Raw genomic sequence first — 72,089 nt, 5'->3', positions numbered from 1 at the left:
CTGAAGGTAAAAGAGAAAAAGAAAACTCAAGAAATTGAAATAAGACATTTTTATTTCTTGCTTTTTCCTCATCTCCAGATGTGGATGACTTCAATTTATGCCATTTTAACATCATTTTAATGATTGATCTAAAACTGATGTTGATTTCTTATAGATTTTTCAAGGTTGCTCCAGGAGAGCCGTTGATATTTTCTCCTTGTCAAGTGTAGAAGAATGAAGTATGAGAAAACAGGGACTTTGACACAACATAACGCTGGACATAAAGTTTCTGTGAAAGTTTTCTTCAAGACTGCTGAGGAACAGATGATTAACAGGACAGAATGTTTTAGGTATGTTTCAAATAATGGCATGAATTTGATCGTGAGATATTCTTCCAAAAGGGAAGGCACAAGATTTCCTCTGAATGGAAAATTCATATTTGAAATGTCTGCGTGAAATATATAAGCTACAATATTTCCATTTCGAAGCAAGGGAAAGATTGAGGAGAAGGAAAAATGAGTTAAGTAAAATAACTACAAAGAATTTTGATTTGGTAGAGAAAAAATAGATTGTACTTTTAGAAAACATATAAACAGATTAGTGGTGAATTCTGAAACCTTATGTATGTATAAATATTTAAAATTGCTTTTCAATGTGTCCCTTTACAATTGTTGGCAGGTACTTCTCTCCATTAGTGATTTGTGATTCTCAGAATTATCAGATCGCATTAAATCGACAGGTTTTATGAATTGTGTTCAGTGCCATGGATGTAAGACTAACACAAAACACCTGCTCAAATTCTTGAGCCTAAAGTATTGCCAGAGTAGTGATTGTTCAAGAGATTCGAAGCTTATAACAAATCTCTTTGAAGTGTTCTCTGAGAATGCACTGTAAGATCGCTCTGTACGTTTTTGACTCATTTCACTCATTTTGCCCACCTCGCAACTCTCCTCACCTCTGGCAACCACCAATATATTCTCTGTGTAGATGAGTTTGTTTTCTTTTTCCTTTTTTTTAGATTCCACGTATAAGTGAGATCATATGGTATTTGTCTTTCTCTGACTTATTTCACTTAGCGTAATACCCTAGAGGTCCATCCATGGCAAATAGCCAGATTTCATTATTTTTATGGCTGAATAATATTCCATTGTGTGTGTGTGTGTGTGTACTATATATATCTCACAATTTATCTATTGCTCTGTCCATGGGCACTGAGGTTGTTTCCATATCTTGGCTTTTATAAACAATGCTGCAATGCACATGTGTATGCCTGAATCTTTTCAAGTTAGTATTTTCATTTTCTTCAGATAAATACTCAGAATTGGAATTGTTGGATGGTGTAGTGGTTCTACTTTTAATTTTTTGAGGAACCTCCATACTGTTTTCCACAGGAGCTGCACCAGTTTGAATTCCCACCAACATTGCACAGGGCTCTCTTTCTCCACATCCTCAACCACATTTGTTACTTCTTGTCTTTTTGATGATCGCCATTCTAACAAGTGTGAGGTGACATGCACAGCATGGTGACTGTAGTAAATAATGCTGTATTGCATATTTGAAAGTTGCTAAGAGATTAAAGCTTGAGAGTTCTCATCACAAGAAAAAAATTCTATAACTGTGAATGACGACATGTTAACTAGACTTACTGTGGTGACCATTTTGCAATATATACAGATATCAAGTCATTATTTTGTACACCTGAAGTGAACATGTTGTATGTCAATTATAACTTAATTTAAAAATAATTTAAAAATCACTCTGAATATCAAAACGTTTTCATTGCTTCAATGTGACCCTGTTTGTTATAGCTGAAACAGTACGAGTCACATACGTTCTTATTCATGGAGAAAGCAGGCAGCTGCCCATAGAGTCTGACTGGATTGGCCCAGAAAAAAGAATCCAGCCTACACATCTCCCCAGGCAGGGAACAACATGTCCCAGTGCTTCACAATGCTTTGCTGGACATGCTTTTATGGGGGGATTAGTTTGTGTCCCAGCGTGGTGGCCATACCCCTTGCAAAGTTACTACAAACACTGTTTGCTTAGTTACTGTTATGTAAGAGTTTGATAATCTTTTTTAGATTAGAAAGGTCCATGGTCTGATAGAAAGGTTGGTACTCCACAGAGATTTATGTAAAATTAGAACATTATTGACTTAGAGCAATAAACATAAGTTCTGCCCTCTCCCTGGATGGCTTGGTAAGGATAGGAATCTGAGCAAGAGGAATTGGTTGTATGATCCAATCAACCAGTAACCTCCAACCACGATGGCCTGATTCTGCCGTGCTGGTCCCCTTCTCGGGACAGCGCTGGTGACATTCCTCAGCTCTTTTCCAACAGAAGCCTTGTAGACCGAGACACTGAAAGCGCATTTGGGCCTGGTGAAAACTTTTTTTAAATAGGCTTCCCATGGGCTTCCCTGGTGGCGCAGTGGTTGAGAATCCGCCTGCCGAGGCAGGGGACACGGGTTTATGCCCCGGTCTGCGAAGATCCCACATGCCGCGGAGCGGCTGCGCCCGTGAGCCATGGACGCTGAGCCTGCGCGTCCGGAGCCTGTGCTCCACAACGGGAGAGGCCACAACAGTGAAAGGCCCGCGTACCAAAAAAAAAAAAAAAAAAAAAAAAAAAAAAAAATGTGCTTCCCAGTGAGGAAAATATGTTTTGTAAGATATTTGTAACAATATTTACAAATATTTACAAATCTTGTATTAATAACATTGCCAGATGTCATTCCACTTTTTCTTTGGAATATGCTTTCTTAAAATATCCAGGTTATGTTGATTATATTTTGATTATATTTTGAGTTCCTCTGAACCTCTTCAGTCTCCTGCACTGTGTCATCCTTAAGGTCGTTCTATTTTAACATTTTCTTTAACATTTATTTTAATGTATAAAAAAGCACACATATTCTAAATGTTTTTCTCAGTGAGTTTTCACAAACTGAAAACACCCAATGGAAACAGCACTGGATCAAGAACATAATTTTTTCAATACCTAGGAAACCCCCTTACCCTCCCTCTTGCCCCCTTCCAATCTCTAACTATTCACCTAAGGGTAAACACTACTCTGACTTCTGTAGCATAGAATAGGTATGTTGAGGCCAGGATAGTTTGCTTCATCGGAATTTTGTTTCTAGGTTGTGGTGCTGATTTCAACCCTGCTGTTGCCCCACATCCTGCATGTAGGTAGGACACTACCTGAGGAAAGTCCACGTAAACTGAACTGCTCCAACAGTGTGATGTGCTCTGGGCAATGATACATGGGAGGAAATGGGCATCATGGGAGAAGGACCTAGAAAAAGTGAGATGGGCAGAGGTCAAAGAAAAAGTCCATGTCCTCACATCTGTGCTTAGGAAAAGTTCTAGGGAACAGAGTTCTCATTTCTCTTTGCAACTTTCCTCTTGAGACCTCTGTATGGCTCTCATTGTTGACTTTGCCATTTGTGCTTGTAGAAAAATATCAAGTGTTCTTTTAGTACAATATCACTTGGTAAGTATTAAAGACAAAAATACTGAGATTTGTAAGAACATTGTGCTTACACGAGTATTTTATTTTAGTGCATTTCCAGGGAATGTCTTTCTCAGGGCTGGATAGGACCCATATTTTCGATTCACCAGCAGAATATTAGTTACTAACAAGAGGTACAAAGATCAGTCAAAGTATAGGATTGCATCATTAGTGAGAGAGTGGAGGGTGAGTAGAAACTGATTGCTTCAGATGTGGATTCTTAGTGAGCAGTAAGAACTACTGAGGGAAAAAAACAAAACAAACAAAACTTCCAGAAACACTCATCAGCTCTCACCTGCTAAGGGCTGAGGTAGTTCTTTTATTTCTTTCTTTCCCTCTTTAAGGAACATCAGGCGTGAGTGCCCTTCACTAAATATGGGAGTAGGAAGTAACAGTGTGACTTATCCAACTTCAGCATAGGCTGAGAGAGCTGAGAGCAGCACCTTTTCTTAACCCCAGCATGATTCTTGGAAGGGCCACATCCTAGAAGAGCATGGCTCAAGGAATCTTCTCAATAGCTCCGGACACTTCCCCTCTCTTCTATTTGAAACAGACCTCACCCTTCCAAATGCAACAATGTTTCAGCTGTTAGAACATGTGACTTATTAAGGCAACTTAAGGGAGTTCTTTTCTCTTCTGTCTGATCTACTTTTATATGGTTCCCTGCGTTCTTCCCAGGAAAGCTAGGGCTTGGACTGGAGCCAGGAGAGATGCAGAGCTAGGCAAGGCTGGAGACTCACTACTCCCTTTCCTCCACACATGCAAGAGAACAGCCATACCTGCCAGTTGGAAGGGGGTTTGTATATCCTGTGAAATCTTGGTAGTCAGTAGGCTGGGAATAAAAAACTCCTGTTAGGTCTGGGACTTCCCCTTCAGGTTTATTCTGAGCCCTGGGAATCTCACTGAGACCCACATAAAAATAATGTTCTGAAGTCCATCCATATTTACAGCTTGCTTTCTGTCATGCTTTCTTCTCTAGTCTCAGTTCTCTTTGCCTTCTCAGTTTTGATCTCTATGTCATTTTTTCCCCATTTGTGTCCCTACTCAAGTTCCTCTCTTATGCCCAGTAGGTTTCTTTTGACTTCTGCTCTGACTCTCTTCACCTGGTATTCAATATAGCTCCCACTTTGTGAAGCTGGGTCTACCAAGGTGAAACTCTGACGAATCGTTGTTTCTATGTCCTAGTTATTCCCAAGAGGGACAGCTCAAGCTGTGGTTTAGTGCAGGACTCTCCCTCTGCCTTTTCCACCCCTCCTTGCCTCTTTCTTTTCCCATCTGTGCCAATTTATTCATTTATAATGAGAAATACAAATGCCAAGTTTATTGCAGTGCTTGTTTTGTTAGATTGCCTTAATTTTTTCCCTGTAGGTGAAAGAAAACTTGCTTAGCAAACATGGAATCAGACATAGCGTAGTTGATTATTATTTGACTGTTTAAGCTATGCATCTCTGAAACAGGAAAGGACTTTCCACTTGGGTCATGTGCTTGTGCTTGGGAATGCTTCCGCCATGTTGGATGGTACTGCTGTTATGTGTGGTGGAGCTTGGGGACCCTCCTTTTCCAGGCCCCAAAGCAGGCAGTTTATGTGGCTAAAACTTTGGCTTTGAAAGTGCTTCTACTTTCTCAGCATCTCCTTCTTTTCTGCTTTCTTTTCCTGCTTTTTTAATGATGCATTTCTACACTTCTTTTTTCTTTTTCTTCCTATCTTTTGTTTCTTTCCCTGGAAAGAACTCTCTCTTGCTGCACATCCTCTGCCTTACTGTGCACTCCTGGCAGTGCACCTCCACCTCTGTCCTCCTGGTCTCTGCTTCTATTCATTTGCCACAGAAAACCAGATTATCATTGGTGACTACAGACAGATAGCCACAGAATATATTTCTTTACATTTCCTGGAAATAGGAAAGTGCAATCACCATTCATTCTTTTTTTTTTTTTGCGGTACGTGGGCCTCTCACTGTTGTGGCCTCTCCCGTTGCGGAGCACAGGCTCTGGACGCGCAGGCTCAGCGGCCATGGCTCACGGGCCCAGCCGCTCCGCGGCATGTGGGATCCTACCGGACCAGGACACGAACCCGTGTCCTCCGCATTGGCAGGCGGACTCTCAACCACTGCGCCACCAGGGAAGCCCCATTCTTTAATTTTATTTTGTTGCAGAGCACAGGCTCCGGACACGCAGGCTCAGCGGCCATGGCTCACAGGCCTAGCCGCTCCGTGGCATGTGGGATCTTCCCGGACCGGCGCATGAACCCGTGTCCCCTGCATCGGCAGGCAGACTCTCAACCACTGCGCCACCAGGGAAGCCCACCATTCATTCTTAATTTCTCTAGCTTCAGCAATGTGGCAGGGACCAAGGTAGATCAAACTCTTTTGGACAACCTCAACTAATTGTCAGCCATGGTAGTGACCCATAAAAATACCACTGTGGGGCTTTTGATGCATTATTATTTTTAGTGAGTGTTATATAATAATGTTTACCTTAAAAATTTTATTGTTTATTTATCTTACCAAGGTTGGGGTGTGGTGGGAGAGGCACATCTTAGGATCTGTTCTTAATTAGTTTCTTTAGGACTTGCTCTTAGCAGCATTTTTCTGTGTTTTGTTTTTTCCTGAGTAAATGAGTAAGTAAGTGGGGGAGATCTCAAACTTGATGGGAAAATGAACCCAAGAAGAATTCAAGATGGGTAATGACATCATTCTTTTTTGCTTTTAGTGGTCCAATCCCACATGTTCATTAACTAAAATGAAGGTGCTATAAATGAATGAAAGGTAGACTATTTCTAAAAAAAACTTTGTCTTTTTTTAACAATGTGAATGAACTCCAATTAGCTGTTTACAACATGTTGCCAAGTAGTACTCCTACCAAAACTGTTTTAATGAACAACAAAGACTCATTTGTAAGTAGTCATTTTTTTCCCCCAATGACATTATGAAGGTATGTTTTTGGTTGGTTGATCATTTTCTCTGAAACCTGGCTTATATGGATTTACTCAGATCCTTGCTACTTATTCAAAGTATGTTTATGTATTGATAGCATAAGTATCAGCAGGGAGTTGATAGAAATGCAGACTCTCAGGGCCCCATCCCAGAGCAACTGGGATGCTTTTAACAAGATCCCCAGGTGATCAGCTATCTCCCGCATGGTATAACGTTGATTGTTCTCAATTAATGTGTCGATTTTATCGCTATCAACTTCAACTGGTCTACCCAACCGTGGAGCATCGTCCAGCGAGAAATCTCCAGCACAAAACTTTGGAAACCACTTTTGACATGTTCGATCAGTCACAACACCTTCTCCATACACTGCACAAATCTCTTTTTGCATTTCAGTTGTGTTTTTACCTTGCTGGAAATAATAAAGCATAATATGTCAAAAATGTTGTTTTTCTTCCATCTTCAATATTAAAATGGCTACACAAAAATTCACCAACTTTGATTTTTTTTTAAATGCATGCTGATATGACAGCTGTCACATACAGTCTAATGCAATTGTTTCAAATGACAACTAAGTGCTACTAGAGCCATCTTACGGAAAAAACTGAATGAAAGTTTTGGCCAACCCAATATTAAATTTCACTTATATTTATAGACTAAATTTTACTGTTTTGATTTTAATTAAAATTGTATTATCTAATAACTTATTTCATGGGCTTGCATTATCTACTTTAGAGAAAAATATCTATTAAAAGCTGGAGTCATACCCAGATCCTCTTTCAGTCTATTTAGCATAGATGGGCTTTGTCTACAGGATTCTATTTGAGGCAGGTTTTGACATCTTGGCATTTCCTTTTCTCTGGAGTATTGTAGTCTTTCCTCTAATTGTGTATTGGACAATTTCCTCCAGCCCTCAGTAGCAATCTATATATCATGTTTATTCCCTGAATTAAGAACCTAGAGGGGTGGGATAGAGAGGGTGGGAGGGAGACGCAAGAGGGAGGAGATATGGGGATATATGTATATGTATAGTTGATTCACTTTGTTATAAAGCAGAAACTAACACACAATTGTAAAGCAATTATACTCCAATAAAGATGTTAAAAAAAAAAAGAAGGAACTCCCAACAAACTTAGAGAAGTCTCCTGATATATGTTCAATGGACAATATTTGGAACCTACTTGATAAGGTACAAATTTCTTAAATACTCTAAAACACATTCAAAGGTAAGTTTCAGCTTTTGGTTCAAATAGGAGTGAATGTGCAGAGTATCAGGGCAAAACTCTACTTATCATGGTATACACTTTGCATTTCTTACATCTACTTTGTCTTTTATCTTTGTGCTTTAAACGACAGCTCTAAGTGGTCCAAACATGTGCAAGCCAAAAACTATAAGGCAAAATAAAAATAGTATAAGTCACATTTGCTTGACATCACTTTAAAAGGAAAATTTATTGATCAATCTGGGAATCCATATTTTCTCTTTAAACATGGATAATACTATAGCTATCTGGATGGCATCCTTTATCCTACTTATTTATAAATACTCCCTGAGGTACAAAAAAAAAAAAAAGTTAAGGATTGCCATTTTATTAAAGAAAGCACTTTTTAGACATTAATTTATTTGCAGATGAATCTCAGATTATTGTAAAACTAGAGTATAAGCTCTCTGAAGGCAGTATTTTTGTCTGTTTTTTCCACTGTTGTATCTTCTAGCACCTAGGACAGTGCTCCCGCAGGTGGTGTATGATAAATATACTTGCTGACAGAATGAATAAATGAATTAAAAGATTAAAAAGATGAAGTATGTAAAGACTCTTCAGAATTAAACAGTTTAGATTCATTTCTTATTGGTCGCATTTTGCCAAAAGTGTCTTTGAGCAATAAGAGTCTCCCTGGAGACAAGATCTTATCTAAAACAACTAAATAATGGAAGCCAGAGATAATTGTGATTCTTAAAAGAACTATGTAGGAATAGTCCCAACAATATGCCCAGTTTACCTACAGCTCATCTATTTCATGGCTTTTATCTATGATGGTATCACAGCTGAAGTGCTTTTCTCTTAAAGCACCTCCTTTTCCCATTCTTTGATCTGACCCCATCACTTGACTTCTGGTAACAAAACTGTTCAGAGGGATTTTCTTTCCACTTCACTCCCATCACCTTCCTGGCCTTGATATGGAGCCAATTTTTTCTTTTAACCTTGACTTTGAAGGCCTTCTCTCTACATGGTTGGCTGGAGGCATGGATCTCTGCTAAATTTATCTGATAGGCTCATAACACCCAATTTATCTCCCTTTTCCTTATGGAAGAACATACTCTAGGTTGATGGTAGGGTAGGTAGACAGGTGGATAGGGAATGACTGAGTGCTATTTTCCCTTTTGGGCAAGTTTTGTGGTCAGAATTCACTTCTGTTCTCTCCCATTTCACCTCTATGTCCTATAAAAAGGCCTCCCAAGAAAGTTGGCCTTCCCACACACCTGGTGAGTTCTAAAGCTTTTCAGAAGGGCTCATTATTTTTAAAATGTATTTTATAATTCTAAAAGGAAAAGGAAACTGTTGTTTTCTACTTCGTTTTACTTCTAAAAATGTGATGAGCAATTCCACACATTTTGTGGACTGGCCTAGGAAACTTAATTTTTACTGGGACATACATTATATTAGAAAAACATGATTTGTTAATGAACTTTCACAAACTGGGAACTGTAATATACAGTAAAGTATGTTTATAATCTAAAATCATAAAAGTTTTTGAAAGAATTGGAACAAAGGATAACAATTCCTTAAGCCATTGTAAAAGCAACCAATTATTTATCCAACTGTTAGTAAAAACAATTTGTAGGCTTTATCATAAGAGGTACATTCACAAGCAAAGTATGTGGAACCAACACAGTAAGATGACCAAGAGGTGTGGACTCTCTAGTCAGAATCTCGGTTCTGCTACTTACATGTTCTTTGAGATCAGCAGGTTAGCTTTCCTGTTGATGTCCCAGTTTTCTCATCTGTAATGAGACGTTAATATAAGTTATTTATAGAATTATTGTAAGGATTAAATAAAATACTACATGTAAAATGTAAGTGCAGTGATTATCATGCTTAAGTGTTGAATAATAGCAGTTCTAATTGTCTTATACATGGCAATACTTTATATGTTTATCCATTTGAAAATTCGGCTGCCTTTGAATGAATCTAAAAATTAACGTCATGTTAAGACATGTTGAGAGTTTTACATCATCTGCTCTGTGAAAACATGGTATGAGAGTGGGCTGATTAGCCTGAAAGGGAGCTTAGCCCACCCTAGCATCCACATCTCATGCAGTGTGCCCTCTTCTATTTGATGTCAGGCGCAAATGATGGCCCTGGAAAGGAAGCCAGGTGCTTATGTTGGCAATAGTATTGGCACATTTGAAGATGCACTGACAGGTTCCTTATGAGAGCTAAAGGTCTACTTGTTATATTTGTTACTCCTTAAAAATGTAGGTTGGTAATATCACTCTTATTTTGCAAATAAATAAAATTCAGGTTAAATAGTCCATAATGTATGGCTATACTACAACAGTGGTGAATCAAATATGACAACTCAAACATTTTTGTTCATGTTACAGAGGCAGATTCCAATGAGGACAGATAAGAGCTTCAAGGCACAGAACTGGGTGAGACATAATTCGGGAAAATATTGCTGTTTGAGCCAGGCATATAATAAGAGGGTGCAACCAAAAGAAGGAATCACACTGTTTTTTTTTAAACAGTGAGAATTTAACATAAAGAATTGTTAATTAATGAGTGAAGAATTGACAAGGCTAAAAAGACAACCTGAAGGTATCTCCAAGGTAACAAGGTTGATAGCAGGGAGCAGCTATCAACTGCGGGGCTGAGAGAAGCTGAGAACATAAAGGGAGGGGCTGGAGTTATTACAATTTAAAAGCTTGGAGGAGTGGGCTGGTGTTCGGATGATCAGAGGAGGGGCCCTGTGGACTGGGGATCTGAATTCCTAAAGAGAGGACACTGGCTACTGCTGGTGTCTCTGAGTGGGCATGATGAAGTTGGAGAAAACTGCAAACTGGATTTGACAAGCTGTTCCTGGGATTGACTGCCAGGGTGAAGAAGAGGCATTGCTGATTGGTGCTGTCAGGAAAAGAAAGCCCTCAGAGAGTGAACAGGAAGCAGCAGCCCCTTTCCCCTCCTCCAGCCCTGCAGTCTCCCTCTAACAGCCCTATTGGAAGTGTCTAACAGAGCCAGCCAGCAAAACAGAAATGCAACTCACAGAGTCCTTGTCTCAGCATCACAAGGTAGAGAATAGAAGGGTGGGTTTCAAGCTGAGACACCATAACATAATATCTAGCACAAAGAGGGTCTATAGGGTAGTGACTGAAGTTGGAGGAACAAGGCAGAATCGGCGGTTCCATGAGATCTGTCTGTCCTTCCTAGGGCAAATGGGGTACCACCAGATAGGACAGCCAGGATGACTACCTTGTGGGGGAAGCATGAAACAGTCTTGAGGACATGTCCCTGGAACTTAATGTTTTGGCTGCTGGTCTTATGGCAGGAATGCCACAGCCTGCTAAGTGTTAAGCTGAAGCTGTTGCAATTACTGTTGTCCTTGTCAAAATGACTCAGAAGCTGAGGAGGGTCTGAGGCTGTAAGTGAGGGTCATCAGTGACTACTGTGGTGGTGAAGGAGCCAAGGCGGGGAAAGGGGGCTGAGAACCCAAGTTGGTGCTTATAATATTCCATAGAGACAGAAGCCAATACTTCCAGAGGCAGACAGGGAATTCTTGTCTTAGTTTGCAGCAAGTGAGTTGTGAGAGAGAGAGAGAGAGAATGGGAAAGAGGGCTTTTTAGTACTGTGTATATTGACTAAGAGGGAGTAAGCAGTCCTCAGGACACTGTAGAATTTGATGATGGAAAACTCCCACTCATTCAAATCTCCCAAGACCACTGGTCAATCAGAGAGTCCATGGTGAGGGATGATGTGGCCCTGGAGCAAGTTAGTTCTTCATTGCCTAGAGCTGGCGTTCCTGGAGCTCTACAATCTGACCCTCATTCACTTCTCTAGGGCTTCTCACTCCCATTCCTTGCCAACATTATAAATCACCTTGGAACACTGCAGATAATACTGGTGCTGGTTCCCTCCCAGCCCAATTAAATGAGATTATCTGGAGATGGGGCAGGGGCACTAGTATTTTTTCAAAGCTCCCCATGATATTCCAATGGCAGCCAAAGTTGTAAACCATGAGAATCCAATGCCCCAACTAATCTGGTCTATTTTTCAATTCAATTTAATTCAATTCAAAATTTTAGATATATACTGGGTACTTAGCAATATGCTTGGTACTGGAGATACAAATGAGAGAAGATAAATATCTTATGATTCAATAGGTGAGACCAAGACATACACATATATGATTTAACCTGGTAAATATTATTATATTATGGACAATTAGCTATTGAGAAGGATGGTAATTAATTCTACCTGGGGATGTCTGAAGAGAAAAGATGGGGAAAACCTCCCAGCACAAATGAAAATATGCATCTAGAGTGTAGAAGATTAGTCTACACTGAGTTGATTCTTGGAGGATGAATAGCCTTTTAACAAAGAGTCTGAAGCATGAGGGAGCATGCTATGTTCAGTCATGATGAGTAGTTCATACAACTAGAAAATTGATTGAATTGGGTGAAGCTAGAGATGAGACAGAAAAGGAACCACACTGTAAAGGTGTTTTTTTTTTTTTTTTTTTTTTGGTACACAGGCATCTCACTGTTGTGGCCTCTCCCGTTGCGGAGCACAGGCTCTGGACACACAGGCTCAGCGGCCATGGCTCACGGGCCCAGCCGCTCAGCGGCATGTGGGATCTTCCCCGACCGGGGTACAAACCCGTGTCCCCTGCATCGGCAGGTGGACTCTCAACCAGTGCGCCACCAGGGAAGCCCTGTAAAGGGTTTTGAATTCCATGTCACTTGAACATCCATGAGAATCCAAGCACTAGGCTAGATTCTCAAGGTACAAAAATGAATAAAAGTCAGTACCTATTTTTAAGATGCTCTCAGTTATATGCATGAGTCAGATACAAAGTTGTGTAGGGAAGTAGTGCAGGCAGAGAGAACTACATGGACAAAAACACAGAGGCTCCTACCTTATCATGCCTGTGATTTCAGGACTGCTAAATGTGTGATAGGGATGGATGGAAATAAATCTTAAAAGGCAAACTGGGGCTTCCCTGGTGGCGCAGTGGTTGTGAGTCCGCCTGCCGATGCAGCGGACACGGGTTCGTGCCCCAGTCCGGGAAGATCCCACATGCCGCGGAGCGGCTGGGACCGTGAGCCATGGCCGCTGAGCCTGCGTGTCTGGAGCCTGTGCTCCGCAATGGGAGAGGCCATAACAGTGAGAGGCCCACGTACCGCAAAAAAAAAAGGCAAATTGAAATGAGATTGGAAGAGCATTGTGTACTGTATGAGTTCGGATTTTACGCTATAATTAACAAGGGATTATGAGGATTTTAAACCATATCTGATTTATAACTAATAATTTTGGCGGTATTATATAAATTTTGACCTGATAGAAAGGTGGAAAGAGAGACTGGAGAACAAAAGACCAGATAAGGACTATTAAAGTGGTCTAGGCAAGAGGTTTTCTGATCTAAGGCAGCTAGGTTTTGTCATTAATGGGTATTGTATTTTATGGGGCTTGGGAAGACAGGGAAGGAGAATTTTTTCCTTTGCATACTTTTTGGTGAGAGGAAAGAGGATACCTTGTGTCTGAGCTATCTGGGTTATCCAGGTGGAGCAGTGGACAAAAATATGCCTCTAGAGCTAGATTAATCTAGATTGGAAATGGCTACATGGTGCCAGCTGCTTGTAAGGGATAGATGATGACAAACAGCCAGACATGAACGGACTCTTGGGGAAAATCAACATGTAGAGACGAACAAAAGAATGGAGCAGAAGGAGACTAGGAAAATTAGGAGGAAATCAGGAGGGATGAATATTTCAGAGATCTAGAGTCTCTCTAGATATTAAGGAGAAGATCATTTCAAGAGGAATGGATTAGGCAACAGTGTCAAATACTGAAAAGAAGTCAAAGAGGATACAAAACCTGAGAGAAAACCCCTCTAGACCAAATTCCATGGACACAGGGACCATAAATGTCTTTGATACATATTAGGTGCTTAACAATGTTTGTGGGAAAAATGAACGGATTTACCTTAAGGGCCATTACTGCTACTGTTCTCCAGTTTTCTCTTGCTTGTATATAAGATTATGTATATTTAAAAATATAACCCATATTAAATAGGAATATTTATCTGGTTTTCAAAGGAAGGAGACAGAAATAATCTAAAAGGAACATAACTATATTTTTCTAGTTAAAAATGGGCATTATTTTGCATGAAAAATATTTTCTCCTCATTTTCAAATGATATATTATGCATTAAACAATAGAAGATGAAATAGCACATATTTAATTTCCTATGTCATTAGAAGTATGTTCCTTTTGACCTTTACAAGTTAAATTCAAAAGTTAATTCAATTTTCTGACTAAAGACTATTAAGGTTCTGAAGCAAGGATTTAGGTTGGATTCAGAAAGATTTTAATGAGTTGGAAGTGAGTCAAAAAACATTCACTACTCATTTTCAGAACTGCTCCTACTTTATCATGACTTTCTCCCTAACGTTTTCATAGTTTGTCCTTTATCAAAATTAAATCCCATTAACTGATCAACTACTATATTAATTTGAAGGTAGCCAAATGTCTTTCAAGGGGCCTAAAATAATAATTTATAGATTATTTAAAAAATATATCACTTGAAAGGAATTTGACTTAATTTTTTTCAGTAAAGAATCTTCAAAACTGCTGTAAACCTAAATATGATTTTTAAATCATATTTGTACTCTTATAATTTTCCGTGTGATATTCACATTCAATAGGATGATGTCTAGTTTTATATTCTCTTTGAAGGAGAGGCTTATGAAGGTATTTAATAGATTATGTGAAATTTTTGTTGGTTACTGTAAACTAATTCAGAAAAGATTCTGTTTTTGAACATTACATATACACGTATACTACCCATTATAGATTAGTAGGGAATGTAGATGGCATCATTTTATTAGTGGTCTGAGCTACTGTCTTAGGTTAGTTTCTCCAGAAACAGGCTCAGAGAAGAGGATTTGTGGCTAAGTGATTTATTAAGGAGGTACTTCTAGGAGAAGCTAGCAAGAGAGTGGGAAGCCGGGCAGGGAAGGGGCCAGGCCAAGCAAGGGTGGAGTTTCAGACAATGTCTTTCTTGGCCTCAGCTTGAGCCCAAAGGAGAGCTCTGGAGCATTCGGTACACCTCTGAGTGCCTAACCCTGGGCAAAAAACTTGGACTGTCTAGTTTGGTGTCAGCTAGACATTTGCTAAGGTCTGTGGTGAGAGTGGGAGAAGACACGAAGGCAAGGGGAATACATTCCCAGAACTTTCTTCTACTTTATTTGGGCAAAGCAGTGCTTCCAGTAGCCTGAGGACAGGCCTTTGAGGAGAGTCTGGGACACTGGCCATTGGAATCAAAAGGAGTAGGTGTAGGGGATGAGGGTTAGGGAGGGGGTAAGAAATTGTAGAAGGGATATGAAGTAATCTCAGTGGAGCAAAAACAATATGTTTTATATAGTCAAAACCTAATTTGCCTGAAGATATTACAATTTCCAAATTCCTCTAATTTCACTTTAGTTCCTGATTCGAAAGTCCATACCAACAAGGTTTTGTGTAACTACTTATAGGGCATTTGTTGCTTGGTTGCTGAGTTAAAAATGTCCTCCTTTCTTTATAGACAAAACCAGGTAGAAATGCATTTAGAGACATACTAGCTGGCTAGAAGGAACTGTTCTTTATTGCTCCATTTTTATTTTGAGAGGCTCTTTTCCTGTCCTAACACAAACTTTTCTATGTGACATGCTTCCATAGTAGAAATAGGTACGTGATACACCAAGATAACTTCCATATCACATTTGACAAGTGACCATTTTTTCTCATTCAACAGAGTTTTTCCAGGTCCACAAGAAGTTTGTTTTGCTTTTGTTATGGGCAGTCACTTTTCTTATCTTAGTTTGGCTAAGATATTTTTTGGTCCAAGGCTAAAGAAGCCATATAAAAGTATATGGTGATGTTTTAACTCAAAAGCACTTTGCAAAAATCTCTAAGTCATTAGTTTCTCTTTATTAAGAGTGTGAGAAGTTAGTTGGTATAAAAGTTCTTTCTTGGTTTGCAGTAACTGCTGAGAAGACTAAGAAAAGTATTGATAGTTTAAAAGATGTGCTAGCTTTGCTTTTGCAAAAAGAGTGATATTCTGAGCTACAGTGTCCTCTGAAAAAATTTAAATTTTGATGGGATAAAATATGACAGAGATCTTAAGACTGTAACTAGTATTTTTTGTGGATTCAAATATTTCATTATTGCATTGACAAACCACAGACAATAGGCAATCTAGGTCAGAGGTCAGAGTTTACCCCCTGCTTTCCCTTTTGTTGAGGACTGAGAGAGGAAGATGTTTTCAAACTGGGGGTGAGAGGATAATCCAGTCCCTGTTACTTCATCTTGGCTGCAAGTGGAAATTGAAACTTTGTTTTCTGAAAGTGGATTTGATGTTTAAAAGCAGCCCAAAGAGGGACTCCAACCAAGATGGCAGAGTAGTAGGATGTGGAGCTTACCTCCTCCCATGAATACATCAAAGATACATCTACAAATGGAACAGTTCTTGCAGAACACATACTGAACACCAGCAGAAGACCTCAGACACCTGAAAGGGCAAGAAAGGTCTCCAGGTAACCAGGTAGGACAATAGGAAAAAAAATAAAGAGGAAGCGGTATGGGAGCTGTGCCCCTGGGAGGGAGCTGATAAAGAGGAAAGGTTTACACACCCTGGGAAGCCCCCTCACTGATGGGAAGATCAGCCAGGACAGAAAAGGAGCTTCAGATCATCAGAGGAGAGTTCAACAACTGGTTTGTGACAGGCAGAACAGAGAAAGAACTGCACACACTGTCGGTGCCACCGCCCTGAGTCCCCCAGCCTGAGACGTGCATCCGCTGGTATGGGTGGGGGCTGGGTACTGGAACTTGGGGTTCAGAGGACAGACCCAGGGAGAGAACTGCTGTTGGCTGCGTGGAGACAGCCTGAAGGAGCTGGAGTGCTGTACTGCCGCTTTGGGAGAATGACCCCAGCTGCCACCTTGGCCGGTTCCTGCGTGGACGGGCTTTGTAAATTCAGCACCTGTGGGACATCTGAATGGACAATGTGTGCTCCTGCAGCTGGGACAGGTCTGACCTTAGCATCTGTGGGCTTTGTGGGCTTGTGCATATTGGGACTGGCCCGGGCCAGGGTCTGAGCTGCCTCCCAGCTCCCACAGCAGGTCTAGGTGCATGACTACTGCAGTCCTGGGACCTGACTTCAGCGGATCTGCCCTGGTGGCCTTGTGAAAACAACACCTGAGGGATGCCAGGTCTTACTGCTGGGATTCCCAAGGTCGAGACAGAGCCAAGGGCAGTGCCAACAACAGTGTATTTTGTGAGCCTGCACAAAGGGTGACAGGTGACAAAACAGAGTACACTCAACAGTGAACAGCTCTGACAGAGGAGTACTCTGGCTCCTCTCCCAGTGTGATGCACCCACCTCACACCAAAGATCAGAAACACAGCTCAGAAATGGACCTGGGGGCTTCTACTCCAACAACTAGGGAGCAGACCCTGCCCCTGACAGGGCTGTGACAACCAAAGAGCACCACAACACCAGTCGCACCTTCTATCAAGGGGAAAATGGCCAGCGTACACTGAGGAAAGAGGTGGCAGGCATCCATACTAAAAACAGCCCTTGCACCAAAAATATTAAACCCAAGCAGGCTACACGGGGATGATCCCACATAAAAATAGCCCCCAAGACCACAGTAGAGAATTGTTTCTCCTAAACTCATAGAGCAAGAGAACTATAATTAAAATGAAGAAGCGGAGGAACCATTCACAATTAAAAGATCAAGAGAATTCCCCTGAAAGAGCAAACAATGAAACAGACCTCTTCAGTCTAATAGACAGCGAGTTCAAAAAGGAGATAACGAAAATACTGAAGAAATTAAGAAGGGTGATCGACAGAAATACAGATTACTGTAAAAAGAGAACTAGAAACTATAAAGAGGAACAAAGAAAAATTAGAAAATGTATTTGCAGAGATGAAAGCTGAACTAAAGGCAATGAATAGCAGAATGAATAATGCAGAACAAAGAATAAGTGATCTGGAAGATATGATAATGGAAATCACCCAATCCGAACAGCAGATAGAAAGCCAAATAAAAAAAAAAGAAAGCAATATCAGAGACCTATGGGGTAATATAAAGTGTGCTAATCTATGCATCATAGGGATTCCAGAAGGAGAAGAAAGAGAAAGGGGGATTAAAAATGTATTTGAAGGGCTTCCCTGGTGGCGCAGTGGTTGAGAGTCCGCCTGCCGATGCAGGGGACACGGGTTCGTGCCCCGGTCCGGGAAGATCCCACATGCCGCAGAGTGGCTGGGCCCGTGAGCCATGGCCACTGAGCCTGCGCGTCCGGCCTGTGCTCTGCAATGGGAGAGGACACAACAGTGAGAGGTCCGCATACGGCAAAAAAAAAAAAAAAAAAAAAAAAAAATGTATTTGAAGAAGTTATGGCTGAAAAATTCCCAAACCAAAAGAAGGGAACAGATTTCCAGGTACAGGAGGAACAGAGGGTCCCAAACAAGATAAACCCAAACAGACTTACACCAAGACATATTATAATAAAAATGGCAATAAAAGCAGCAAGAGAAAAACAAAGAGTTAATTACAAGGGAACCCCCATAAGCTTATCAGCTGATTTCTCTACAAACATGTTACAGGCCATAATGGAGTGGCAAGATATGTTCAAATCCCTGAAAGGGAAAACTCTGCAATCTAGGATACTCTACCCAGCAAGATTTAGAATAGAAGGAGAGATAATGAATTTCTCAGACAAGCAAAAACTAAAAGAATACAGCACTACTAAGCCTATCCTAAAGTAAATATTGAAAGGTCTTCTCTAACTAGAAAAAAAAAAAGTAAGACTGTATAGGAAATAGAAAATCACAATTGGAAAGTAAATCACGTAAATATGCCAGTACACAGATTTAAAAAAATTAAAAATTTCTGTGAAAGTGATGATAGCCACATGAACAGCAAAAGGATGAACATGAAGATGTAAAATAGGACATCAAAATAATAAAATGTGGGGGAGGAGAAAGAAAATATATATTCTTTTTCTAGAATGTGTTTGAGCCTATATGACTACCAGTCTAAAGCAAGTAGATATAGGAAGGGGTTTATATATTTGAAAAATAGGGTAACCACAAATCAAAAACACACAATAGATTCACAAAAACCAAAAAGAAGAGAACATAAGCATAATATAAAAGAAAATCTTTAAACCACAAAAGGAAAAAGAAAAAGAAAGGGACAAATGATGACCACTCTCATGACTTCTATTCAACATAGTATTGGAAGTCTTGGCCACAACAATCTGACAAGGAAAACAAATAAAAGTATTCAAATTGGTAGGAAAGAGGTTGCATACAGAGATCAGTTGCATTCCTTTACACTAACAATGAAATATTAGAAAAATGAATGCAAACAAAAAAGTCCTTTTTTAAAATCACATCAAAAAGATAAAATACTTGGGAATAAACCTCATCAAGGAGGTGAAATACATATGCTGAGAACTATAAAGTATTCATAACAGAAATTGAATATGATTCAAAAAAATGGAAAGATATTCCATGCTCTTGGACTGGAAGAATTAATATTGTTAAAATGGCCATACTACCCAGAGCAATCTACAGATTTAATGCAATACCTATCAAAATACCCATGACATTTTTCACAGAACTAGAATAAATAATCCTAAAATTTATATGAAAGCATAAAAAACCCAGAATTGCCAAAGCAATTCTGAGAAAAAAGAACAAAGCAAGAGGCATAATCTCCCAGACCTCAGACAATATTACAAAGCTACAGTAATCAAAACAGCGTGGTATTGGCACAAAACATAAATATGGATGAATGGAACAGAATAGAGAGCCCAGAAATAAACCCACACACCTATGGAAAAATAATGTTCAACAAAGAGGCAAAAATATACAATGAGGAAAAGACAATCTATTTAGCAATTTGTGTTGGGAAACCTGGACAGCTGCATGAAAATCAATGAAACTAAAACAACACACCCACACACCATACACAAAAATAAACTCAAAATGGCTTAAAGACTTATAAATATAAGACAAATCACCATAAAACTCCTAGAAGAGAACATAGGAAAAACATTTTCTGACATAAATCATACCAATGTTTTCTTAGGTCAATCTCCCAAGGCAATAAAAATAAAATAAAAAATAAACAAATGAGACCTAATGAAACTTATAAGCTTTTGCACAGTGAAAGGAACCATAAACAAGACAAAAAGACAACTTACAGACTGCGGGAGAAAAACTTGCAAATGATGCAACTGACAAGGATTAATTCCCAAAATATTAATCATTACCTACCTATCTCAGAGAGCTAATAAAATTCAATATCAAAAATAAAAAAAATTAAAAATGGACAGAAGGCCTAAATAGACATTTCTCCAAAGAAGACATAGATGGCCAACAGGCACATGAAAAGATGCTTATCATCACTAATTATTAGAGAAATGCAAATCAAAACAACAATGAGCTACCACCTCACACCAGTCATAATGGCCATCATTAAAAAGCCTACAAATAATATATGCTGGAGAGGGTGTGGAGAAAAGAGAACCCTCTTACACTGTTGGTAGGAATGTAAATTGGTGCAGCCACTATGGAAAACAGCGTGGAGGTTCCTCAAAAAACTATAAATAGAGTTGCCATATGATTCAGTAATCCCACTCCTGGACATATACCCAAACAAAATTATAATTCAAAAAGATACATGCACCCCTATGTTCATAGCAGCACTATTTACAATAGCCATGACATGGAAACAAATGTCCATTGACAGAGGAATGGATAAAGAAGATATGGTATGTATATATATATACATATACATATACATATACAATGGAATATTAGTCATAAAAAAGAATGAAATAATGCCGTTTGCAGTAACATGGATGGACCTAGAGAGTAATATTACTATTATTACTTAAGCGAAGTAAGTCAGAAAGAGAAAGACAGATAACATATGATATCACTTAAGTGTGGAATCTAAAATACAACACATATGAACATATCTATAAAACGAAAACAGACTCACAGATATAGAGAATGGAGTTGTGGTTGTCAAGGGGGAGGGTAAGTAGGGTAGGGAAGGATTGGGAGTTTAGGATTAGCAGATGCAAACTATTATATATAGGATGGATAAACAAGAAGTTTCTACTGTATAGCACAAGGAACTATATAATACCCTGTGATAAACCATAATGGAAAAGAATATGAAAAACAATATATATATGGTATAACTGAGTCACTTTGCTGTACAGCAGAAGTTAAACTCAACATTGTACATCAAGTATACTTCAATAAAATTTAAAAACAAACAAAAAACAAAGGAAAAAGAAAAACCCAGGCAATCCATTTTGGAGACACGAAGTCATTTCCATCACTGAAAGGACTGGTCATTTCTCCTGCCTTTTATTACATAAAACAAACCTAAAATCAGGCCTGATTTACCTCTTAGGGTAATTGTACAATCTGTCTGTCATTCTTCCCTTCCCCCCACCCTCACTCCTTCCCATAGTTTTCCAGTGCGAGAAGGAGGGAAGAGAAGAAGGTAAAATGGATTCATTTCTTCTCCCCAAAACACGACCTTGTCTTAGCTTCTAAGAGGACTTTTCTGGTTTGTTTTGTGCAGGTAGTTTAAGCACTTACTTTAAGAAATAAGGTTTTCTTCTTGCTGGTTTATTATTTTTTCCTCATCCTCAAATGTTAGCAAAAATGACTCTAAAAAACATTCAAACTCATACCCTTCCTATTGCCAAAAATGTAGGTGCAGAGTAAGATATATAGGGATAGGGCAGAATGGAGACGATTGCAAAGAAGCAGAGAGAAAACGTCCCAGATATTTGAAATGAGTGGTTTACCTACACTGGGACAAGTCACTTAACTTCAAATTTGTTATCAGTTAAGGTGAAAGAAAGCATATTTGATTTCTCTCTTCCTTTGCCAACAACCTCAGATCACTTTGACCCAGAAGAATGGGACACAAGCTGAAAGGAACTTGGCTTAGTTTATCCCTACCAATTCGGATCTTTTCTTTCCAAATTCCAATCAGAAATCACAAATTTCAGAGAACGACATTCCATGTGAAACTAACCACTGGAAAAATGGGATCCAAAAGTGATGTAACAACTGAAGAATGTGTGGAGTAATGGAAATGGACTTAGACACCACGCCCTGCCCTGCCCCTGGACCACTGTATTTATTAATATTGTGCTTTCAGTGTGGAGTGAAAATGGTGTTAGAGGTGACAGCAGCTAGTCTGTCCTCTGAAACCATGGTGGGTAGGAAGTCAGGCTGAAGTGACCATCCCTTTCCTCCCCTCTTCTGTCTCACTCTTCATTCCTTTTGATCTCAGCATCTTCTCATTTCTTTGTGGTATTTTGATGGGACATGCTTTGGGTCCCGCAATATCTACATCTGTGGCCAAATTGCAGTTTGAGGGCAAATCACTGTCCCTTTTGAGCATCCATTTTCATCACTGGAAAGCAAGGAGGCTGGTCCTTGTCTTCCTTGCCTCATAAGAATTTAAGGAGGAGGAAGAAGAAAGTGTGCACAGAATGTTCTAGACATCCAGGGAAAAGGTACTTCATACCACAGGTTATCTGCCTATCTCATGGGGATGTTATAAAACTAAGTGAGATCATATGTGAAATATTTTGAGTTCCATGAACACAAGCAGCATATGCATTTGAATTGCTATGATGTGTGTTCTATGTAGCTATGGCAGTATTTTACTTAATATGTTTATTCACTTCTTTATTAATTCTGTATCAGACTCCACACGGACAGTGATTCAACAGTGGAAAAAAGAGGCTGTGTTTAAAAAAATTCCCAAGGAAATATACAGTCATCCAATAAATATTGAAGGTCCTGTCTACGTACCACCACCAGGTTGTCTATTGTGATTTATATTTTCCTTCCAGTGAGGAGTGAGGTGGGAGGGATGGTGATGAAGGGAGAGAGCGAAGAGAGGATAAGGTCAGAGAGGCTTATATTCAAGTGATTCCAGGTCTCCTAATGCTCAGCAAGCTGAAAGAGCCTCTAAGCATTAAGACACTGAAATATCTCTTTGAGAATGACTGACCAGTGGAATGGACTTGAATTTCTCTGTTTGCTACAGGATAAAAAGCTTTTTTTTTAAATCATATTTTCATGGACATCTATTTTAAGAAACATTGGTTGTCCAGATCAACGCCCTCCATGGCTCATTTGCATTCCAAAGCACCATGGAAAAATGTTTGTTTATTGCATGTTTAAAGTTTACTGTAACTAGCATATTACTTTTGGACAGGCTAACAGAAAACAACACAGACTAATTTGATTAACAAAATATTGTGGGGGGTGGGAGGCCGGGCGACCCACACAATCTAAGAAAGAGCTAAACGAGCAGACTTTGAGGAAGGTAGGAATATCTGCTTCTGCCATTTGAAGAGCAGGAATTCAGTGCTCTCTCCTTTGGTTGGGGCCATCGCCCAAATCAGTGTCTGTGTTCTGCTCAAGACTCAACTCCTTGTGAGAGGGTAAAATTGAATTAGTTTGGATCTGGTGCCCATCCTGGTGGTGGTGGCTGTGAAGGGGTTCAGGGCATTGGCAGCCCCACCAAAACACATGGACCTTTCCCCAAAGGAAAAGAGGTTGGTGGACCAAAACCAAAGACATCTACTACTTCAAAACTCTACTATATACTAAGTTGATTTCTGAATATAGGCGGTCGGTATATTTTATTTTTATTTTTTGTGTGGTTTGACATGTTTTCTTTTTTAAAATTTTTATTGAAATACAGTTGATTTACAATGTTGTGTTAGTTGAAGATGTACAGCAAAGTGATTCAGTTATACATATGTATATGAATATATACACTATTATATATAAAATAGATAACTAATAAGGACCTACTGTATAGCATAGGGAACTCTACTGAATACTCTGTAATGGCCTATATGGGAAAAGAATCTAAAAAAGAGTGGGTATATGTGTATGTATAACAGATTCATGTTGGTGGTAGGTACATTTTATAGTGTATTGGACTCCTGACAACTTTTATGATAAGGTTGTATACAATGCTTAAACTTACGTAAAGATATAATGGGGTGAAGTGGTCTGCATATGTGGGTTTGCTTTGGTATGGCCACTAGTTAGCAGTATAAACTGGGCAGCAACCTTAATCTCTCAGGGTCTCAGTTTCCAGGGTTAAAAATGAGGTGATTTATAGATCTATCATTTTATCCATTTATTTTTGCTTTTGTCATCAAACAGAATTATTAATTATATGCCTCAGTATATAGTACCCCATCACATTCTTCTAAGCAAGGTGCCTTTCTGGTTTTACTTTATTTTCTACTTTATCCTTAATCACCATTCTTTTCACTCCATACACAACCAATTTAATACTTTCAATACATGTTCTTATATATGTAAAATATATAGTATTTTCAGTATGTATTTGTGTATGTTACATATACAAATTTATTATATATATATTTAAGCTATTTGTAAATAGTATTAGCTGTTTGTACTAGTATTACTAACTAGCTACTAATCTCATTCTGTTTTTTTAAATTGTTTTCATACAACATCATGTTTTTAAGGGCTATCCACATTGGCCCATGTATATCTAATACATTGTTTCCAACTGCTTTGTAGCATTTCATTATATGCGCCACTATTAATGTATTTATCTATTGATAAATACATAAAGCAGTGCCAAATCTCACCAATACTACCAAATTGCTTGCTTGTACATGTATTTTGTAGGACTTTCAAGAGTTTCTTTGAGATATTCCTGTTATAGTGAGGTTAAGATATGAAATTTATAATTTTACAAAGTACAGTAAAACTACTTTCCAGAAAGATCTTATACTTACTGCTTCTACCTGCTTGGCACAAAAGTTCTTATTTGTCTATATTCTCTTCAAAACTTCTAAATACACAGACATACAGAAATATCAATGTACATTTATATACATGTTTATATTTATGTATTTTTTGTCCCTGATCACCAAGATATTCACCTATACTTTCTTCTATTTGCTTTATGTTTTAAACTTTCATATTCAAGTTTTCAGTCCATTTGAAATAAATCTTTTTTTTTCATTTTGTCTTTCTCCATGTAAACTAAGTTTTTCAAAAGCATCTTCTAAATAAGCCATCTTTCATTTTTTCTCACATATTTTTGTGTCAGCATTATAGTATAGCAAATCACATATAAATATTGGCCTACTTCAAGCACTCTATTTTGTTCCATTGATCAGTCTGTTTGTTTTTGTACTTACATCACGCTGCTTCAAATTATTGTAGCTTGTGGCATGCCTTAATATCTGAGAGGTTAAGTCCCTGCTCTTTGTTTTCCTTTTTTCCAAAACTGGTCTAATGGCCAACTAGCTATTCATATGGAAAGAAAGAAAAATATGACCTATCATACAGAAATAAACTCCAGACAAATAAGGGCTTAGAAATAATAATTTTTAAAAACTTGGCTAAATATCTATGAGAATAAATGCAGAACAGATGGATTACTGAGATATTCTTAGCAAAACTGGAAATCCAGAGGCTATAAAACAGGAGATAGAAATAATTGACTATGTAGAAATTTTAAAATTTTAGAAATAATTGACTATGTAGAAACTTAAAACTTTTATACGGCAAAATATTCCATAAAATATCAATAGGCAATGACGGTACAAGAAAAACACATTTGTAACTCAGATGAAAAAGTATCAATTTCTATGTTATTCAAAGATAAACAACTCAATTGAAAATGGATATAAAATATGAATAGATAATTCAGAAAATGACAATTTACATAGCCAACAAATGTGAACAGAAGTACACATTCAAAAGAAGACAGAGAAATCCACATTAAAGAAACAATGAAATATACTTCATACTCATTGGACAAGGATATAGAGGAAAGGGTAGTATGATACATATTGGTGGTGGGAATGTTAAGATGTATAGAATTTGGGGAAAGAAATATGGCAATATCTATGGAAGATAAAAGAACATCTTCTCTTGGTCAACTAATATTTGACAAAGGAGCCAAGAATATCCAACGCAGACAAGGCAGTCTTCAATAAATGGTTCTGGGAAAATTGCATATTTGCATGTAAAAGAATGAAACTTGACCCCTATCATACATCACTCACAGAAATAAAATCAGAGTCAATTAAAGACTTAAACATAAGATCTGAAACCATGGAACTATTAGAAGAAAACACAGGAAAAAAATCTCCTTGACACAGTCTTGGTAGTGAATTTTTGGAAAACACAATAAAAAATAAACAAGTAGGACTACATCAAACTAAAAAGTTTTTGCACAGAAAAAGAAATCAATAAAGTGAAAATGCAACCTGCAGAATGGGAAAAAGTATTTGCAAACCATGTATCTGAAAAGGGGTTAATATCCAGAATATATAAAGAACTCATACAACTTAATAGCAAAATATTCCCCAAGTAATCCAATTAAAAAATGAGCAAAGACTCTGAATAGACATTTTTCCAAAGAAGATATATGAATGACCAATAAGTACATGAAAAGATTTTCAGCATCACTAATCATTAGGGAATTGCAAATTAATACAGCGAGTATCACTTCACGTCTGTTAGAATGGCTATTATCAAAATGACAAGAGATAGCAAATGTTGGGTGGAAGTAGAGAAAAGGGAACCCTGTGCGTTGTTGGTGGGATTGTAAATTGGCACAGCCTCCTTGGAAAATAATATAGAGGATCCTAAAAAATTAAAAATAGTATCATGTGGTACAGCAATTTTACTTCTGAGGAAATATAAAAGAAGAAAGACTCCAAGTCAGAAAAATATCTGTACCTCTGTGTTCATAGAAGCATTACAAGTATTGAAAACAGCCAAGACATGACAACAACCTATCTGTTGATGGATGATTGGTTAAAGAACTTGTGGTATATACATACAATGGAATATTATTCAGCCATTAAAAAGAGAAAATTCTATTATTTTTGACAACGTGGATGGACCTCGAAGACATTATGCTAAAAGACAGAGAGACAAATACTGTATGATCTCACTTTTATGTGGGATCTAACAAACAAACCAACCTGAAACTCAAGAACACCAAACTCAAAAAAAAGAGATCAGATCTGTGTTTACCAGAAGCAGGGGGTGGGGTTAGGGGGAATTGAAGGTGGTCAAAAGGTATAAACTTCCAGGTATAAGATAAACAAGTACTAGGGATATAACATTCAACATGATGACTATAGCTAACACTGCTGTTATGATGTATAGGAAAGTTGTTAAGAGAGTAGAACTCTCAGAGTTCTCATCACAAGGAGAATCTTTTTCTTTTCTTTTATTATATTTATATGAGATGATGGATGTTCACTAAACCTATTGTGGTAATCATTTTACAATATATGTCAATCAAACCATCATGCTGTATATTTTAAACTTAAATAATGATGTGTCAATTATTTCTCAGTAAAACTGGAAAAAATAGATATTCTCTTCTACTCAGTGCTTCTATTCCCAGAATCTCTATTATAGAAATAAAAGTATAAACATTGCCCACAAAAATAAAAGTACAAATTTGTATGAACCTACAACTTACAAGGACATTTACTGCAGCACTGTTTATACTGACCAAAAACTGGAAGTAAAGAATATGACTAATGAGATGAATAGAACTGAGTTATGTTTCAAACTCTATATAATATTCTACAGCCATGAGAATTAGAACAATATATGTGTAGGATATGTGGTTATGGAGAAAAATAGAATGTTAGCATGGAATTGAGGATGACAGGGGAGAAAAGATATCCATGATATGATGTCACCTGTATAAAATTATATATATATATGCAAAAGTAATACAACAATGAATGATTACAAAATGTTAAAGGTGGTTATCATATGGTAGTGAAATTCCAAATATCTTTACATTTTTATATATTGTTCTAATTGTTTTTATAATGAATATGTATATTTATATAATCAGAAAAAAAAAAGATATTTTCATTGTGGGAAGAAATTTATAAAAATGCCAACTACAAAATAAAATTGACAACAATTTATGAAGCTTTATTTTTCCATGTAATATTAGAAAAAGTTTGTCAAGTTTACAAAAAAATTCCTACTGACATCTTTATAAGCATTGAATTTAATTAAGGAAAAATTCCTTGCAGATTTGATATCTTTATTATGTTACATTGTATTGTATATTTATTTAGTTCTGCTCATTTTTTAATCCTTAAAAGATTTTAAACTTTTCCTCTGTAAAGGTCTTTTTCATCTTGTATCAGGATAATTCCTAAATGCATTATTGTTTTTATAGCTATTGCAAATGTTTTCTTGTTTTCTATTTTATTTTGAGGTATAGAAGAATCTTTTTCACTTTTATAATTGATCTTCATCTTGTAATTGTACTGAATTATTTATTAGCTCCTGTGGTGTTTTTATTAGTTCATGTTTATTTTTTATTATTATTTGTTTTGCGGTACACGGGCCTCTCACTGCTGTGGCCTCTCATATTGTGGAGCACAGGCTCCGGACGCGCAGGCTCAGCAGCCATGGCTCACGGGCCTAGCCATTCCGTGGCATGTGGGATCTTCCCCGACTGGGGCACGAACCCATGTCCCCTGCATCGGCAGACAGACTCCCAACCACTGCGCCACCAGGGAAGCCCATCTTATATGGTTTCTGATAAGAAATCTGCTGTAGTTCTTATCTTTACTGCTCCATAGACAACATGTTTTTCTTAACCTGACTACAAGATTTTTTCTCTATTTTTATTTTTCTGTACTTGAGTGTGATATATGTAGATGTATTTTAAATCTTTTTGGTATTTTTTCTGCTCTTCATTCTCTGAGCATCATAGATCTGTGGTTTGGTGTCTATCATTAATTTTGGAACATCCTCAGCCATTATTACTTCAAATAGTCCTTTTACTTTTTCTTTTTGTTCTCTCTCTGGTTCTTCAATTCTGTTAAAAATTTTCCAAAGTTCTTGGATATTTTCTTTTTTTTTTAACATTTATCTTTCTCTTTGCATTTCAGTTTGTGACATTTCTATTGGCATATATTCAAGCTCACTGATTGTTGGCTGTGTCCAGTCTGCTTATGGGTAGACTTCAGTGGACCCATCGGAGGCATTCTTCATCTCTGTTACAGTGTTTTTGATGTCTACCATTTACTTTTGATTTTTTCTGAGCGTTTCCGTCTCTCTGCTTGTGTTATCCACCTGTTATTGCATGTTGCCTACTTTTTCCACAGGAGCCCTTCACATATAATCATGGATATTTCAAATTCCCTTTCAGATAATTCCAAAATCTGTGTCATATCTGTCTTGTTCTAATGATTGCTTCTGTCTTTGGACTGTATTTTTTCTTGCTTTTTGGTATGCTTTGTAATTTTTTTGTTGAAACCTGGACATGTTGTAATCATTTACAGAAACTGAGGTAAAAAGGCCTCCAGTTTAAGAATATATGTTCATCTAGCTAGGAGTTGGGCTTCATTTAATGTCTTCTGTAACTACAGGTGCCAGAGACTACAAATCCCTCTATATATCATTTTTTGTCTCTTTTCTTTTTAAAAAAATTTTTTTTAACACATTTATCTATATATTTATTTATTTATTTTGACTGCACTGTGAGGCATGCAGGATCTTAGTTCCCTGACCAGGGATCGAACCCATGCCCCCTGCAGGGGAAGTGTGGAGTCCTAACCACTGGACTGCCAGGGAATTCCCTTTTGTCTCTTTTCTTGACTTCTGGTTTCCCTGAGTATTCCTCCTTAGAGTCTGTTTTTTTCAGCTGTTATTTACTGTTATGATACTGGAACCCTATTGGTATGGTCGTAAGGTACAAGGAGGAGAGTGTTCTATAATACTCCAGGTAAGTCTCAGTCTTTCAGTGAGCCAGTGTCTCTGGTTTGTGACCTTCACAAGCATTTCTTCTTGTATAGCTCCCCCTCTCCCCTTAGGGGAGACAGGAAGACTGGAGGGGACTGGAGTGGGAGGAACATCCTTCCCCCTACAACTATTGCACAGGCTCTGGTAAAGAATTTCTCCCTGGAAAGTAGGCCTTTATTTTAAATAGAGAAGTCTCCGGGCATATTTACCAAGGATTACTCTTCCACTCCCCTTAGAGCCACAAGCGGATTTTTCTTAGATCTTTACCTTGAGAACCTGGTGGGGTTCCAGGAAATAAAGACCATGTGGCCCTAGGACTTCTTCATTCTTAAACTAGAACATACTCAAGTTCCAGAAATTAATCAAAGGTGCCACTTAGGTGTTCCTACCAGTTTGTGGCTTGCATGGCTTCTGTTCCAGATGAGCAGATCTTGGCTGTGACCCTCTGGGTTTGCCCAGCTTTCTAGATTTTGAGATGGCAGTGTGCCCTGAAAACTCAGTTCTCTGATTTGTTCAAGAAAGGTTATTGATTTTCTGTTCGTTCAGCTTTCTTTTGTCGTCAGGACAGGACTTTGTGTATTGGAGCTGAAACAAAGTTCAGCTTACATCTTATCTGATGCATTCCTCCCCACCCTTTTTATTGTTTTCAGCTTTTCTGTATTCTCTTACTCATAGCATGCTTCCTATGTTGGACGCCTTGCTGGATCTTGTCCTTTTTAGTGCAATCTAAATGTCTTATTTCGTTCTGTGAATTTTAAATTTACATGTATTGTAGTTACTGCTAAAATATATGTTCTTTCACGTTATTTTGTATTTTTTGTTTGCTTCTTTTTTGCTTCCTTTCCTGTCTTCTATCTGTTGCATTTTATTGACTTTAAAGTTATACTTTTATTTTTTGAGAGACTCCTCCTAACCTGTTAGGGATCATACCTAAATTTATTTTCCTTATTCATTTTAAAGTTTCTGTATTCTATCTTCCTCCTGAACTAAATGAGTACTTCTGCCCACCTACAACTACTCTGGTTTATTATTACCAACATACTATGCTCCCTCTCTTCATATTGTAGGTTGGTATTTCTCCAGGTTTAAATTCGGGTGAGAGAGGCACCAACCATGCTACTGGCCATTTTATCAGGTACTGAAGAATTTTGCTCTAACATTTGGTGGGTCAAAGCTCCAATTGCTACTCCATGTACCACTTGGTAGGGGCAGCAATAATGCACTTTTGCCTATTTTGAATGAGAATCATAAAATTTGTGTGCAGAAATTGACCTTAGAGAACATTTAGTATAGTAGTCCTTATTTAGTAGATAAAGAGTCATTTTCTTATGGCTCCCTAAGCAGGTTGTTCCCACCATGCCCATGTTGTAGAAAGGGAATATAGTTAATTATAAGGCTTAGCTACTCTACACAGTATATTTCGTGTCATTCCCATCTCTAATAAGCCTCCAGAAAATTTCAGATAAAAGTCAAGTATCACTTCAATATAATAAGGGATACCTGATTTAGTCTAATTCCATGCTTTTCAGAGAAATAAACATAGAACTAGGTGGTTTAGGTGACTATGGTCCAGCTCATGTATCATGTTAGAAGAAGAGCCAAGGCTGGATCCTGGGTTCTGACACCTGTTCCAGTGTCCAGTCCCTGGAACTGTAATGGCTCCTATTTAGATTCTATTTTGTGTAGGAGAGTAGGAGGAAATAGCTACATTTGAGTACACGAGAATTCCATATCACAATACAATGCTGTATTAGAAGGAGAAAGTCATTTTCATTATAAGCCATTCCTTTCCATTGTTCAAAGCTTTCTGAAATAATCTCTTTTAGATTTAAATTATCCATGTTTGAAAAATGCAAGGTCAACGCCCAGAGGTAATTTTACTTGAAAAATTTGGGCAGACTCTTTTGAGATACATCAGATTAGTGGAAAGTTAAAGAAGAAAAGAATTATTAAAAACTCACTTCTTCTTAGCTTTTATTTAACACTCAACTGCTGAATTGTTAACTTTCTTTGAATTCTTCATTTGGAAAAAAATCATAAAATAGTTGAATAATTAAAAATTTTAGGGCACTTAATTTTTAATTAATTGAAAATACCAATAAACATCATGACCCTTATTTTTCTTGTTTTTAAAAGAAAAAATGGCACCAGCTAAAACAAATATTAATACATACAATAACAGAACCACACACAGAAACTTGTATTTATGTAGGTTGTTTGAAAACTTTAAATTCAGGAGTTTTCAAATATAAGGTCCTTTATGAAATAAAACACAAATTCAATATTTCTTACTACTGATATTTCCTTTTTCTTGCTGAATATTTAGTTAGGCATTTTTACTTTGATTGAAAGGAATACAGAACTGTTCTAACAACCCAAGAAATGGAGGCTTTTTGGGAGAATGCATGAGGTCTGGAACTAGGAGAGAAAACCCACTGAAAACTGAACTGCTTTTTCTTGATCTCACTCATGGAGTTTGAGCTTCTCTCTGGGTGTCCTTTTTGGCTCTTTTCTTCCTTCTAGCAGATTCTTTTGTTTATTTAAATCTTATGCTCCCTCCAGACTTCATTGTGTCATTGCAGTCTCTCTGGCCTCCCTATATGTCATGAATATTCATCTCCACCTTATCCTTGGAGAACAGAAAACATCCACCCACAGGTCATAGTGATGTCTACTTGATGCACCTGGTTTCATGTAGGTGCAGTGAGGTCATGTAGTACCAGCTATGACTGCAGAGTTCCTAGCACAAATATGTACATATTTAACCAGGAATGACAAATGGATACATATACATTATCAAGTTCATCTTGTCATTATAAATAATAGTTACTGGGGACCTCACTGGATAACCCCAAGATGTCCAAAGTGATAGTATATATAGGGTACAACTGTCTAAGATAGTTTCCCAAAGTATTTATTATGAATCTCTTAGCTGGATATTATACAGTATATTTCTGTAATCCAGACACATTGCATGAATCTCAACATATACAGTTGCTACACATCACCATATCTAAGGCATTTCTATATAGAGTTTCACTGGGGTGAGTGAGGGGGTGGGGTAGGGTATACATGGACCATTTTTTTAAAAAAGAGGAAAAAGGAACTGAAATTATCAAATGTTTGATTTAATCAATATATATATACAAAGGTAGAAATATTTGGTGGGTATTATCAGATTACCAATGAAGCCAGTGGTACCTCCACTGACTATTTTTAGCAGATTTTTCCTTGGGATATCCTCCTCTTTCCTAACTATTTTCAGTTGCCTAGATTTGAATCCTAGGAAGTGGCAGCCTGAACACTGAAATTATCCCTGGTACAATTATGACCTTTCACTGCAATTCATGTATCATGCAGTTCCAAACAGGCTGTAGAAAATGAAAAAAAATGCTATCTAAAAGCTGGTTCTTTGAAAACATAAAAAAATTGATAAACCTTTAGCCAGGCTCATCAAGAAAAAATGGGAGAGGGCCCAAATCAATAAAATTACAAATGAAAAAGAAGTTACAATTTACACCACAGAAATACAAAGGATCATAAGAGACTACTACAAGCAACTATGCGAACAAAATGTACAACCTAGAAGAAATGGAAAAATTCTTAGAAAGGTACAATCTCCCAAGAACGAACCAGGGAGAAATAGAAAATATGAACAGACCAATTATAGATAATGAAATTGAACCTGTGATTTATCAGCTTCCAACAAACAAAAGTCCAGGAGCAGATGGCTTCACAGATGAATTCAATCAAACATTTAGAGAAGAATTAACACCTATCTTTCTGAAACTATTCCAAAAAATTGCAGATGAAGGAACACTTCCAAACTCATTCTATGAGGCTACCATCACCTTGATACCAAAACTAAAGGTACCACAAAAAAAGAAAATTACAGGCCAACATCACTGATGAACATAGACACAAAAACCCCCAACAAAATACTAACAAACTGAATGCAACACATTACACACAATACAATACATTAAAAGGATTGTACACCATGATCAAGTGAGATTTATCCATGGATGCAAGGATATTTTTAATAGCCACAAATCAATCAGTGTGATATACCACATTAACAAATTAAAGAATAAAAACCATATGATCATCTCAACAGATACTGAAAAAGGTTTTGATAAAACTCAACATTCATTTATGATAAAAACTCTCCAGAAAGTGAGAATAGAGGGAACCTACATCACCATAATAAAGGCCATATTTGACAAAGCCACAGCTAACATCATACTCAATGGTGAAAAGCGGAAATCATTTCCTCTAAGATCAGGAACAAGACTAGGATGTCCATCTCTTGTCACTTTTATTCAACATAGTTTTGGAAGTCCTAGCCACAGGAATAAGAGAAGAAAAAGAAATAAAAGAGATCCAAATTGGAAAAGAAAAAGTAAAGCTGTCACTGTTTGCAGATGACATGACAGTATTCATAGAAAATCCTAAAGAAGTTACCAGAAAACTACTAGAGCTCATCAATGAATTTGGTAAAGTTGCAGGATACAAAATTAATACACAGAAATCTGTTGCATTTCTATACACTAATGATGGAAGATTAGAAAGCGAAATTAAGGAAGCAATCCCATCTATCATCACATCAAAAGAATAAAATACCTAAGGAGGCAAACCTACCAAAGGAAGCAAAAGACCTGCACTCTGAAAACTATAAGACACTGATGAAAGAAATTAAAGATGACACAGATGGAAAGATATTTTGTGTTCTTGGATTGAAAGAATCAATATTGTCAAAATGACTATATTACCCAAGGAAATCTACAGATTCAATGCAATCCCTATCAAATTACCCATGGCATTTTTCACAAAACATGATCAAAAAATTTTAAAATTTGCATGAAAACATGAAAGACCCTGAATAGACAAAACAAGCTTGAGAAAGAAAAACAGAGTGGAGGAATCAGTCTCCCTGCCTTCAGACTATACTACAAAGCTACAGCAATCAAAATAGTATGATACTGGCACAAAAATAGAAATATAGATCAATGGAACAGGATAGAAAGCCTAGAAATAAACCCATGCACCTATGGTTAATTAATCTATGAAAAAGGAGGCAAGAATATACAATGGAGAAAAGACAGTCTCTTCAATAAGTGGTTCTGGGAAAACTGTACAGCTATATATAAAAGAATGAAATTAGAACATTCTCTAACACCATGTGCAAAAATAAACTCAAAATGGATTAAAGACCTAAATGTAAGACCGGATACTATAAAACTCCTAGAGGAAAACATAGGCAGGACACTCTTTGACATAAATGGTAACAATATCTTTTTGGATCTATCTCCTAAAGTAATGGAAATAAGAACAACAACAAAAAAAAAACAAATGGGAACTAATTAAACTTAAAAGGTTTTGCAAGGCAAAGTAAACCATAAACAAACAAAAAAAGACAACCTACAGAATGGGAGAAAGTATTTGCAAACAATGCAACAGACAAGAGGTTAATCTCCAAAATATACAAGCAGCTCTTACAGCTCAGTATCGAAAAAACAAACAACCCAATCAAAAAATGGGCAGAAGACAAATGGACATGTCTCCAAAGAAGACCTACAGATGGCCAACAAACACATGAAAAGATGCTCAACATCACTAATTATTAGAGAAATGCAAATCAAAATTACAATGAGATATCACCTCACACCAGTCAAAATGGCCATCATCAAAAAGTCTACAAAGAATAAATGGGAGAGGGTGTGGAGAAAAGGGAACCCTCCTACACTGTTGGTGGGAATGTAAATTGGTATGGCCACTATGGAGAACAGCATGGAGGTTCCTTAAAAACTAAAAATAGAGCTACCATATGATCCCACAATCCCACTCCTGGGCATATATCTGGAAAAAACCATAATTCAAAAATGTACATGCACCCCAATGTTCACTGCAACACTGTTTACAATAGCTCAGACATGGAAGCAACCTAAATGTCCATGGAAAGATGAATGGATAAAGAAGATGTGATATATATTTACACACACACACATACATATACAATGGAATGTTACTCAGCCATAAAAAAAGAATGAAATAATGCCATTTACAGGAACATGGATGGACCTAGAGATTATCATACTAACTGAAGTAAGCCAGACAGAAAAAGACAAATATCATATGATATTGCTTATATGTGGTATCTAAAAAAAAAACGTTATCAGTACAAATGAACTTATTTACAAAACAGAAAGAGACTCACAGATATAAAAAACATATTTATGGTCACCAAAGTGGAAAGGGGGTGGGGGTAGGGATAAGTTAGAAGGTTGGGATTAAAAACTACACACTACTATAAAAACCATATGATCATCTCAATAGATGCAGAAAAAGCTTTCAACAAAATTCAACACCCATTTATGATAAAAACTCTCCAGAAGTGGGCATAGAGGGAACCTACTGCAACATAATAAAGGCCATATATGACAAGCCCACAGAAAACATTACACTCAATTGTGAAAAACTGAAAGCATTTCCCTAAGAACAAAATTGTGTCCACTCTTGCCACTATTATTCAACATAGTTTTGGAAGTCCTAGCCACTGAAATAAGAGAAATAAAAGGAATCCAAATTGGAAAAGAAGAAGTAAAACTGTCGCTGTTTGCAGATGACATGATACTATTCATAGAAAATCCTAAAGATGCCACCAGAAAACTACTAGAGCTAATCAATGAATTTAGTAAAGTTGCAGGATACAAAATTAATACACAGAAATCTCTCTTTTTTAAAAAATAAGTTTATTTATTTACTTTTGGCTGTGTTGGGTCTTCACTGCTGTGCATGGGCTTTCTCTGGTCATGGCAAGTGGGGGCTACTCTTCCTTGCAGTGCATGGGCTTCTCACTGTGGTGGATTCTCTTTGTTGTGGAGCTTGGGCTCTAGGTGTGTGGGCTTCAGTAGTTGTGGCATGCAGGCTCAGAAGTTGTGGCTTGTGGGCTTTAGAGCACAGGCTCAGTAGCTGTGGTGCATGGGCTTAATTGCTCCAAGCATGTGAGATCTTCCTGGACAAGGGCTTGAACATGTGTCCCCTGCATTGACAGGAGGATTCTTAACCTTTGTGCCACTCGAGAAGTCTCCACAGAAATCTCTTGCATTTCTATATACTAGCAATGAAAGGACAGAAAGAGAAATTAAGGAAACAATCCCATTTATCATTTCAACAAAAAGAATAAAATATCTAAGAATAAACCTACGTAAGGAGGCAAAAGACCTGTAATCAGAAAACTGTAGAAGAACCTTGAGAAGATGGCAGAAGAGTAAGACACGGAGATCATCTTCCTCCCCACAGATACATGAGAAATATATCTACATGTGGAACAACTCCTACAGAACACCTACTGAACGCTGGCAGAACACCTCAGACCTCCCAAAAGGCAATAAACTCCCCACCTACCTGGGTAGGGCAAAAGAAAAAAGAAAAAACAGAGATAAAAGAATAGGGACGGGACCTGCACCAGTGGGAGGGAGCTGTGAAGGAGGAAAGGTGTCCACACACTAAGAAGCCCCTTCGCGGGCAGAGACTGCAGGTGGAGGAGGGAGAAGCTTCGGAGCCATGGAGGAGAGAACAGCAACAGGTGTGCGGAGGGCAAAGTGGAGAGATTCCCGCACAGAGGATTGGTGCCGATCAGCACTCACCAGCCCGAGAGGCTTGTCTGCTCACCCGCCGAGGTGGACGGGGGCTGGGAGCTGAGGCCCAGGCTTCGGTCGGATCCCAGGGAGAGGACTGGGGTTGGCTGCGTGAACACAGCCTGAAGGGGCTTGTGCCACGGCTAGCCGGGAGGGAGTCCAGGAAAATGTCTGGACCTGACGAAGAGGCAAGAGACTGCCAGGGTCCCGGGATCCAGGGACAATTTCCCCGGGAGAACGCACGGTGCTCCTCAGGCTGGTGCAACGTCACGCTGCCCTCTGCTGCAGCAGGCTCACCCCGCATCCGTACCCCTCCCTCTTCCCGGCCTGAGTGAGCGAGAGCCCCCGAATCAGCTGCTCCTTTAACCCCGTCCTGTCTGAGCGAAGAGCAGACGCCCTCAGGCGACCTACACGCAGAGGCGGGACAAGATCCAAAGCTGAACTCCTGGAGCTGTGCCAACAAAGAAGAGAAAGGGAAATTTCTCCCAGGAGCCTCAGGAGCAGCGGATTAAAGCTCCACAATCAACTTGATGTACCCTGCATCTGTGGAATATATGAATAGAAAGAGATCATCCCAATTTGAGGAGGTGGACTTTGGGAGCAAAGATATATAATTTTCCCCTTTTTCTCTTTTTGTGAGTGTGCATATCTATGCTTCTGTGTGTGATTTTGTCTGCATAGCTTTGCTTTTACCATTTGTCCTAGGGTTCTGTCCGTCTGTTGTTTTTTTTTAATTAAAAAAATATTTTTCATAATAATTATTTTTAATTTAATTTAATTTAATTTCATCCTCTTTCTTTCTTTCTTTCTATTTTTTCTCCCTTTTATTCTGAGCCGTGTGGATGAAAGACTCTTGGTGCTCCAGCCAGGCGTCAGGACTGTGCCTCTGAGGTGGGAGAGCCAACTTCAGGACACTGGTCCACAAGAGGCCTCCCAGCTGCACGTAATATCAAATGGCGAAAATCTCCCAGAGATCTCCATCTCAACACCAACACCCAGCTTCACTCAACAACCAGCAAGATACAGTGCTACACACCCTATGCCAAACAACTAGCAAGAGAGGAACACAACCCCATCCATTATCAGAGAGGCTGTCTAAAATCATAATAAGTCCACAGACACCCCAAAACACACCACCAGACGTGGACCTGCCCACCAGAAAGACAAGATCCAACCTAATACACCAGAAAACAAGCATTAGTCCCCTCCACCAGGAAGCCTACACAACCCACTGAACCAACCTAAGCCACTGGGGACAGACACCAAAAACAATGGGAACTACTAACCTGCAGCCTGAAAAAAGGAGACCCCAAACACAGTAAGATAAGCAAAATGAGAAGACAGAGAAACACACAGCAGATGAAGTAGAAAGGTAAAAACCCACCAGACCTAACAAATGAAGAGGAAAAAGGCAGTCTACCTGAAAAAAAATTCAGAATGATAGTAAAGATGATCCAAAGTCTTGGAAATAGAATAGAGAAAATACAAGAAATGTTTAACAAGGACCTAGAAGAACTAAAGGACAAACAATGATGAACAACACAATAAATGAAATTAAAAATACTCTAGAAAGGATCAATAGCAGAATAACTGAGGCAGAAGAACAGCTAAGGGACCTGGAAGATAAAAGAGTGGAAATAACTACTGCAGTGCAGAATAAAGAAAAAAGAATGAAAAGAACTGAGGACAGTCTTAGAGATCTCTGGGACAACATTAAATGCACCAACATTCGAATTATAGGGGTCCCAGAAGAAGAAGAGAAAAAGAAAGGGACTGAGAAAATATTTGAAGAGATTATAGTTGAAAACTTACCTAATATGGGAAAGGAAAGAGTTAAATCAAGTTCAGGAAGCACAGAGAATCCCATACAGAATAAATCCAAGGAGGAACATGCCGAGACATATATTAATCAAACTACAGAAAATTAAATACAAAAAAAAAAAAAAAACAGATTAAAAGAAGCAAGGGAAGAACAACAAATAACACACGAGGAAATCCCTGTAAGGTTAACAACTGATACCTCAGCAGAAACTCTGCAAGCCAGAAGGGAGTGGCAGGACATAGTTAAAGTGATGAAGGAGAAAAACCTACAATCAATATTACTCTACCCAGCAAGGATCTCATTCAGATTTGATGGAGAAATTAAAACCTTTACAGACAAGCAAAAACTGAGAGAGTTCAGCACCACCAAACCAGCTTTACAACAAATGCTAAAGGAACTTCTCTAAATGGGAAACACAAGAGAAGGAAAAGACCTACAATAACAAACCCAAAACAATTAAGAAAATGGGAATAGGAACATACATATTAATAATTACCTTAAATGTAAATGGATTAAATGCTCCCACCAAAAGACATAGACTGGCTGAATGGATACAAAAACAGGACCTGTATATATGCTGTCTACAGGAGACCCACTTCAGACCTAGGGACACATACAGACTGAAAGTGAGGGGATGGGAAAAGATATTCCATGCCAATGGAAATCAAAAGAAAGCTGGAGTAGCAATTCTCACATCAGACAAAATAAACTTTAAAATAAAGACTATTACAAGAGACAAAGAAGGACACTACATAATAATCAAGGGATCAATCCAAGAAGAAGATATAACTATTGTAAATATTTATACACCCAACATAGGAGCACCACAATACATAAGGCAATTCCTAACAGCCATAAAATGGGAAGTCGACCGTAACACAATCATAGTAGGGGACTTTAACACCCCACTTTCATGAAGGGACAGATCATCCAAAATGAAAATAAATAAGGACACACAAGCTTTAAATGATACATTAAACAAGGTGGACTTAATTGGCATTCATAGGGCATTCTATCCAACAACAACAGAATACACATTCTTCTAAAGTGCTCATGGGACATGCTCCAGGGTAAATCATATCTTGGGTCACAAATCAAGCCTTGGCAAATGTAAGAAAATTGAAAACATATCAAGTATCTTTTCTGACCACAACGCTATGAGACTAGATATCAATTACAGGAAAAAATCTGTAAAAAATACAAACACATGGAGGCTAAACAATACACTACTTAATAATCTGTAAAAAATACAAACACATGGAGGCTAAATGATACACTACTTAATAACCAAGAGATCACTGAAGAAATCAAAGAGGAAATTAAAAAATACCTAGAAACAAATGGCAATAAAAACACGACAACCGAAAACCTACGGGATGCAGCAGAAGCAGTTCTAAGAGGGAAGTTTATAGGAATACAATCCTACCTTAACAAACAAGAAACATCTCAAATAAACAACCTAACCTTACACCTACAGCATTTAGAGAAAAAAGAACAAAAAAACTCTAAAGTTAGCAGAAGGAAAGAAATCATAAAGATCAAATCAGAAATAAATGAAAAAGAAATGAAGGAAGCTGTAGCAAAGATCAATAAAACTACAAGCTGGTTCCTTGAGAAGATAAACAAAATTGATAAACCATTAGCCAGACTCATCAAGAAAAAAAGGGAGAAGACTCAAATCAATAGAATTAGAAATGAAAAAGGAGAAGTAACAACTGACACTGCAGAAATACAAAAGATCATGAGAGATTACTACAAGCAACTCTATGCCAATAAAATGGACAACCTGGAAGAAATGGACAAATTCTTAGAAATGCACAACCTTCTGAGACTGAACCAGGAAGAAATAGAAAATATGAACAGACGAATCACAAGCAGTGAAGCTGAAACTGTGATTAAAAATCTTCCAACAAACAAAAGCCCAGGACCAGATGGCTTCACAGGTGAATTCTATCAAACATTTAGAGAAGAGCTAACACCTATCCTTCTCAAACTTTTCCAAAATATAGCAGAGGGAGGAACACTCCCAAACTCATTCTACGAGGCCACCATCACCCTGATACCAAAACCAGACAAAGATGTCACAAAGAAAGAAAACTACAGGCCAATATCGCTGATGAGCATAGATGCAAAAATCCTCAACAAAATACTAGCAAACAGAATCCAATAACACATTAAAAGCCTCATACACCATGATCAAGTGGGGTTTATCCCAGGAATACAAGGATTCTTCAATATGCAAATCAATCAGTGTGATACACCATATTAATAAATTGAAGAAGAAAAACCATATGATAATCTCCATCGATGCAGAGAAAGCTTTTGACAAAATTCAACACCCATTTATGATAAAAAACCCTGCAGAAAGTAGGCTTAGAGGGAACTTTCCTCAACATAATAAAGGCCATATATAAGAAACCCACAGCCAACATCGTCCTTAATGGTGAAAAACTGAAACCATTTCCACTAAGATCAGGAACAAGACAAGGTTGCTCACTCTCACCACTATTATTCAACATAGTTTTGGAAGTTTTAGCTACAGCAATCAGAGAAGAAAAAGAAAAAAATGAATTCAAATTGGAAAAGAAGAAGTAAAACTGTCACCGTTTGCAGATGACATGATACTCTACATAGAGAATCCTACAGATGCTACCAGAAAACTACTAGAGCTAATCAATGAATTTGGTAAAGTAGCAGGATAGAAAATTAATGCACAGAAATCTCTGGCATTCCTATACACTAATGATAAAAAATCTGAAAGTGAAATGAAGAAAACACTCCCATTTACCAGTGCAACAAAAAGAATAAAATATCTAGGAATAAACCTACCTAAGGAAACAAAAGGCCTGTTTGCAGAAAATTATAAGACACTGATGAAAGAAATTAAAGATGAGACAAATACATGGAGAGTTGTACCATGTTTTTGGATTGGACGAATCAACGTTGTGAAAATGAGTCTACTACCCAAAGCAATCTACAGATTCAATACAATCCCTATCAAACTACCACTGGCATTTTTCACAGAACTAGAACAAAAAATTTCACAATTTGTATGGAAACACAAAACACCCCAAATAGCCAAAGCAATCTTGAGAATGGAAAATGGAGCTGGAGGAATTAGGCTCCCTGACTTCAGACTATACTACAAAGCTACAGTAATCAAGACAGTATGATACTGGCACAAAAACAGAAATATAGATCAATGGAACAGGATAGAAAGCCCAGAGGCAAACCCACGCACATATGGTCACCGTATTTTGATAAAGGAGGCAAGAATATACAGTGGAGAAAAGATAGCCTCTTCAATAAGTGGTGCTGAGAAAACTGGACAGGTACATGTAAAAGTATGAGATTAGAACACTCCCTAACACCATAAACAAAATAAACTCATAATGGATTAATGACCTAAATATAAGGCCAGACACTATCAAACTCTAAGAGGAAAACATAGCCAGAACACTCTATGACATAAGTCACAGCAAGATCCTTTTTGACCCACCTCCTAGAGAAATGGAAATAAAACCAAATATAAACAAATTGGACCTAATGAAACTTAAAAGCTTTTGCACAGTAATGGAAACCATAAACAAGACCAAAAGACAACCCTCAGAAAGGGAGAAAATATTTGCAAATGAAGCAACTGACAAAGGATTAATCTCCAAAATTTACAAGCAGCTCATACAGCTCAATATCAAAAAAAAAAAAAAAAACCCAATCCCTAAATGGGCAGAAGACCTAAATAGACATTTCTCCAAATAAGATAAACAGACTACCAACAAACACATGAAAGAATGCTCAACATCATTAATCATTAGAGAAATGCAAAAGAAAACTACAATGAGATATCATCTCACACCAGTCAGAATGGCCATCATGAAAAAATTTACAAAGAGCAAATGCTGGAGTGGGTGTGGAGAAAAGGGAACCCTCTTGCACTGTTGGTGGGAATGTAAATTGATACAGTCACTATGGAGAACAGTATGGAGGTTCCTTAAAAAACTAAAAATGGAACTACCATACGACTGAGCAATCTGACTCTTGGACATATACCCTGAGAAAACCATAATTCAAGAAGAGTCATGTACCAAAATGTTCATTGCAGCTGTATTTACCATAGCTAGGACATGGAAGCAACCTAAGTGTCCATCAACAGTTGAATGGATAAAGATGTGGCACATATATACAAGGGAATATTACTCAGCCATAAAAAGAAATAAAATTGAGTTATTTGTAGTGAGGTGGATGGACCTAGAGTCTGTCATACAGAGTGAAGTAAGCCAGACAGAGAAAGACAAATACTGCATGCTAACACATATATATGGAATCTAAGAAAAAAAAAAAGTCATGAAGAACCTAGGGACAAGATGGGAATAAATACACAGACCTACTAGAGAATGGACTTGAGGATATGGGGAAGGGGAAGAGTAAGCTGTGACAAAGTGAGAGAGTGGCATGGACATATATATAGTACCAAACGTAAAATTGATTACTAGTGGGAAGCAGCTGCATAGCACAGGGAGATCAGCTAAGGGCTTTGTGACCACCTAGAGGGGTGGGATAGGGAGGGTGGGAGGGAGGGAGAAGCAAGAGGGAAGAGATATGGGAACATATGTATATGTATAACTGATTCACTTTGTTATAAAGCAGAAACTAACACACCATTGTAAAGTAATTATACTCCAATAAAGATGTTAAAAAATAAATAAAAACAAACAAAAAAACTGTAAAAACACTGATGAAAGAAATCAAAGATGACATAAACTGTCGGAGATATACCATGTTCTTGGAATGGAAGAATCAATATTGTGAAAATGTCTATACTACACAAAGCAATCTACAGATTCAATGCAATCCCCATCTAATTACCAATGGCATTTTTCACAGAAGTCGAACAAAATTTTTTACAATTTGTATGGAAACACAAAAGACTGCGAATAGCCAAAGCAATCTTGAGAAAGAAAAATGGAACTGGAGGAATCAGGCTCCCTGACTTCAGACTATACTACAAAGCTACAGTAATCAATACAATATGGTACTGGCACAAAAACAGAAATATAGAGCAATGGAACAGGATAGAAAGTCCAGAGGTAAACCCCTATGGTCACCTAATCTATGACAAAGGAGGCAAAGATGTACAATGGAGAAAAGACAACCTCTTCAATAAGTGGTGCTGGGAAAACTGGAACAGCTCCATGTAAAAGAATGAAATTAGAACACTCCCTAACACCACACAGAAAAATAAACTCAAAGTGGATTAAAGACCTAAATGTAAGGCCAGACACTATAAACCTCTTAGAGGAAAACATAGGCAGAACACTGTCTGACATAAACCACAGCAACATCTTTTTTGACCCACCTCCTAGAATAACAAAAATTAAAGCAAAGATAAACAAATGGGACCTAATGAAACTTACAAGCTTTTGCACAGCAAACGAGACCATAAACAAGACGTAAAGACAACCCTAAGAATGGGAGAAAATATTTGCAAACCAAGCAAGTGACAAAGGATTAATCTCCAAAATATACAAGCAGCTCATACAGCTCAGTATCAAAAAAACAAATAACCCAATCAAAAAATGGGCAGAAGACAAATGGACATTTCTCCAAAGAAGACATATAGATGACCAACAAACACATGAAAAGATCTTCAACATCACTAATTATTAGAGAAATGAAAATTAAAACTATAATGAGGTATCACCTCACACTGGTCAGAGTGGCCATCATCAAAAAAATCTATAAAGAATGAATGCCGGAGAGGGTGTGGAGAAAAGGGAACACTCATACACTGTTGGTGGGAATGTAAATTGATACAGTCACTATGGAGAACAGTATGGAGGTTCCTTAAGAAACTAAAAATAGAACTACCATACGATCCAGCATTCCCACTACTGGGCATTTACCCTGAGTAAACCATAATTCGAGAAAACACATGCATCCCAATGTTCACAGCAGCACTATTTACAATAGCCAGGAGATGGAAGCAACCTAAATGTCCATTGACAGAGGAATGGATAAAGAAGATGTGGTACATATATTCAATATAATATTACTTAGCCATAAATAGGAATGAAATTGGATCATTTGTAGAGACATGGATGTACCTAGAGAGTGTCATAGAGAGTGAAGTAAGTCAGAAAGACAGAAGCAAATATTGTATAATAACACATATATGTGGAATCTAGAAAAATGGTATAGGTGATCTTAGTTGCAAAGCAGAAATAGAGACACAGTCGTAGAGAACAAGTGTATGGATACCAAGGAGGAATAGGGGGTGGTGGGAGGGATTGGGCGACTGCGATTGACACATATATACTATTGATACTATGTGTAAAATGGACAACTGATGGGAACATGCTGCATAGCACAGGGAACTCATCTAGTGCACTGTGGTAACCTAAATGGGAGGGAAATCCAAAAGGGAGGGGATGTCTGTATGTGTATGGCTGATACATTTTGTTGTGCAGTGGAGGCTAACACAACATTGTGTAGCAACCATACTCCAATAAAAATTAATTAAAAACAAAACAAAACAAACCCCCACAAAACACCAAATACATACTACTATATATAAAATAGACAAACAACAAGACGTACTGTATAGCGCAGGGAACTATACTCAATATTTGAATAATCTATAAGGGAAAAGAATCTGAAAAGAAATATATATAATTGAACCACCGTGCTGTATACCTGAAACTAACACAATATTATAAATCAACTATATTTCAATAAAAATTTTTTTTTAAAAAAAAGGAGGTCTGCATCCATCACTCTGTGCCTTCAAAGGCCCAAAACTTCAGGAGAAGTAGGACAAGTAGAAAGATACAGCAGGAGGCCAAGCTCCCTCTGGAGCAGGGGAATCTATGGATGGAGGGCTGGAGGTCAGGGATCCAGACCATCAAGTCCCACTCTATTTGCTTTCAAGTTCCTGCAGCTTGCCTGATTAACCAAGTGGTTCATGTGAAAACCATAATAGTCTGGTTTGAAAAAGCTCCATTAAAGTGTTGATTTTGTATTTATGTGAATGCATCTGGTATTTGTAAATCTGCAACAGCACAGGCTCTGGCTGGAGCACATTTCTACAGCAGGAAGATTCACTGTGGTGTAATGGAAAAAATCCCTGGAACAAGCATCAAAGCATCAGAACCTGGATTTGTCCTCATGAGCTGTTTGACCTTGGGCCCTTACGGGACTGAATTCTCCATCTGAAAAATGCAGGTGTTTTTCTTTTAAACAGTGGAACACGCACCCCACTTTTGCTTCAAATGAAATTGTAAACAGAAACCTAATGTATACAAGATTTAAAGCTAAGTGGGGATGCTCACTAAGCTTTCTCTTCACTCCTATAACAGTCCCTGAACCGCCTCTGCAGAGCCCTAGAACTCAGAAAACTGATATGGTCAGATTATCTCAGTGGCTCCTGGGCTCAGCTCCCAAAGATTCTGGTTCAGAACCATTGGGGGCAGTGCCTAAGAATCTGAATTTTTTATGTCTCTCCCTCACCAAGTGATCCTGATGTGGGTCGGGATTTCCGAGGGTCTCTTGGTCTGTTACTTCAGCTTTGTGAAATTTCACTTGGCTCATCTGCAACTATAAATATTAAAATACTATCCTACCCCAAAGGGTTTTTTTTTTTTTGGTGAGAATCTGATGAGATAATGTGTACAAAATTATGATTTTTAAAATGATATCTGTTGAAGGATGATTTAACTACCTGACAGACTATAGACTACTATACTCTATTAAAAATAGCTTCATGTAAAAATGTAATCCAGATAGTGTAAGAAGGAGGCTTTAATTCAAAAACTGCTATATGAAGATCTTCTAGAAAGAACAACTCTATTTGGGTGGTGTTTTTTTCTGTTAACAACAACAACAAAAAAGTGACAAATATGCAATCTGATTGATTAAAGCAATATAGTTCTTAAAAGAATAGTACTTCTTTTTACAAGTGTTCTTATAGGAATTTCTATGTAACAGAGGGATATAAAGGAGATTTTCTCTATTAAATTGATGCTCATTTCAAACAGATCTTCAATTTGACAAGAGGTCAAGGGTCTATGGCTAATTTTCACTTCATATAAAGAACATTCTTTTCTTTGGATGAAAACAGACTTGTGCCTATTTGAAGAAGTTCAGCTCTGGGATATATTACGTTCCGTTTGATACTCAAAACACTTATTCATTTCAAAGTCTCTGGAACTGTATTCCCTCATTCATAAAACAAGCAACCAGGGAATTTCCTGGTGGTCCAGTGGTTAAGACTCCCCGCTTCCACTGCAGGGGCCTCAGGTTCATCCCTGGTGGGGGAACTGAGATCCCACATGCCTCACAGCCAAAAACTTAAAAACTAGCAACCAAAACGTCTCCAGGTCCCTCAATCTAAGCATAAGTTTTGCAGTTTGTAAACAGCACTCTGGAGGGGATAAGTTACCTCAAACCATCTGGATAAGAAGGTGAGGTTATTGTTTGTCTTACAGTATTCAACTTTTATTTTTGCAGCAGCTGATATTTCTGATGATTCTGTAGAATTTCCTCATTTAACAGCCACTATTAATTAGCCTACAACCGGAAGATATGCTAAGCCTTAGTTCGACCCAGGCTCCTCTCAGACCTACTGAAGAGTAGCATTGGGATGACTGACATTTTAACTGTGGGTGTTTCCGAAGCAAAATACAGCATACCTTGCTGCAATATATATAGAGTACCACTTGCTGCGAGAGAAATCTGAACTTCCATCACATCATTGTGCCAAGTTTCTCTTTCCAACGAGTTCTATTGAATCTTTACAAAATATAGGCTTTCTTACGGTTTTATAGCCATGAAGCATTTAATATTTTAAAAAGTATACAAAGAAGTCAGGTCATATTATTATATATCCTCAAATAGAATCAAATGAAAATCCTTTCATGAATTTAGTCAATATGCCTGGCGTTCCTGAGTGCATACTGCTTTACACACATGCAAGTGTGTATTTCTGTACAGCTCCCCACCGACACCACGTGATAGGTGCCAAGGGCTGACTTATTCCTCCTCAACTCCAGAATTTCTTTGTAGACAAAGGAGAAAAACATTTCAAGGGAGTAAAATAGAAAAATGTGGAGTATAAAAAGCTGCTGTTGAAAGAATTTATTATAAATCGATAGCCCTCTTTAAGACCTGGTGTATGGGAAAAAGACTGATGGAGGACTTTCAGTCAATATTTTTAAAAAGTTGCCTTTGCATGTCTTCTACGTTTCCTCCTGCAGCCTGGACATCTTCTTTGCACCTGTGTTTTCTCTTACAACTGGCTTAGAAAATGTTTTCCTTTGGTTGTGTGACAGCTGGTAAGCTTAACTTTTACCGCATTATGCTCTCCTGAGCTCGTGTTTTGATGACGCCACTAATCTGAATCTGGTACAGATATGTACCATGGGTCCTCTGCTGAGTTTTGAGGGCCTAATCAATACTAAATCATGATAAAATGTCCCATTCATGTATCTCATATATGTTATCACAAGAATCATAAAGAAATGCTTCAATCTGAAATTTTGAAATATTACTTTTTATAGCTGACTATCTTAGGGATGATATTAGCAAAAACAAGCTCACTCAAGCCAGCATGAATAAAGGGGTTGTCTCATGACCTTTCACTGGGAGCTAGAAAGTCAGATTTTTCCCTCTTTTCCCCTCATCTTGTCACTATGGATGTAATGTCTTCAGCTAGTGTCTCTGGCTGTCATTTCCCAGAAGAATCTGATTGGCTCAGGTATCACGTAATCGAGTCATCCTTCCTAGAGCTGGGGGTTGGCAAGGAGCACGGTATAAGAAGAGGCATGGGAACTGGGCAGAAGTGACAATATTTCTGGTAAATGACTACTGCTATTTTTTTTGCTAATGTACTTTCAATGTCAAAGCATTTTAAAAACTAGATTAGTTCACTTCAGATACCATTTTTGTTGGTGTCAGTGCCTCCTATGTGGCCCCAGCTCCCACGGGCCATCATGGTCCCAGCTTCCTCTCTCCTCCAGCCCCTGGCTGTCATAAGGTCTCCCGCCCTTTGTCTTTTCAGCTTAGGGGTAGAAGTTGTTTCCTGCTATTACAAATCAAGTTGATCTCACTGTCTGCACCTCCTCTGATTCTCATCTCCCACCTCACCTGTGTAACCAGTCCTTGTTATTAAATCCCTTTGGCTTTAAATACTTAACAGCAGTTTCTGTTTTCCTGTTTGGACCAAGATTGATACAGGTTGATAGATTGCTATCAGTTAAGACAGTGTTTGGACAAAGTGTGTTATGATAGAATGGAGCTAATTCCATACTATGTAATTTTCTATACAATGTATAGAAATACATAAACTATATATAGAAATTCTATACTATGTATTTTCATATTAATAATTGACTATTTTTTAGAGCAGTTTTAGGTTTACAGAAAAACTAGGCAGACAGTACAGAATTCCTTATATATTCCCTCCCACTCCCAGGTATCAGGTCTCTGTTATTAACAGTTTGCATTAATGTGGTACATTTGATGAGACTGTGAACAAGTAGTGATACATTATTATTAACTAAAGTCCATAGTTAACATTAGGGTTCACCCTGGTATTACACATTCTATGTGTTTTGATAAATACATAATGATATGTATCCACAAATATAGTATCATAGAGAACAGTTTTGCTGCTCTAAAAATCCTCTCTGGGGCTTCCCTGGTGGCGCAGTGGTTGAGAGTCTGCCTGCCGATGCAGGGGACACGGGTTCGTGCCCAGGTCTGGGAAGATCCCACATGCCGCAGAGGGGCTGGACCCGTGAGCCATGGCCGCTGAGCCTGCGCGTCTCCGCAACGGGAGAGGCCACAACAGTGAGAGGCCTGCGTACCGCAAAAAAAAAAAAAAAAAAAAAAAAAATTCCTCTCTGTTCTACCTATTTATCCTTCACTCCTTCCTCCATTCTCCCTCCTCCTGGCAGCTCCTGGTCTTTTACTATCTTTATAATTTGCCTTTTCAGAGTGTCATATAGTTGGAATTGTACAGCCTTTTCAGATTGGCTTCTTTTACTTAGTAATATGCATTTAAGTTTCCTCCATATATTTTCGTAGCTTGATAGCTAAATTTTTTTATTGCTGAATAACATCCCCTTATATGGATATACCACAGTTTATCTGTTTGCATATTGAAAGACATCTTGGTTGCTTTCAAGTTTGGGCACTTATAAAATAAAGCTGTTATAAACATTTGTGTGCAGGCTTTTGTGTGGATGTAAATTTTCGACTCACTTGGGTATCCAATCACTGGATCATGTGGTAAGACTATGTTTAGTTTTGTAAGAAACTGTCGGGCTGTCTTCCTAAGTTGCTGTCCATTTTGCACTCCCACCAGTGATGACTGAGAGCTCCTCTGGCTCTACATCCTTGCCAGCATTTCAGTGTTTCGGATTTTAGCCATTTTAATAGCATTTTTTTCCTGCTATTGATGATAACCCAATCTTTTTCTTTTCTGGTAAACAAAGGTTAGATCAGTGGCTGAATCATGACTATTGGTAAGACATGTTGCTAATCATAACTATTTCTTAAGGACTTACCTGTTTTTAAAAACTTATGTATTTGCTTCTTTTGGTTCCCATTGCTTTTTTTGGTCACTGTTATTCTTGTATTTTATTTCTTAATTGGTAATAAAACCAGAAATCAAGGATGGTATGTGTGTGTGTGTGTGCATTTGCTTGTGTGTTGCGGTGTGCACCTACACATCCACACATAAGACAGGAGAACAAAAGATATTTCCTGTATTTTCTATGAGCACTGTCCAGATCCATGCTTTCTTTGTTGGATATGTAGACGAATCAGCCTAAATCATTATTTACTACAGTGGTCTGTAACTCACAAAAGAGGAACAAGATAGTGCTTTTTGGTTATTTTGGAAAACGTTCCAGGACTTAACCTATTTTTGCAACCTCTTTCATGTCCATTCCCAATGCTGCAACCTCAGTTCAAGCCTCAGTGTCACTTGGTTCACTCCAATAATCGGCTGAATAGCATTCCTGCCTGCACACTCTCATTCATTCACTCCACAAATACAGTACAAGGTTATGACAAACCTGCCATGTGTGAACATTATGCCGATCAGCAGTGACACACAGATCAGTGAGATATGGTTGTGTCATCAACAATATCATATTGTAATATTATATCACCATATAATAGGAGAGAAAATTAGGTGATGACCAGAACAAAACAGAATTTGGTAGCTCAGAATAGAGATATCACACAATAACCATATAATTGCTTGTGAATACTCCCAGGTAGTTAGTTTTGGATGGAAGACTGGTTACTATGCCAATATTTCCAGCAAACAATAGTAAGGACCTTGACCCACTCATAGGCAAAGCCTTTAAGGTCATCTGGGAATTTAGCTTCAGAAAGCACAGCACAGATCATGGCTGTTCAAAAATCCTTCAGTGGATTGGCATTTGCTTTTAAACTAAAACCAAATGCCTTAACTTGGAAATTAAGGGCATTCATGTCCAGACCTTTGCCTCTCTTTTCAACCCTGTCATATTTTACTTCTGCAAACATATTGTACATACTAGTCAGACTAGGCTATTCACTGTGCCCCACATAGACCCCCATGTCCTTCTCTATTCATGCCATTCTGACTGTAAAACTCCCTCCTCATCTCTACCTGTCAAAAATCTTACCTACTCTTCCAGTTCAAATAACAGTATATTTGTAAAGATATTGGGATCTCTCCAAACACATTCAGTCTCCTGATTTCTTCAATCCTTATAGCACATATACTTTTCTCTTTATATTTTACCAGAATGTGATTCTTTGCATAATTTGCATACTTGTCTAGTGTTCTTTAATAGCTTAGAGGTTTCTTGAGTGTTTTTCCCCATAAAGGATATAGCACAGGGCTGTGACCATACCATGCTCTCAAGAAATATTTGTTGAATGAATGAAAGCATGAATTTGCCCTCTCTGTGAATGTCAGTTGAGTCTTCAGATGTGCAGTTTGAGAAGCTGTAACTCTTAGGGAAGCATAAATCTCACTGTCTTTCCAACCAAAAGGTCCAGATTTAACTGAGTAATAAAAAACATACTCTCTCTGTTCTACAGAAAGAAGCAAGTTGCTGTTTAGAGCATTGCTTGTTCTTCTCACAAGTTTCCATTGAGGCAGTATATAACACTCTATAAATATCCTGTATCTAGACCCGCAATATAGCTACAGCTGTTTTCCCCTCTGGCTCTGACAGTTCTCCCCTGTGTCTAGAAATTTTGGGGGCTGTGCAGAGGCAAGTTAGAAGTCTTCCCTGTAAAGGGGAAAGCAAAGAGGGCTCCATCTCCTGGGGCCTCCGTGGCAAGGAAACATCAAACATGTGGAGTCACCACATGGAAATGGCAAAACCAGACCCACACACATGTCCATGATCATGCAACCCACAGAACTGTTCCCTGTGGTATCTAAAAACACGAGTTGCTATTGAACAGTCTATGTGTCTGGCAAAGCGCTAGGCACTTTTCCATCTATGATAACTTTGAAATAAACAGGCTACCAAATTTGTCAGCAAGGAGATGGTTTGATGGAAGTAGCTTTGGGGAGAGGTGGTCAGTGTACAGCTGAGTACAGAGAAGGCGTCCTTGCTGAGAAACTTATATTTGAAGCAGAAGGTAATAGGAGACCTTGAAGTGGGAAAGAAAACTAATAAAAGCAGTGCTTTAGGAAATTTGCACATCAGTGTTTCCCCCAGTCCAGGGAGGTTAACATGAGAGGTAGACCTTAGCAAAGAGCTCTTGTGTTTGAGATGAGCTCAGAAGTTCCCCTTTGATCCCCAGCACTGTGGTCTCTGGAGCATGTTATAGCCCTGCTGTGTCTGACTTTTTCTGCTGTGTCCTCTGCCCTTTCAGTTTGGAGGTCCACTCAACTCTGAAGGTGGGGATGCAGGTGTCAGAAGCACAGATGTGGCAGTTGACCCATGAGAGGGAATATGTTCAAATGGGAGATTCAGGACTCAAGGACTAGAACTTGGGGAGGGAAAGAGAGAAAGGAGTCAGTGAAGGACCAGAGAGTTTTGTAACAAGATCTTGAGATGAACACTGAATCAGGCTACTAATACCAACAAGACTAAGTAAGTTTTAAGAACAAAGGAATGTTCTTTGGTACAGATGGCAGTGAGCCTGTTAAACATTTAGGAAACCTGGTTAAAATTAATTGCTCCCTCATCTCTGCTCATCCTGTACAGCTACTGTTTTGGGGGGATCAGAAAAATAATTGGCACCATGAACTTCTTTATACATATTACCTATTTAAGTGATTAGAGCAGGTTTATGAAGTAAATATCATCAACATCACTATTTATTGATTGATTGCAGATAAGGAAACTAAACTCAGAAAGGTGAAATAAACTGTTTGAGTTTACACGGCCAGTAGAGCTGGGATTAAAACTCAGGTCTGTTTGCATCCAAAGTCTGAGTGTTTAGAACCAGTGTTCATTTATGGCACTTGAGTTTTTGTCTGTGGGTCTCCCTCCATTTTTCTACTACTTCTTTGATCTTCACCACCTCATGCACATGATAAGAATATAATGCAGATTAAATGAACAAGTGAGAGAGAAGTGGAATGAAAAAGAACAGGCTGTTGGAACAGATGCCTTCTGTAACTGGTGCCTTGTGAAGTCAGATTGCAAAGGAATTACATGGGACCTAAGGTAGGTTTTCTATTCCCTCTCCTGGGTAATTTGTAGGCATTTCCAGATTCCCATTTCTATTATCTGACTGGGCTAAGAATTATTGTGCAGCTACCCCATGACCATAATTGTTAAGTGTAAGATTCTAAATCTAGAATAATTTTTGACTCACTGGACCTCCCCAATTCTTGAATATGCTGTCTGTTTAACAAAACTTTTATTTGCATACAGTTTTCTATAGTTTCTAAATGCTTTGTGGGCTGATCTTGGTAAGAGAAAACTCAAGGACTGTTGAGTGAAATGGAAATATTTTTGCTCATTCTGAATATAATATTAGATTTTCCCCTCCTTGTCATCTGAAAAAGAGACTACCTATAGACTAAAGATAAATAGAGTGGAGAAGGACTGCAGATTCTTGGGTAAATATGATCTGCAAAAGAGCCAATTGTCCCCTATTTACAGATACTCCTGTGCAAATTAGACAGTTGGATTTTCCCCTAGGTGAGTGAATGTTGGGTGATATTTAAAATTGGGGTGGTGGACTGTCTTTTTATTTAAAAATGTGTGTACAATAGAAGCCTGTATTTGAATGAAGCACAGAGATCACTGGATTCACATTGCCTCTCACAGATGAGAAAACTGAGATTAGCTAACTGGCCTTAAAAATCACAAAAGTAAGAAGGTGGGGAGTACACCAAGACTCTTGCCCTATCTTATTTTCTGGTTACCATGGCAAACTGCCACCGAACAACTTTGTAGTCCCTCCTTTTAACTCTCTGGAAACAAAATTCTGAGCTTTTCAAATATTTCTAACCTTGGGTCCAAAAATTTATTTTGGGATATTAATCCCAGCACCCACTTTTTGATGCATATATAATACAATAATTAGGAGGATAAAGAACATGGTTTTAAGAGCCATGTTAATTCAGGGACTTAAGAAATGTTTACTGAACTCCTATTATGTGCCAAGCACTGTGCTAGGACCACGTGACTCAATGGCGAGCACGACATGGGCCCTCAACTCCAGGAACTTCAAGGATAGTAAAATTGGTTTCTTGTCCTGCCATTTAGGAGCGTGACCTTGGGTCAGTTACCTAATCTCTTGGAGTTTCAATTTCCTTATTGTACAATGGGATACTATTTCATAGAGTTATTGTGTAAAGGTACGCATGAAAATCCTAATACACAGGAGCTCAGTAAACAGAGCTATTATCAGCAGCTTCCTTTTATAAGCAAGAAAACTATGGTCCAGGAAGGCTGAGCTGCGTACTGAAAGTCACACAGTTGTGGGCAATCTGATTCATCCACAGGCCCTGATTCGGCTGCCTGGGGCTTTCTGAGCATGCTCAAGGATGTGCCCTTCACTTACATTTTGTTGAATGATATCTTGTGCAACAATTGCTTTCTGTGGTATTTTGTACATTGCAATCTCTTTGAATGTGGAAGCAGACGACAATAACAAAGATGATCTAGCAGGTGTTTAGGGGGATAAAAACTGATACTCTCAACCTGAATTTTTCATCTCTTATAATGAAAGAAACCTCAGAGACCATTTAATTCATCTTCCCCATTTGGTCTTTCAAATAAACTCTTTCTATGCACTGGCTTTCTTAAAAGCTGTATGGTGTTAATTTTAAAGGATGCTTATTAATTATCAGATAATCATCATATCAAAGCACACTCAGGATGATAGAGCTCTCCATTTTAGAAAATCATGCATTATAGAGCCAATGTAAATAGAGTGTCCTCTTCAGACTAGCATGGTAGGTTTGCTTCTGTGTAAAGTAAAGGAAGGTGGAGAGGTTAACTGGTGCCCATTCAGTAATAGTCAAGTACTTTCAGAAATATTTAAATTTAAGGGCAAACAAAATTTTAATAAGTAGTCATACTTTCTGTTATCCTATACCAAATTTCATTTTAAGAAAAAAAAATTGTTACTTCTTTCAGGACTGAGTTTTAGTGTACTCACTCTGGACCAAGGTTAGGAAGAGTTATCCTCATGGTCATAATTCCACCTCGCCAGCTCTTCATCCGCCATCTCTTCCCCAGAGTTTCTACTGCTTCCAGATCACTGGGAGCTTGTTACAAATGTAGATTCTTAGGGCTCATCCAGACCAACTGAATCTGATCTTCTGGGGGAGGTGCAGGGTGGGTTTGAGAGAATCCACAATTTAAACAAGCTCTCCAGGTGAAATTCCCCCATAATAAAGTTTGAGAACAACTTCAGGTGTGTCTGTTTATTGTCTCACTCCGGTACCTGTTTTAAAACAGTGGTTCTCAAACCTGGTTGCCTGTAAGATCCACCTGGGAAGCCTTGAAAAAATACTGATGTCAAAGCTGCACCCCTAGTGATCCTGAAATAATTGGCTTGGGATGGAGCCCAGCCATCAGTATTTTCTCCAAGGAATTTTCACTTGTAGTCAGAGTTGAGAACCATGGCACTACTTCTGGGCTCCCCACCTGAGGCTCTCACACACACCCCTCTCTCCCAGCACTGTGCCCTCTTCCATCACTTTCCAATTTGCTGCTTCCTTTACTTGTACACCCCTCATTCCTGACAGATCACACAGACCATTTGGCCTATGAAAAAGGAAACTGTAAACACGAAAAAGAGGAAGTCACCCAGTATTTAACATCTGTATTGCCTGCTTGTAACCTCCAGGAATTTTGTGTTCTAGACACTGTCTTATAATTCAAATGATGCCCTTTGCACCTGGCTTTGATTATGGAGGTGACACACCTTAAAAATAAAACCACAGAAAAGGAATGATTGATCCTATTGCTGCCGATGTTTCCATTTGCTGTTATGACATGGGGAAGGGTGCTGGGACACATATCAATGGACCATATGTTATATTTCCTGTAACCTTTGGAGACTCAGGTTGAAGACAAAGGTTGGTCCATTTCCTTCATTCCATGACATGTGGAGATTTACTTCCTCTTCTGGATGTTAGTGATCATTGTTTCACTCATTATCTTCATTTACAAATGTTTATTGGATGCAGGCACTACCGTGATGAGAATGATCTATAACCATATGCAACGATATGGATGATTCTTCCTAACATAATGTTGAACAGAAGAATCAGACACAAAAGCAAATGTACTGTATGATTTATGTAAAGTAAAAGCAAACACAAAATTAATCTATGCTGTTATAATCCAGGATTATAATCACCCACCAGGATGTATTCACCGGAAGGGGCACAATGGGGGCCTTCTGGGGGGTAAGTCATGTTCTATCTCTTAATCTCGGTGTGTTTGATTTGTGATAGTTTATTGAGCTTTTAAGCTATGATTTGGACATGTTTTTGTAACTATTTTATATTCCAATAAAAGCTTAAAAACAATGTAAAGAAGAAATATTTAATTTCACGGGCACTGCAAGACACTGGGGATTCAGTGGTAATTAAGTCAGGTACCCTGCCCTCCTAGTATTTGCCGTCATGTAGGGAATGCAGGAAAGTGAGAGCAAACACAATTTACAAGATTTCTGGGAGAAAAATGACAGCTAAGGGATTTGAAGTGTGAATAGGAGTTGGCTAATATAAGTGGTGAGAGAAGGGAGGGTGTTCACGGTAGCAGACACTGCATGAACATGGCTCAGAGGATGAACGAGCATGGCGGGTTGGAGGAACAGAATGATTTGGCAGGATGCGGGTATGGTGAGTGAGGGGCAAGTGATGCAGGATGAGACTATACAGATAAGCTGGGGGGCCAGGTCAGAAAGATCTTTATAAACCATGTCAGGAGTTGGACTATATTTTATGCTGAGGTTACTGAAAATCAATGAAGGGGACATGGCAGAGTCCTGATCGGACTTAGTTTAAAAAAAATTACTGTCACTGAAGGACAAGGAACAGATTAAAGCAGGCAAGTCTGTGGGCTAGGATGCCTGTAATCAACGCAAGAGATATTGGAGGTCTAGCTCTGATGGTGGTTGGGGGCGGCATGGAAATGAGGATTGAGAGGCATTTAAGGAGGCAGACTTGCCAAGATTTGGTGCTAGATTGGAAGTGGGGGAGAAGGAGAGGTCAAGACTGAGCAGCCAGATAGATGGCAAAGGCTGGCGGGAAGGGAGTAAAACTATTCTTAATTCTTTAAGAACTCTCTCTAAAACTCTCTTGTGTTTTCCTTCTCTGCCTCCAGTCCTCCCTAAGAGAAGGGCTATTTCAAAACAACCGCATTAACGGTGAAATGAAAAGAAGCTGTTAGATCTACTCATGGGGCAGCTTGAGGCAAGTCTCTTAACCACAAGCTTTCTTAGCTTCTTTCCCTGTAAAATGTTGACAACTAACAAGCCCCACCTACTCACAGGGAAGTCTGAGAAGGAATTTAAAGTGGAACCCTAACTGTCATCACACTACCTAGAGGCAAGGAGTTACTATTCCATCCGATTAGGTCTTGAGAGTCTTTCCCAGTAGTTTCTGGGAAGTAGTGCCTTTCCCACAGTTCTTGGTAGATGATATCAAATGTCTGTGTTCTAACTTCACATTCGTATGATATCTGTGGATAAAGGACTGGAATCATACCCTCCTTCATTTTTAACTTTGAGATGGATCTTTCTGTCCCTGTGTTGGCCGTGTTGGCGATTTGGTTCATCCCGTGTTCCTGACAAATTGCTCCTGAAACGGGTACTCCTCCTGGATCTGCTGTCAGCTTCTTTTAGTTCTATAAGCGGTACCGCTATCCCACAGGCTGTATGTGCAGCCTGGGGCTGCAACCGGGAAATTACTGGAGAACCTCTACCTCCTAGACTGAAAGACAAAATCACTGCTCTTAGGTTGCCTACCTTCTGCTCACCAGTGAAGAAAATCATAGGTGTCACTTTATGATTACTCCCACATTTTATTGGTTGTATGTCTAAGAAGATACACGAAAATCCTTCCTTTAACATGTAGGTTTGAAAACTGCTCTAGTATGAAAGGTTGGGTTTATGTCTAATCATGTTTTATTCACAATTTAAACCATAAATTACAAAGTTAGAGATTACTTGTATGGCTGACTAAAGTTTCCAAGTGTTGTTCAGTGTATAGTATTTTTGAAGGGAGAATCTGACTTAACTACGTATCCTCCCTAGATTCTGAAGTAATTCTGGAATTATTATTCACCACTATGAAAGTTCATTATTTTTAATATTAGGCGAAACATGGACAACTATTTCATATAAATATTAGTCACGAGCATCAATTCATATAGTTCCATCCAAGATACAATAAATAACTTGATAGCTGTTGAATACATAGTATTACATGGTATTAGAAAACAGTTAATCTGACTGAAGAATTTACTACACATTTAATTTACTTTCAGTATCTGTGTATCCAGCTGCCTTCCTAACTATTGAACTTATACAATGATTTTTAAGCCCAGGGATTCCAGATATAGTTTAGGCTATCTTCTTTCTTACAACTCTCTTCCAGTGCACTTATTCTTTCCCTACCTGTTCTTTAATCCATCCATTTAAGGTTTTCATTGAACGAATTATTTAATATTTTTGTTTAATTGTTTTTCAAATCTGCCTGTCTTGTCTTTGTTACTTTTAACATTGAAAACCACTCAGGTTGCTTTTTACATGTAACTCTTAGGTTGCAAATTATGCTGTTTGTTGAGATTCTTTTCTGTGATGGTTTGTTCCCTTCTGTTTGTAATTTTTTTTTTTTTTTTTTTTTTTGCGGTACGTGGGCCTCTCACCATTGTGGCCTCTCCCGTTGCGGAGCACAGGCTCCGGACGTGCAGGCTCAGCGGCCATGGCTCACGGGCCCAGCCGCTCCGCGGCATGTGGGATCCTCCCGGACCGGGGCACGAACCCATGTCCCCTGCATCAGCAGGCGGACTCTCAACCACTGCACCACCAGGGAAGCCCTGTTTGTAATTTTTGACTGTGACTTCCTCTTCCATGCAAACTCCACCACATGCCCTGGCCAAGGGACTCAACATTCAGTGGGACCCAGTTTCCCCAAGGCAGACTCTCTCGTACTTTCCTATCTTCCGATCTGCCTTCTCCTCTACTTCCAGAAATGCCTGCTACCACTGGTTTCTGAACGACTGTACTATTGAGCTGTATTCTTCTATTTGCATTTCATCCATTGAGCTGTGGATAAGAAAAAACCGTATGTGAAAGCTTTCGTTAAGAACCCTTTAAAACACTATCATAAAGAGCATTGATGATGGATATTAATTAAGCACACATGTATTTATTATATATTAGGTGTCAGGCTCCTTCTGGTTATTGGAGGCACAGAGCTGAGCAGAGCTTTTTTAGTTAGGAGATTGACAAGCAAACAATTATTATATGATCTGATAAACAGCGTTATAGAATCATGACAAAGTGTTCTGGCAGAACAGGTGATAATAATTACAGCAACCATTGATGGATACTTTGCGCCAGGCACTGTGCTAAAGATTTAATTTTGATAATAACCCTGAGAGGCAGCTGACAGTGATAGACACATGTTTTTGTTTTTAAAGATTTTTTTTGATGTGCACCAATTTTAAAGTGTTTATTGAATTTGTTACAATATTGCTTCTGTTTTGGTTTTTCGGCCACTAGACATGTGGGATCTCAGCTCCTCGATCAAGGACTGAGCCTGCAGCCCCTGCATTGGAAGGTGAAGTCTTAACCACTGGACTGCCAGGGAAGACACCTGTTAATATGCTTGTTTCACAAATGAGAAAACAGGATTCATCACATGCGCAGGAGTTATACCCATGGTAAGTGGCAGAACTGGGTTTTTCAAGCATATGTCTGACTCTGAACCCCTCCTTGTTAGGAGAAATTGGGAGAACTTCACATAGGAGTCCACAACTGAGCTGGGTCTAGGGTGGGTGGATGGTAGCCAGTCAGGGATGTTCTTGGCATAGAGAAGATGTCATCAAAGCATGCAGAGGATCCAGGAGTGGGGAGCTGCTTGTTGTGATGGGGACATAGAAACTGTGGAAGCACAGTGGGTAAAGGGTAGAAGATGAGTCTGGAAAGGTAGAATGGGGACCGGTCCTGAGAATGTCACAGCCACCACTGTCTCTGCTACTGGTCAGCTCCAGCACATCATCAGGATTGGAGAGAAGTAAAGTGGTTGAGGATGGGATGGAGGTGAGGAGTAAAGTATAAAACTGATGTGTATTTCAATAAGGAAAATATAAAGTTAAGATACTGGCATTGTGTATGAATTCCCTGCTCCTGTTTGCCACGTGTATAATAGTACCATAGAGCTACTGTCAAAGAAGCCGGCTGCACCTACCATCTTGATGCCGTGTTTGCCCTGTAAAAGTGTATTGCCTCACCACACCGTCCTTCCCTCACTGCAAAGCATCTGTTTCATTTTATGGCTGGACTCCACCTCAAAGGTTTCAACCAGTAATTTTTTTTTTTTTTTAACGATTTGCTGCGGTTGAACTTTGCAAGGTAGAAAAAAAATCCCCCTCCCTTAGCTGTGCTCTGGAGAGTATATGCTCTGTTCAAGGACTTCAGACAATCAAGCTAAGAACAGAATAATAATAACAGGTGATGTTTAGAGGAGCACCAGTGATCTAGGGTTTTTTTCCCTTTGGTTGGCTTATGCCACCCAGGTGGAAACATCTCCCTATAACGCACATCACTCAGGGAATGTGCTGCGTCTGGGGGCTTTTTCAATGCCATAGAGACAGTTTTTCCAATTTGTATGACAAATAATGTTTTGAGGCATTTTTCTGCATTCACAAAGAGATTCCTCTGCTTTACTAGTGTATATTGTAGAGAAAGTGTAGACATAAAGAGCTGTTACTTACTGTGGCCCTTTGTCGGTATAGACATTTCCCTCTCAGGTACGTGCACAGTGATCAAATAGAGGGGCTCTGAGCACACTATTTCATTCGAAATCCCAATTAAGGTGTCTTGCAACCATCACAGGTTTAGTTGAACTTGTGTTCTTGGCTTGTGCTCACCGTCAGCCGTTCTTTTTATTTCAGTGCCAGATAATCACTACATTCTTGTATTTATTTCCATTTTGCCAATTAGCTTAAGTTGTTAGCGCAAATTTATATGTCCTGGTTCTTCTAAGTCCTTGCCAATTACTTTGGAACTTTGAACACTTAACTGTGCCTGTTCTGGGGTACTAGCAATGAAGCAGTAATTAACTGAGATATTTGCCTCTTTTCCTTAAAAGCTAGAGAATAGGATTATACTCCAATAAACAGGCTTAAAGCAACGCAATGGTACCTCTTTTGATAACAAATTTTTAATCATCATTTACATGTAATTTGTTTTTTTGCATTAGTTAAACACTACAGAAATGAAAACAAACCAAATTAGGGTTTGTCAGATTTAATAAAGTGCTCACAGATCAAATTTGGCTTGGCTCAGCAATGCTCTACAATTCACATGATGCTTTAAATGAATCATAAAATGCTAATCAAGCAGAAATCTTGACCAAATCCAAGTAATTTGATTCCGTTCTGCAATAGATATGAAGGAAATGGAATTTTCTCTTCTAATTACATTTTTTAATCTTTTAAAAATACATTTATGATTATTGAGGAACAGACAGAAATAGTTTTTAAAATACTTTAAAATTAATCTCTTCCATCACCTTCAACATTTTGGTCATTGTCCTGTGGAGAAAAGTGAAATGGGGATTAAATGATCTCAAATGTTGTCTCAATATTTAAGCTGAATTTCAGACACACTGGGGGACAATCAATAGATAGGCAACTTTTGCTGAATCTCTACTAATGCCTCTAGATAAGGATGCTAAGGATCTGTAATGGGTATGTATCAAAATATATATATACACACACACCCATTGTGATTTTATAACCTGCTTAATATGGATCTAGGACTTTAGAAGCATAAAATCCAGAGATGATGTGAGAGGATTATTTTGTGTTGTGTGATCTTCAGATACTTGGTTTGGGACAAAGACTGAGATGGAGATGAATGAGATACAAGTTGGGAAGTTCTGAAAGTGACACAAAGGAAGAGATGCTCTAGCTAAACAAAGGTGTAGTGAATTCAGTGGGAGCTGCAACTCCTTACTCCTTCACTACTTGAAAGTCTCCAACTCAGCTTACTGGGAGATCATTTTTTTAAGTGTCAATATATAGTCAATTAGGAAAATTAAAAACATTTAGTTAAAATATTACATAACCATTTTTTTCTAGATATTATGTGGGTTTCATAAAATCAGAGATTCTTATGAAGCATTTAACAACTTTCTCCAACTAAGTTCAATGCCATCTGTTCTGTAGCAGGAGATGTCACTGTCCACTGCCAACATCCTTTAGTTACAGCTTCTTTCTTTCAGAATCTGGGTCTCAGGGCAATGGGAATTTGGGCAACCAGCGAATGAAAAGTAGCTTGTTTTAGAGTTCCCTGTCCCCAAGGAAGTTCATTTCTTCCCTTTGTGAAACCTCTCCATGTGGCTTATAATTTATGTCATTTTCTTTTAAGATCCAAGTGTCTATTTCCTATGAAGTTTATTACATCTCTGAAAGTAAAATACAACCATTCTTATATGGACATGTCTTGACGAGACAGAAAGATTTTAACTTTGTTTATATCAAAACTTAAGCTCTTCCTTAGAAGGCTAATGGTTCAGTAGGACATCTGTATCTTTGTTTTTCTTCAGACGTTTCCAATTTCCCCCTCGACCTCTGAATGAGTATGACAAAAATCAGTCTCTCACTCCATCTTAATATAATGTAGAATCAAGTGTATCATCAGACGCTCATTTCTAATAGAGATCTCATTCTTGGCGTATCCCAAACTAAGCCCCAAATCTCCAAACTTCAGCCCACATGCCCCATGACCCTCCCCTCTGCAACCTGCTCTTCCTTCCATATTCCTAGTGTCATTTGATGGCCACACCATCCTTCAACGTACTTAATACTCAATACAAAAATCTTGGTGCAATCCCAACCCCACTTTGAACCATCCCATCCTGGTCTACTTTATCCCTCTTACCATATTCTACTTTTTCTTTTTCTCACAGCACTTACCATTCTAATACACTATGTTATTTACTCATTTGTAGTGTGTGTCATCTATTGTCTGTCTCTGCAGATTAGAATATAAGATTCTCAAAGGCACGAGGACAAGGATCTTTGACCTAAGGGCCTAAAATAGTGCCTCCATAGATGACACTCAAGAAATATTTGTGAATAAGTGATAAAATAAGCTATGAACAAATTCCATAAGAGATTCTTGAGTTAACTATTTTTATTTCCTAGATGTAGCTAAAAGTACCCAATATCAAGGAATCTCTTGCTGATTATCCAATTTAGAAGAGTCCCAGAATTGCTGGGATCTGGCTTTCAAAGTAAGAGTGAGCTGGGTTACGTTGGTTTCTAGAGATATCCTGAAAGTGAAATGAATTTTAAAGACTAGAAGAATGATCTCTAATCTAATTGATATCTAATCTTTGATAGATCTTTTGTATGTAACATTTTTAGAACTGAAGGGTGTAGGCAAAGACATTCACTATACTCCTGAGAAAAATCCAGTTTTTATTTTGCTGTTCTTGTAATTCAGCATGATTGCTTTATTCAAAGATCCTAGCTTTAATCCTGACAACCCTCTCGGTAAATTTAGATGATTAAATGTTTTCTGCTTAAACTTACTCAACCTAGCTATAGGAACTAGGATTAGATAGTTTTGTACTTATTTCTGTCCTCAAGCAAGGAAATACGTTTATTTAGTTTTCCTTCAAAAATTTCTCAGAATATGGGTAAAAACCAATAATAAGAAGAAAAAATTCATAATATATTTCATTTTATTCTCAGATAATTAAGATAAAAGGCTACTGTTTAGGAGATAAATTGTATAGGTAATTTGTAAGATGTAAAAGTTGAATTTTATAGTTGAGTTATTACCATTTTATTTTTTCCAGAAGGACTGGCTTTTGTTTAATGTACTTGATTAAAATATCTGAATCTAGATACTTAGCTTTGAGAAATATCAATTTGATGGAACTTTGACTAGGCGACATCAAGTGATTTATCCAAAGATTCCCCATCACCTGGCTAGTTAATGGCAGAGCCAGCAGTAGGACCCAGGAGTGAGGATGGCCAGGGAAGAATTTTATCCCAATATATATATAGTTTGCCTGGCATATTGCTTTCCTTCTTAATTTCAGTTTAATTTTATTATTGCTGTTATCATTGAAATATAAATTCTCTTGTATTTAAGACCAAAAGGTAACCAAGGAACCAGGCTAGTGTGGAATGGCATACATTCTGCCCTGGGGCATAAACTTGTATTTTTGGCACCTAAGCAATGCTTTTATATATGTAATATGTGATATATGATTTCCTGCATCTTCAAAATTTTTTATAATTTTTACATATTCTAGTTTACAATAAAAACTTAATTTTAGAAAACATTAGTAAAGAAAAATATTCATCATACATAATAATAAATAAAATAAATATAACATACAATAAATATACTAATATAGACAAAAGTAGATTCTATATTTTTCTCTTTAAGGAATAAATTATGTCATGTTTAGAATGTCATTTGTTACTTTTGACGTTTAGAAAAAAAAGTATACTAAAATAAGCTTTACAAATACTCGTCCTTTCTTTTTCTGATTCCTTTTGTAAAAAGAGTCCTTACCTAAATATATTCTCTTGCTCTTCATATATTGAAAACCAAACCTTTCAAGAATTACATATATGTAACAGTTTATTGTATTTCTTTTTCCATCTGTGGTTAAATTTCTCTTTTCATCTCTGGTAGTTACACTTGACTTACCCAGTCAGGCTCCACCTTTCTTGATAGCGTCTGTACAATCAAAGGACAGTAGGGGTTTAAACTATATTTGAGTTCTCTGGTGGTTTTCATTTTAATTTTCCAGAAGCTGAATTTTGAGCTTAAATTAGCTGGCTACCTTGGAACCTGACCTTCTACTTTCACTTGGCTGAGGAGAGAATTCTTATTATGGAGAGATAATTCCTACCAGGCAGGAATTTGTATCCAAGAACTATCATGTTTCAAATGCCCTTAGTAGAAGCATTTAGCAGTGCTGATCTATTTGGATACATCAGGAAGAGAAAACAGAAATTTGTAAATTATTATGAGATATAGTCTACAGATTGGTCGGAGGAAAGAAAGAAGACCAAAAGAGGAAGGAATTGATATTCTGGATAAGACAGTATGGGATACCCTGGAGGTACAGTAGGAAGAGAGAAAAATGCACTAAACTGACAAGGTGTCCTGCTCCCTCTTGAAGGGAGTGTGATTTGGGGTAAAATAGCCTTGGATGGAAAGTAGGTGGAATTCAAGCCCATCAGCCCAGGAGCACCTCATTGATGAGTCCAGCGGACACGGAGAGGAGAGATGGCAGTTTATCTGGAATCAAGTTGACCTTGGCTCCAGAACTCGGTGGGCGCTAACTACAAGGACATTCCTTAAAAAGGGAATTTCTTGCATCCAGAATTTGTCTTGAGGAGGAGTCAGGATATGATACATATGGAGTATGAAGAAACCTGGGAATCTATTCAGCCTGAACACAGGAGCAAACATAAATTAAGATCTCATAGGTTAGTCTCTGGAGGGACGTAACCCCAGAGGTTGTAGGGGATGTAAATTGAATTGTATATGTTAGGTAATCCCTGGACTTATCCTGTTTAGACATAGTCTATGTAGTGAGTATTAAAACATGTTCATGGTGGCGTCATATTTGTTAATACTCTGTCTATGGTCAGTCCTTCCTGCTCTGTTCCTCTTCTCTTCACAAGGTTCTGCTAGATTCTTTGGAGGAGGGACTATGTACTGTCCATTGTTTTATACCCTGATCATACCACTGACAATTGCAGCCCTGCTCCCACCCATGATCCAGCATTCCCAAACTCTCTACCCTGCCCTATTTTGAGCCCCTTGGATTTATCATGATCTTGTATGCTGTATAATTCACCTATATATTATGTTTGTTATTGTCTGTCTCCTCTTCTTAGAATGTAAGTCCCATGAGGATGGATTGTTGTCTCTTCTCTTCACTGTTGTTTTTTTTTCCCCCAAAGGCCTAGAAAAGTGCCTGGGGGGTAGGAAGTATTAAGTAACTGAGTGTTGTCTAAATTGTTGGGTCCCTTGTTAAATATCTTGGTTGGTGGCATATATCTTATGTTTATGCTATTCTCCTTCCCTTGTAAGTAGAGCTGCAAAGCCAGATATTTAAATCAACACAGTCTCTCTTGTTTTTCTATGAGTTGGGAGCAATTACAATAGGCATTGGCCTGGGACTTCCCTGGTGGCACAGTGGTTAAGAATCCACCTGCCAATTCAGGGGACACAGGTTCGAGCTCTGGTCTGGGAAGATCCCACATGCTGCAGAGCAACTAAGCCCCTGCGCCACAACTACTGAGACCATGTGTCACAACTACTACCAAGTCAACACAGCTAGAGCCCGTGCTCCACAACAAGAGAAGCCACATCAATAAGAAGTCCACACATCACAATGAAGAGTTGCCCCCGCTCACCACAACTAGAGAAAGCCCATGTGCAGCAACAAAGACCCAACGCAGCCATAAATAAATAAATTTATTTATTTAAAAAAGAAAAATAGGCATTGGCCTGAAAGGAGAGAAAGAACATCAATTAAGGTGGGATTGACCTTGGGACCTGGAAAGATAGAAGCACAATGAAGAGACTTTTCTGCTCTAGTCTGTTCTGACTCAAAGAGGCCCAGGATTTCCCTCAGTGTCTTAAACTCATACTTAGGAGACCTTGGTTCTAAATCTGTTCTGTCACTAATTTACTATATGACATTGAACAAGTCACTGTCTTAGTTTCATTGTCTATAACATGGAGATAATAAGAGTTTGCTTTTTTTGTTTCACTGTTTTTCAAGATAACCCTGTATAAAAAATGTTAAAATAGTTTGAAAAGTTTAAGATGCTATATATTTATAAACACATTATTATTATCATTATTATTGAAGGTTTTTTAAAAAATACTTTCATTAAGATATCATATATCTATGCATAGAATAAGATTTAAAAGCATAATATATAATTTTTTAGGTGGTACTATTTGCTTAATATCTGTATCAGATACTTCTGGGTTTAGAATATCAATCATTTTTGTAAAGCATGATTTTTTTTGGTATCTTCTTCACTCAGATAAGAACATACGTTACTCTGTTGGCAATGAGAATATGAAGTTTGGCTACCTGTGATCACTGCTTTTGGCTGGGAAAATAGTGGACTTGAAGTGGAGTTTGTACGGAGGGTCAGTGAGGAGGACTGAGGCAGGTCGTGAGGACTGACGAGGACTGAGTGTGTCAGGAACAAGCCCATCAGGTGCTTGGGCCATAAAATGAGGCCAGGAGGGACACAGTGTTCCTGATGACAGTAGTAAATCTGTTTCAAATAAAGTGAATTATTTGGTTAAACTTTCCTATGTTCTGTCAGATCTTTGGCACTGAGAACCAACTCAATATAGAAATTAGCTCACCCAGAGGCCGGAGGACAGAAAGACTCAAAGTACAGACTGTTGCATCAAAATTGTGTTTAGAAACACAAAGCTCTCATGATATTTGGTGTGTTGCTCTTTAGAACTTTCTAGTTTGAACAGAATTGCCACTTCTTATATTACTGCTCTTTTAGTATACGTTTGGGACAAAGTACTTACCTGATGAAATATATATATTCAGGTCTCTGACAAATCTGAGCTCTTTTAATTTTTTATTAAAATCATACAAGGAAAATTGCTTAGCATCCCAAGGGAGCATTGACTGTACTGATTCTCATGGATATTTCATTAAAAAAAAAATTTACGTGGACTCTTCTCCTCCCGTTTCTCCAGTGAAGATTGTTTCAAATAAAGCTGTCTGATATAGAAAGACATGGTTGCTAGGGAGCCAGAGTCACGATGGCTGATGTTACTAGGGAGGATACAGAGGTAAGTCCCTGATTACAGAAGAGAACTATATTTCCTTCTCCTTGAAAGTGAGTTTTCTTTATATACAGATGACAAGCTCACTAACTCAGTAGGAATAAGACTTCAGAAAGAAATACGAAATTTTAATACTCCTCAGAGTGACGTAAATCTAAAGCTATTTCTTCAGGATGAATAGGGTTTATGCCCACCTAGATCTCATTCTATGGTGGAAATGCTTCTGGCAAATCCCACGTGGTGCAAATCTTTTGGCAAGCTCTCTAAGTCCTTGCACCTGGGTGGAATGAAGAATCTCTTCCATCTTCACATTTGGTTAAGTACAGGCCAATAAACATTGAGATCTGCTACGTGCTAAGCATTTTACTAGGGGCTTTTAACACATTTTGTCATTTAATCCTATAATCCTGATGCAAGGTACTGTCATTTCAATAAACACTAGGAAATATTCTTTGTCTGTGGAAAAGGTAGGATTTGAATACTGTTCAGTGTCACTAAGTTCTTCCTTTTAAAATGTCTCCTGCTAGGGAAGAATAAATACATAAATATATCAATTCCATGTAAACCACATCACCTGTACTTTTTCTGCTAGTTTTACCAATACTTTTTAAAAATCCATATGTGGGAAAGTTTAATGGAAGACATTCAGGAGATTATTCTGGCTTTCTTTTGAAAACAAAACGTGGTAAACACTGCTTCATTTTACCATTAGATAGTTTAATTGGTGCCTTGTTGTTTGGGCTCCCTGTAGGATGTTAATGCCCACACAATTGAACTCAATTGGAAAAAAAAAAAACTTACTGAGTAGATTCCTTGTATACAGTATTGTGCGAGGATGGGTAAGACTGTCACTATGAAGCTTTCGCTGTAATGCTGTGAGGATGTTACCAGATGGTAAAAGGAAAGCATTTTGAGTAGAAGTCTTAAATGCTCCTTCAGTAGTTGAGATTGGCAAACAGTCAATCCTATCAACGATATGCTGCTCTCCAACTTTCGATACCTTCAATCTTCAACACTCTAGAACACTTTTGTGGAGATACAAGGCCAAAGCCAAAGAGCGTCTGCAACTTCTGAGATGATGGAATTTTCATCGTCACTAGTATCTATTTACAGAGACTGAATAAGGGCATATGCGGTCGACAGACACTCTTTAAAAAAGGTTGTGTTTGGGTTTGCACATGAACAAGGCATGAGCCAAGACGAAGAATGGAATGGGCACCCTATTAGCCTGAGAAGCCACATCTTGTAGCCCAGAATATATTTTAGAAAGCAAAAGTGGATTTAAAAAAGACAGCAATGTGCTGAGAGAGCAAGCTGTGTGACCTGAGTGGGATTTATGGAGGTAATTACTGTGTCTGGGTTTTCAAAAATGCTGGAAAATTTTATGATCACCACCAGGCACTTGTAGCCTGATCAGTGGAGATAGAAGAGAAAGGTTATTTAATGCTTCTCAATATGAATTTATTGCCCATGGGAATTAGGATTGAGAGGCTTTTCCATGTAGTGCTTTTTCTTACGCTATATTATTTTTTTAAAAGATAAAAGAAAAAAAGAAAGGTCTCTTCCTCTGAAATGCCTGTTTGTTGATTCCTATTAGGGGCAGGACATTTGATTAGATGGACTAGAGCATGTACAGCAAATGCCACCCTACATGAATAGAGGTTGCTAAGAAACATAGTGTTTTGGGATTACTACCTTAATGGTTATCTACAAATTTAACACTGCCAATCTCTCATTTCACAGGGGGCATGGGCAGACCTTTAAATTACTCCAATTTTAGAGATTGTGATGCTGTGCATTAGACATCAGCCTTTGCAGCAGACCTGAGACTTGAACACAGACCGAGATAAGAGATTTATGTGAAAGACAAGACTTGTTTCTAAAACCGCTGCCTCCTCATAAAACATGACAATCAAGTAGAGCTGTATGAGTTTGAAACATAGGAAGAGGAGGATGTATTCTTCCACACACTTCGTGATTTTATCTATAAGCCAGCTTTCCAGCAAAAACCTTATGAACAGTTGTAGTAAAGATGACATATCTATGCGACTTGTTAAGGGAAATAGCAGTGTTAAAATAATCTGTAAGACTGCATTGTTCATAAATGAGCCAGTTGGTTTTGAAGGATTTGATTGAGCCCATAAGTCAAAATGGCCAAAGTATTTGTGTAAATTACCTATGTTGATATATCTAGGGATTGTAAGTATACGTACAATTCACAGAGCATTCAGAAATTAGTATGAAGCCTTGGATGTGGTCTAATGTTGGCCTCCCTATAATACAGAAAAAGATACATTCAATTTACTCCTAAGATATCTACCGAGTTACATCAGGCATTGCAGATGTGACTATGGATTAGATATGGGGAAAACAATCTTACTAATAAATGAAGAATATTTACTAAATCCAACATTGCTATTGTGACAGATTGTGCCACACAAAATAGGTATTATTTGACCTTGGTTGTCATGTCAGCCATCATTGCCTATTCTAGAAGATATTGGTCCATCATAGGAAAGACCCAAGAGACCTGCATATTTTTAGGTTATAATAAGAAATTAAAAAAACTGTTTCATAAACACTTAAAATCTTTGTTCTTCAGACATACACAAATGACTGCTGCTACATGTCTTCTTTTTTTCCTCTTTTTAACAGGCAGTGGCTACAATTGATTCAGCACTACTTTACCAGAATAAGCAAAGGTCTATTTGCCTTGCATGATATTAAATTAAATCAGTCTGAGAGATAAACAACTTAAATTTTAATGCTTCACATTCAAGAGTGCATCTGTGCTAATATTTAAATAACACAATACATCTATCTTTCAGACTCAGATTCCATGTCTTTGTCTTCTTTGGTTTTAGGCTTTTGTTGAAAGCTCTAAATTTATTTAATCTTCCTCTTTTCCAGAAAGGTGAGAGTATTGCTGTAAACCTTGTTCAACTAAAAAAATTGTGCAAATCTTACTTCAGATTCATCCACTTAGTTATTTATTTTACCAGGTTAGATCAAGACTTAGTCACAAAGGCAAATAATATAAAGCAATATTACCTGTAACATTCTTTCAGTATATTTGATAGAAGTATAGAATGACCACATCATCAAATAAGTGCCTATAAAGAAATTTGTTCATGTCATTCCTCACTGATTTGAATTACTTCATTCCCTAAATCACTGAAGATGAAGCAGTCCTTCTAGGATTTCTATACAAATATAGGTAGTTCTTTTTCAGTTTTCATATATCAGATGAACCAGTGGAGGGTAAATACATTTTCCTTTCAATTTTTTCCCTACTTTATATTGGAATATATTGTTACCAAACTGCCTCCATCTTTATGAAGGTATATATACATAAATGCTCTCTTTACACACACACACACACACACACACACACGTATACTCACTTTGCCTCATGAGAAGAAATAGTGTGAGAAAAAAAATTCAAGACCCTAACACTATTCTTTCCATTAACTTGGGTAAGTTTCTAAACCTCAAAGAACTTCAGTTTCTTTATTTGCAAAGTGGAATTAATCATACCCACCTTTTTGGGGT

This window comes from Pseudorca crassidens, chromosome 4 (genome assembly GCF_039906515.1).
Source record: "Pseudorca crassidens isolate mPseCra1 chromosome 4, mPseCra1.hap1, whole genome shotgun sequence".
Taxonomy (NCBI): Eukaryota; Metazoa; Chordata; class Mammalia; order Artiodactyla; family Delphinidae; genus Pseudorca; species Pseudorca crassidens.
The sequence above is the reverse complement of the archived record's forward strand: the minus strand, read 5'-3'. Positions refer to the sequence as shown.